Source organism: Anomaloglossus baeobatrachus, chromosome 11 (assembly GCF_048569485.1).
Source record: "Anomaloglossus baeobatrachus isolate aAnoBae1 chromosome 11, aAnoBae1.hap1, whole genome shotgun sequence".
NCBI lineage: Eukaryota > Metazoa > Chordata > Amphibia > Anura > Aromobatidae > Anomaloglossus > Anomaloglossus baeobatrachus.
The window spans coordinates 175240100-175311123 of NC_134363.1; positions in this window are offsets into that span (position 1 = coordinate 175240100).

A 71024-nucleotide genomic window follows, 5' to 3' on the forward strand; every position below is an offset into this window, starting at 1 on the left:
GTTCCTTTGGGGGGGTATTGCAACTTTTCGGCATTTTGAGGCGAAATTGTTCCTTTGGGGGGGTATTGCAATTTTTTGCCATTTTGAGGCGAAATTGTTCCTTTGGGGGGTATTGCAACTTTTGGCCATTTTGAAGCGAAATTGTTCCTTTGGGGGGGTATTGCAACTTTTGGCCATTTTATAGCGAAATTGTTCCTTTGGGGGGGTATTGCAACTTTTCGGCATTTTGAGGCGAAATTGTTCCTTTGGGGGGGTATTGCAACTTTTCGGCATTTTTAGGTGAAATTGTTCCTTTGGGGGGGTATTGCAATTTTTTGCCATTTTGAGGCGAAATTGTTCCTTTGGGGGGGTATTGCAACTTTTCGGCATTTTAAGGTGAAATTATTCCTTTGGGGGGGTATTGCAATTTTTTTTCCATTTTGAGGCGAAATTGTTCCTTTAAGGGGGTATTGCAACTTTTGGCCATTTTGAAGCGAAATTGTTCCTTTGGGGGGGTATTGCAACTTTTGGCCATTTTGAAGCGAAATTGTTCCTTTGGGGGGGTATTGCAATTTTTTTTCCATTTTGAGGCGAAATTGTTCCTTTGGGGGGGTATTGCAACTTTTCGGCATTTTGAAGCGAAATTGTTCCTTTGGAGGGTATTGCAATTTTTTTTTCATTTGGAGGCGAAATTGTTGCTTTGGGGGGGTTTTGCATCTTTTGGCCATTTTGAAGCGAAATTGTTCCTTTCGGGGGGTATTGCAACTTTTCGGCATTTTGAGGCGAAATTGTTCCTTTGGGGGGGTATTGCAACTTTTCGGCATTTTGAGGCGAAATTGTTCCTTTGGGGGTATTGCAATTTTTTTTTCATTTTGAGGCGAAATTGTTCCTTTGGGGGGGTATTGCAACTTTTGGCCATTTTGAGGCGAAATTGTTCCTTTGGGGGGGTATTGCAACTTTTGGCCATTTTGAAGCGAAATTGTTCCTTTCGGGGTGTATTGCAACTTTTCAGCATTTTGAGGCGAAATTGTTGCTTTGGGGGGTATTGCATCTTTTGGCCATTTTGAAGTGAAATTGTTCCTTTGGGGGGTATTGCAATTTTTTGCCATTTTGAGGCGAAATTGTTCCTTTGGGGGGGTATTGCAACTTTTGGCCATTTTGAAGCGAAATTGTTCCTTTGGGGGGGTATTGCAACTTTTGGCCATTTTGAAGCGAAATTGTTCCTTGGGGGGGTATTGCAACTTTTCGGCATTTTGAGGCGAAATTTTTCCTTTGGGGGGGTATTGCAACTTTTGGCCATTTTGAAGCGAAATTGTTCTTTTCGGGGGGTATTGCAACTTTTCGGCATTTTGAGGCGAAATTGTTCCTTTGGGGGGTATTGCAATTTTTTTTTCGTTTTGAGGCGAAATTGTTACTTTGGGGGGGTATTGAAACTTTTGGCCATTTTAAAGCGAAATTGTTCCTTTGGGGGGGTATTGCAACTTTTCGGCATTTTGAGGCGAAATTGTTCCTTTGGGGGGGTATTGCAATTTTTTGCCATTTTGAGGCGAAATTGTTCCTTTGGGGGGGTATTGCAACTTTTGGTCATTTTGAAGCGAAATTGTTCCTTTGGGGGGGTATTGCAACTTTTCGGCATTTTGAGGCGAAATTTTTCCTTTGGGAGGGTATTGGAATTTTTTGCCATTTTGAGGTGAAATTGTTCCTTTGGGGGGGTATTGCAACTTTTGGCCATTTTGAAGCGAAATTGTTCCTTTGGGGGGGTATTGCAATTTTTTGCCATTTTGAGGCGAAATTGTTCCTTTGGGGGGGTATTGCAATTTTTTTTCATTTTGAGGCGAAATTTTTCCTTTGGGGGGGTATTGCAACTTTTGGCCATTTTGAAGTGAAATTGTTCCTTTGGGGGGGTATTGCAACTTTTCGGCATTTTGAGGCGAAATTGTTCCTTTGGGGGGGTATTGCAATTTTTTGCCATTTTGAGGCGAAAGTGTTCCTTTGGGGGGTATTGCAATTTTTTGCCATTTTGAGGCGAAATTGTTCCTTTGGGGGGTTATTGCAACTCTTGGCCATTTTGAAGCGAAATTGTTCCTTTCGGGGGGTATTGCAACTTTTCTGCATTTTGATGCGAAATTGTTCCTTTGGTGGTATTGCAATTTTTTTTTCGTTTTGAAGCGAAATTGTTCCTTTCGGGGGGTTTTTAACTTTTCTGCATTTTGATGCGAAATTGTTCCTTTGGGGGTATTGCAATTTTTTTTGCCATTTTGAGGCGAAATTGTTCCTTTGGGGGGGTATTGCAACTTTTGGCCATTTTGAAGCGAAATTCTTCCTTTGGGGGGGTATTGCAACTTTTGGCCATTTTATAGCGAAATTGTTCCTTTGGGGGGGTATTGCAACTTTTCGGCATTTTGAGGCGAAATTGTTCCTTTTGGGGGGGTATTGCAATTTTTTTCATTTTGAGGCGAAATTTTTCCTTTGGGGGGGTATTGCAACCTTTGGCCATTTTGAAGCGAAATTGTTCCTTTGGGGGGGTATTGCAACTTTTCGGCATTTTGAGGCGAAATTGTTCCTTTGGTGGGGTATTGCAACTTTTCGGCATTTTGAGGCGAAATTGTTCCTTTGGGGGGGTATTGCAACTTTTCGGCATTTTGAAGCGAAATTGTTCCTTTCGGGGGGTATTGCAACTATCGGCATTTTGAGGCGAAATTGTTCCTTTGGGGGGGTATTGCAATTTTTTGCCATTTTGAGGCGAAATTGTTCCTTTGGGGGGGTATTGCAATTTTTTGCCATTTTGAGGCAAAATTGTTCCTTTGGGGGGTATTGCAATTTTTTTTTCATTTTGAGGCGAAATTGTTGCTTTGGGGGAGTTTTGCATCTTTTGGCCATTTTGAAGCGAAATTGTTCCTTTCGGGGGGTATTGCAACTTTTCGGCATTTTGAGGCGAAATTGTTCCTTTGGGGGGGTATTGCAACTTTTCGGCATTTTGAGGCGAAATTGTTCCTTTGGGAGGGTATTGCAATTTTTTTCCATTTTGAGGCGAAATTGTTCCTTTGGGGGGGTATTGCAACTTTTCGGCATTTTGAGGTGAAATTGTTCCTTTGGGGGGGTATTGCAACTTTTGGCCATTTTGAAGCGAAATTGTTCCTTTCGGGGGGTATTGCAACTTTTCGGCATTTTGAGGCGAAATTGTTCCTTTGGGGGGGTATTGCAACTTTTGGCCATTTTGAAGCGAAATTGTTTCTTTCGGGGGGTATTGCAACTTTTCGGCATTTTGAGGCAAAATTGTTCCTTTGGGGGGGTATTGCAATTTTTTTCCATTTTGAGGCGTAATTGTTGCTTTGGGGGCGTATTGCATCTTTTGGCCATTTTGAAGCGAAATTGTTCCTTTGGGGGGTATTGCAATTTTTTGCCATTTTGAGGCGAAATTGTTCCTTTGGGGGGGTATTGCAACTTTTGGCCATTTTGAAGCGAAATTGTTCCTTTGGGGGGGTATTGCAACTTTTGGCCATTTTGAAGCGAAATTGTTCCTTTGGGGGGGTATTGCAACTTTTCGGCATTTTGAGGCGAAATTTTTCCTTTGGGGGGGTATTGCAATTTTTTGCCATTTTGAGGTGAAATTGTTCCTTTGGGGGGGTATTGCAACTTTTGGCCATTTTGAAGCGAAATTGTTCCTTTCGGGGGGTATTGCAACTTTTGGCCATTTTGAAGCGAAATTGTTCCTTTGGGGGGTATTGCAATTTTTCGGCATTTTGAGGGGAAATTGTTCCTTTGGGGGGGGTATTGCAACTTTTGGCTATTTTGAAGCGAAATTGTTCCTTTCGGGGGGTATTGCAACTTTTCAGGATTTTGAGGTGAAATTGTTCCTTTGGGGGGGTATTGCAACTTTTGGCCATTTTGAAGCGAAATTGTTCCTTTCGGGGGGTATTGCAACTTTTCGGCATTTTGAGGCGAAATTGTTCCTTTGGGGGGTATTGCAACTTTTGGCCATTTTGAAGCGAAATTGTTCCTTTCGGGGGGTATTGCAATTTTTTGCCATTTTGAGGCGAAATTGTTGCTTTGAGGGGGTATTGCATCTTTTGGCCATTTTGAAGCGAAATTGTTCCTTTCGGGGGGTATTGCAACTTTTCGGCATTTTGAGGCGAAATTGTTCCTTTGGGGGGGTATTGCAACTTTACTTTTCGGCATTTTGAGGCGAAATTGTTCCTTTGGGAGGGTATTGCAATTTTTTGCCATTTTGAGGCGAAATTGTTCCTTTGGGGGGGTATTTTTGAAGCGAAATTGTTCCTTTGGGGGGGTATTGCAACTTTTCGGCATTTTAAGGTGAAATTGTTCCTTTGGGGGGGTATTGCAACTTTTCGGCATTTTGAGGCGAAATTTTTCCTTTGGGAGGGTATTGCAATTTTTTGCCATTTTGAGGTGAAATTGTTCCTTTGGGGGGTATTGCAACTTTTGGCCATTTTGAAGCGAAATTGTTCCTTTGAGGGGGTATTGCAACTTTTGGCCATTTTGAAGCGAAATTGTTCCTTTGGGGGGTATTGCAACTTTTCGGCATTTTGAGGTGAAATTGTTCCTTTGGGGGGGTATTGCAATTTTTTTTCCATTTTGAGGCGAAATTGTTCCTTTGGGGGAGTTTTGCATCTTTTGGCCATTTTGAAGCGAAATTGTTCCTTTCGGGGGGTATTGCAACTTTTCGGCATTTTGAGGCGAAATTGTTCCTTTGGGGGGGTATTGCAACTTTTCGGCATTTTGAGGCGAAATTGTTCCTTTGGGAGGGTATTGCAATTTTTTTCCATTTTGAGGCGAAATTGTTCCTTTGGGGGGGTATTGCAACTTTTCGGCATTTTGAGGTGAAATTGTTCCTTTCGGGGGGTATTGCAACTTTTCGGCATTTTGAGGCGAAATTGTTCCTTTGGGGGGGTATTGCAATTTTTTTCCATTTTGAGGCGTAATTGTTGCTTTGGGGGCGTATTGCATCTTTTGGCCATTTTGAAGCGAAATTGTTCCTTTGGGGGGTATTGCAATTTTTTGCCATTTTGAGGCGAAATTGTTCCTTTGCGGGGGTATTGCAACTTTTGGCCATTTTGAAGCGAAATTGTTTCTTTGGGGGGGTATTGCAACTTTTGGCCATTTTGAAGCGAAATTGTTCCTTTGGGGGGGTATTGCAACTTTTCGGCATTTTGAGGCGAAATTTTTCCTTTGGGGGGGTATTGCAATTTTTTGCCATTTTGAGGTGAAATTGTTCCTTTGGGGGGGTATTGCAACTTTTGGCCATTTTGAAGCGAAATTGTTCCTTTCGGGGGGTATTGCAACTTTTGGCCATTTTGAAGCGAAATTGTTCCTTTGGGGGGTATTGCAATTTTTCGGCATTTTGAGGGGAAATTGTTCCTTTGGGGGGGGGTATTGCAACTTTTGGCTATTTTGAAGCGAAATTGTTCCTTTCGGGGGGTATTGCAACTTTTCAGGATTTTGAGGTGAAATTGGTCCTTTGGGGGGGTATTGCAACTTTTGGCCATTTTGAAGCGAAATTGTTCCTTTCGGGGGTATTGCAACTTTTCGGCATTTTGAGGCGAAATTGTTCCTTTGGGGGGTATTGCAACTTTTGGCCATTTTGAAGCGAAATTGTTCCTTTCGGGGGGTATTGCAATTTTTTGCCATTTTGAGGCGAAATTGTTGCTTTGAGGGGGTATTGCATCTTTTGGCCATTTTGAAGCGAAATTGTTCCTTTCGGGGGGTATTGCAACTTTTCGGCATTTTGAGGCGAAATTGTTCCTTTGGGGGGGTATTGCAACTTTACTTTTCGGCATTTTGAGGCGAAATTGTTCCTTTGGGAGGGTATTGCAATTTTTTGCCATTTTGAGGCGAAATTGTTCCTTTGGGGGGGTATTGCAACTTTTGGCCATTTTGAAGCGAAATTGTTCCTTTGGGGGGGTATTGCAACTTTTCGGCATTTTAAGGTGAAATTGTTCCTTTGGGGGGGTATTGCAATTTTTTTTTTTTATTTTGAGGTGAAATTGTTCCTTTGGGGGGGTATTGCAACTTTTGGCCATTTTGAAGCGAAATTGTTCCTTTCGGGGGGTATTGCAACTTTTGGCCATTTTGAGGCGAAATTGTTCCTTTGGGGGGGTATTGCAACTTTTGGCCATTTTGAAGCGAAATTGTTCCTTTCGGGGGGTATTGCAACTTTTCGGCATTTTGAGGCGAAATTGTTCCTTTGGGGGGGTATTGCAACTTTTGGCCATTTTGAGGCGAAATTGTTCCTTTGGGGGGGTATTGCAACTTTTGGCCATTTTGAAGCGAAATTGTTCCTTTTGGGGGGTATTGCAACTTTTCGGCATTTTGAGGCGAAATTGTTCCTTTGGGGGGTATTGCAACTTTTGGCCATTTTGAAGCGAAATTGTTCCTTTCGGGGGGTATTGCAACTTTTCGGCATTTTGAGGAGAAATTGTTCCTTTGGGGGGGTATTGCAATTTTTTTCCATTTTGAGGCGAAATTGTTGCTTTGGGGGGGTATTGCATCTTTTGGCCATTTTGAAGCGAAATTGTTCCTTTGGGGGGTATTGCAATTTTTTGCCATTTTGAGGCGAAATTGTTCCTTTGGGGGGGTATTGCAACTTTTGGCCATTTTGAAGCGAAATTGTTCCTTTGGGGGGGTATTGCAACTTTTGGCCATTTTGAAGCGAAATTGTTCCTTTGGGGGGGTATTGCAACTTTTCGGCATTTTGAGGCGAAATTTTTCCTTTGGGAGGGTATTGCAATTTTTTGCCATTTTGAGGTGAAATTGTTCCTTTGGGGGGGTATTGCAACTTTTTGCCATTTTGAGGCGAAATTGTTCCTTTGGGGGGGTATTGCAACTTTTGGCCATTTTGAAGCGAAATTGTTCCTTTCGGGGGGTATTGCAACTTTTCGGCATTTTGAGGCGAAATTGTTCCTTTGGGGGGTATTGCAATTTTTTTTTCGTTTTGAGGCGAAATTGTTCCTTTGGGGGGGTATTGCAACTTTTGGCCATTTTGAAGCGAAATTGTTCCTTTGGGGGGTATTGCAACTTTTGGCCATTTTGAAGCGAAATTGTTCCTTTCAGGGGGTATTGCAACTTTTCGACATTTTGAGGCGAAATTTTTCCTTTGGGAGGGTATTGGAATTTTTTGCCATTTTGAGGTGAAATTGTTCCTTTGGGGGGGTATTGCAACTTTTCGGCATTTTGAGGCGAAATTGTTCCTTTGGGGGGGGTATTGCAACTTTTGGCCATTTTGAAGCGAAATTGTTCCTTTGAGGGGGTATTGCAACTTTTCGGCATTTTGAGGCGAAATTGTTCCTTTGGGGGGGTATTGCAATTTTTTTTCATTTTGAGGCGAAATTGTTCCTTTGGGGGGGTATTGCAACTTTTCGGCATTTTGAGGCGAAATTGTTCCTTTGGGGGGGTATTGCAATTTTTTGCCATTTTGAGGCGAAATTGTTCCTTTGGGGGGGTATTGCAATTTTTTGCCATTTTGAGGCGAAATTGTTCCTTTGGGGGGTTATTGCAACTTTTGGCCATTTTGAAGCGAAATTGTTCCTTTCGGGGGGTATTGCAACTTTTCTGCATTTTGATGCGAAATTGTTCCTATGGGGGGGTATTGCAATTTTTTTTCCATTTTGAGGCGAAATTGTTCCTTTAAGGGGGTATTGCAACTTTTCGGCATTTTGAAGCGAAATTGTTCCTTTGGGGGGGTATTGCAACTTTTGGCCATTTTGAAGCGAAATTGTTCCTTTCGGGGGGTATTGCAACTTTTCGGCATTTTGAGGCGAAATTGTTCCTTTGGGGGAGTTTTGCATCTTTTGGCCATTTTGAAGCGAAATTGTTCCTTTGGGGGGGTATTGCAACTTTTCGGCATTTTGAGGTGAAATTGTTCCTTTGGGGGGGTATTGCAACTTTTGGCCATTTTGAAGCGAAATTGTTCCTTTCGGGGGGTATTGCAACTTTTCGGCATTTTGAGGCGAAATTGTTCCTTTGGGGGGGTATTGCAATTTTTTGCCATTTTGAGGTGAAATTGTTCCTTTGGGGGGGTATTGCAACTTTTGGCCATTTTGAAGCGAAATTGTTCCTTTCGGGGGGTATTGCAACTTTTGGCCATTTTGAAGCGAAATTGTTCCTTTGGGGGGTATTGCAATTTTTCGGCATTTTGAGGGGAAATTGTTCCTTTGGGGGGGGGGTATTGCAACTTTTGGCTATTTTGAAGCGAAATTGTTCCTTTCGGGGGGTATTGCAACTTTTGGCCATTTTGAAGCGAAATTGTTCCTTTGGGGGGTATTGCAATTTTTCGGCATTTTGAGGGGAAATTGTTCCTTTGGGGGGGTATTGCATCTTTTGGCCATTTTGAAGCGAAATTGTTCCTTTCGGGGGGTATTGCAACTTTTCGGCATTTTGAGGCGAAATTGTTCCTTTGGGGGGGTATTGCAACTTTTGGCCATTTTGAAGCGAAATTCTTCCTTTGGGGGGGTATTGCAACTTTTGGCCATTTTATAGCGAAATTGTTCCTTTGGGGGGGTATTGCAACTTTTCGGCATTTTGAGGCGAAATTGTTCCTTTGGGGGGGTATTGCAATTTTTTTCATTTTGAGGCAAAATTTTTCCTTTGGGGGGGTATTGCAACTTTTGGCCATTTTGAAGCGAAATTGTTCCTTTGGGGGGGTATTGCAACTTTTGGCCATTTTGAAGCGAAATTGTTCCTTTCAGGGGGTATTGCAACTTTTCGGCATTTTGAGGCGAAATTGTTCCTTTCGGGGGGTATTGCAACTTTTCGGCATTTTGAGGCGAAATTGTTCCTTTGGGGGTATTGCAACTTTTGGCCATTTTGAAGCAAAATTGTTCCTTTCGGGGGGTATTGCAACTTTTGGCCATTTTGAGGCGAAATTGTTCCTTTGGGGGGGTATTGCAACTTTTGGCCATTTTGAAGCGAAATTGTTCCTTTCGGGGGGTATTGCAACTTTTCGGCATTTTGAGGCGAAATTGTTCCTTTGGGGGGGTATTGCAACTTTTGGCCATTTTGAGGCGAAATTGTTCCTTTGGGGGGGTATTGCAACTTTTGGCCATTTTGAAGCGAAATTGTTCCTTTCGGGGGGTATTGCAACTTTTCGGCATTTTGAGGCGAAATTGTTCCTTTGGGGGGGTATTGCAACTTTTGGCCATTTTGAGGCGAAATTGTTCCTTTGGGGGGGTATTGCAACTTTTGGCCATTTTGAAGCGAAATTGTTCCTTTCGGGGGGTATTGCAACTTTTCGGCATTTTGAGGCGAAATTGTTCCTTTGGGGGGGTATTGCAACTTTTGGCCATTTTGAGGCGAAATTGTTCCTTTGGGGGGGTATTGCAACTTTTGGCCATTTTGAAGCGAAATTGTTCCTTTCGGGGGGTATTGCAACTTTTCGGCATTTTGAGGCGAAATTGTTCCTTTGGGGGGGTATTGCAACTTTTGGCCATTTTGAGGCGAAATTGTTCCTTTGGGGGGGTATTGCAACTTTTGGCCATTTTGAAGCGAAATTGTTCCTTTCGGGGGGTATTGCAACTTTTCGGCATTTTGAGGCGAAATTGTTCCTTTGGGGGTATTGCAACTTTTGGCCATTTTGAAGCAAAATTGTTCCTTTCGGGGGGTATTGCAACTTTTGGCCATTTTGAGGCGAAATTGTTCCTTTGGGGGGGTATTGCAACTTTTGGCCATTTTGAAGCGAAATTGTTCCTTTCGGGGGGTATTGCAACTTTTCGGCATTTTGAGGCGAAATTGTTCCTTTGGGGGGGTATTGCAACTTTTGGCCATTTTGAGGCGAAATTGTTCCTTTGGGGGGGTATTGCAACTTTTGGCCATTTTGAAGCGAAATTGTTCCTTTCGGGGGGTATTGCAACTTTTCGGCATTTTGAGGCGAAATTGTTCCTTTGGGGGGTATTGCAACTTTTGGCCATTTTGAAGCGAAATTGTTCCTTTCGGGGGGTATTGCAACTTTTCGGCATTTTGAGGAGAAATTGTTCCTTTGGGGGGGTATTGCAATTTTTTTCCATTTTGAGGCGAAATTGTTGCTTTGGGGGGGTATTGCATCTTTTGGCCATTTTGAAGCGAAATTGTTCCTTTGGGGGGTATTGCAATTTTTTGCCATTTTGAGGTGAAATTGTTCCTTTGGGGGGGGTATTGCAACTTTTGGCCATTTTGAAGCGAAATTGTTCCTTTGGGGGGGTATTGCAACTTTTGGCCATTTTGAAGCGAAATTGTTCCTTTGGGGGGGTATTGCAACTTTTCGGCATTTTGAGGCGAAATTTTTCCTTTGGGAGGGTATTGCAATTTTTTGCCATTTTGAGGTGAAATTGTTCCTTTGGGGGGGTATTGCAACTTTTCGGCATTTTGAGGCGAAATTGTTCCTTTGGGGGGTATTGCAATTTTTTTTTCGTTTTGAGGCGAAATTGTTCCTTTGGGGGGGTATTGCAATTTTTTTCCATTTTGAGGCGAAATTGTTGCTTTGGGGGGTATTGCATCTTTTGGCCATTTTGAAGTGAAATTGTTCCTTTGGGGGGTATTGCAATTTTTTGCCATTTTAAAGCGAAATTGTTCCTTTGGGGGGGTATTGCAACTTTTGGCCATTTTGAGGCGAAATTGTTCCTTTGGGGGGGTATTGCAACTTTTGGCCATTTTGAAGCGAAATTGTTCCTTTCGGGGGGTATTGCAACTTTTCGGCATTTTGAGGCGAAATTGTTCCTTTGGGGGGGTATTGCAACTTTTGGCCATTTTGAGGCGAAATTGTTCCTTTGGGGGGGTATTGCAACTTTTGGCCATTTTGAAGCGAAATTGTTCCTTTCGGGGGGTATTGCAACTTTTCGGCATTTTGAGGCAAAATTGTTCCTTTGGGGGGGTATTGCAACTTTTGGCCATTTTGAGGCGAAATTGTTCCTTTGGGGGGGTATTGCAACTTTTGGCCATTTTGAAGCGAAATTGTTCCTTTCGGGGGGTATTGCAACTTTTCGGCATTTTGAGGCGAAATTGTTCCTTTGGGGGGGTATTGCAACTTTTGGCCATTTTGAGGCGAAATTGTTCCTTTGGGGGGGTATTGCAACTTTTGGCCATTTTGAAGCGAAATTGTTCCTTTCGGGGGGTATTGCAACTTTTCGGCATTTTGAGGCGAAATTGTTCCTTTGGGGGTATTGCAACTTTTGGCCATTTTGAAGCAAAATTGTTCCTTTCGGGGGGTATTGCAACTTTTGGCCATTTTGAGGCGAAATTGTTCCTTTGGGGGGGTATTGCAACTTTTGGCCATTTTGAAGCGAAATTGTTCCTTTCGGGGGGTATTGCAACTTTTCGGCATTTTGAGGCGAAATTGTTCCTTTGGGGGGGTATTGCAACTTTTGGCCATTTTGAGGCGAAATTGTTCCTTTGGGGGGGTATTGCAACTTTTGGCCATTTTGAAGCGAAATTGTTCCTTTCGGGGGGTATTGCAACTTTTCGGCATTTTGAGGCGAAATTGTTCCTTTGGGGGGTATTGCAACTTTTGGCCATTTTGAAGCGAAATTGTTCCTTTCGGGGGGTATTGCAACTTTTCGGCATTTTGAGGAGAAATTGTTCCTTTGGGGGGGTATTGCAATTTTTTTCCATTTTGAGGCGAAATTGTTGCTTTGGGGGGGTATTGCATCTTTTGGCCATTTTGAAGCGAAATTGTTCCTTTGGGGGGTATTGCAATTTTTTGCCATTTTGAGGTGAAATTGTTCCTTTGGGGGGGGTATTGCAACTTTTGGCCATTTTGAGGCGAAATTGTTCCTTTGGGGGGGTATTGCAACTTTTGGCCATTTTGAAGCGAAATTGTTCCTTTCGGGGGGTATTGCAACTTTTCGGCATTTTGAGGCGAAATTGTTCCTTTGGGGGTATTGCAACTTTTGGCCATTTTGAAGCAAAATTGTTCCTTTCGGGGGGTATTGCAACTTTTGGCCATTTTGAGGCGAAATTGTTCCTTTGGGGGGGTATTGCAACTTTTGGCCATTTTGAAGCGAAATTGTTCCTTTCGGGGGGTATTGCAACTTTTCGGCATTTTGAGGCGAAATTGTTCCTTTGGGGGGGTATTGCAACTTTTGGCCATTTTGAGGCGAAATTGTTCCTTTGGGGGGGTATTGCAACTTTTGGCCATTTTGAAGCGAAATTGTTCCTTTCGGGGGGTATTGCAACTTTTCGGCATTTTGAGGCGAAATTGTTCCTTTGGGGGGTATTGCAACTTTTATCCATTTTGAAGCGAAATTGTTCCTTTCGGGGGGTATTGCAACTTTTCGGCATTTTGAGGCGAAATTGTTGCTTTGGGGGGGTATTGCATCTTTTGGCCATTTTGAAGCGAAATTGTTCCTTTGGGGGGTATTGCAATTTTTTGCCATTTTGAGGTGAAATTGTTCCTTTGGGGGGGGTATTGCAACTTTTGGCCATTTTGAAGCGAAATTGTTCCTTTGGGGGGGTATTGCAACTTTTGGCCATTTTGAAGCGAAATTGTTCCTTTGGGGGGGTATTGCAACTTTTCGGCATTTTGAGGCGAAATTTTTCCTTTGGGAGGGTATTGCAATTTTTTGCCATTTTGAGGTGAAATTGTTCCTTTGGGGGGGTATTGCAACTTTTCGGCATTTTGAGGCGAAATTGTTCCTTTGGGGGGTATTGCAATTTTTTTTTCGTTTTGAGGCGAAATTGTTCCTTTGGGGGGGTATTGCAATTTTTTTCCATTTTGAGGCGAAATTGTTGCTTTGGGGGGTATTGCATCTTTTGGCCATTTTGAAGTGAAATTGTTCCTTTGGGGGGTATTGCAATTTTTTGCCATTTTAAAGCGAAATTGTTCCTTTGGGGGGGTATTGCAACTTTTGGCCATTTTGAAGCGAAATTGTTCCTTTGGGGGGGTATTGCAACTTTTGGCCATTTTGAAGCGAAATTGTTCCTTTGGGGGGGTATTGCAACTTTTCGGCATTTTGAGGCGAAATTTTTCCTTTGGGAGGGTATTGCAACTTTTGGCCATTTTGAGGTGAAATTGTTCCTTTGGGGGGGTATTGCAACTTTTGGCTATTTTGAAGCGAAATTGTTCCTTTGGGGGGGTATTGCAATTTTTTGCCATTTTGAGGCAAAATTGTTCCTTTGGGGGGGTATTTCAATTGTTTGCCATTTTGAGGCGAAATTGTTCCTTTGGGGGGGTATTGCAACTTTTGGCCATTTTGAAGCGAAATTGTTCCTTTCGGGGGGTATTGCAACTTTTCGGCATTTTGAGGCGAAATTGTTCCTTTGGGGGGGTATTGCAACTTTTTGCCATTTTGAGGCGAAATTGTTCCTTTGGGGGGGGTATTGCAACTTTTCGGCATTTTGAGGCGAAATTGTTCCTTGGGGGGGTATTGCAATTTTTTTTCATTTTGAGGCGAAATTTTTCCTTTGGGGGGGTATTGCAACTTTTGGCCATTTTGAAGTGAAATTGTTCCTTTGGGGGGGTATTTCAACTTTTCGGCATTTTGAGGCGAAATTGTTCCTTTGGGGGGTATTGCAATTTTTTGCCAATTTGAGGCGAAATTGTTCCTTGGGGGGGTATTGCAATTTTTTGCCATTTTGAGGCGAAATTGTTCCTTTGGGGGGTTATTGCAACTTTTGGCCATTTTGAAGCGAAATTGTTTCTTTCGGGGGGTATTGCAACTTTTCTGCATTTTGATGCGAAATTGTTCCTTTGGGGGTATTGCAATTTTTTTTTCGTTCTGAAGCGAAATTGTTCCTTTCGGTGGGTTTTTAACTTTTCTGCATTTTGATGCGAAATTGTTCCTTTGGGGGTATTGCAATTTTTTTTGCCATTTTGAAGCGAAATTGTTCCTTTCGGGGGGTATTGCAACTTTTCGGCATTTTGAGGCGAAATTGTTCCTTTGGGGGGGTATTGCAATTTTTTGCCATTTTGAGGCGAAATTGTTCCTTTGGGGGGGTATTGCAACTTTTGGCCATTTTGAAGCGAAATTCTTCCTTTGGGGGGGTATTGCAACTTTTGGCCATTTTACAGCGAAATTGTTCCTTTGGGGGGGTATTGCAACTTTTCGGCATTTTGAGGCGAAATTGTTCCTTTGGGGGGGTATTGCAATTTTTTTCATTTTGAGGCGAAATTTTTCCTTTGGGGGGGTATTGCAACTTTTGGCCATTTTGAAGCGAAATTGTTCCTTTGGGGGGGTATTGCAACTTTTCGGCATTTTGAGGCGAAATTGTTCCTTTGGTGGGGTATTGCAACTTTTCGGCATTTTGAGGCGAAATTGTTCCTTCCGGGGGGTATTGCAACTTTTGGCCATTTTGAAGCGAAATTGTTCCTTTCGGGGGGTATTGCAACTATCGGCATTTTGAGGCGAAATTATTCCTTTGGGGGGGTATTGCAATTTTTTGCCATTTTGAGGCGAAATTGTTCCTTTGGGGGGGTATTGCAATTTTTTGCCATTTTGAGGTGAAATTGCTGCTTTGGGAGGGTATTGCATCTTTTGGCCATTTTGAAGCTGAATTGTTCCTTTCGGGGGGTATTGCAACTTTTCGGCATTTTTAGGTGAAATTGTTCCTTTGGGGGGGTATTGCAATTTTTTGCCATTTTGAGGCGAAATTGTTCCTTTGGGGGGGTATTGCAACTTTTGGCCATTTTGAAGCGAAATTGTTCCTTTGGGGGGGTATTGCAACTTTTGGCCATTTTGAAGCGAAATTGTTCCTTTCGGGGGGTATTGCAACTTTTCGGCATTTTGAGGTGAAATTGTTCCTTTGGGGGGTTATTGCAATTTTTTTTCCATTTTGAGGCGAAATTGTTCCTTTGGGGGTATTGCAATTTTTTTTGCCATTTTGAAGCGAAATTGTTCCTTTCGGGGGGTATTGCAACTTTTCGGCATTTTGAGGCGAAATTGTTCCTTTGGGGGGGTATTGCAATTTTTTGCCATTTTGAGGCGAAATTGTTCCTTTGGGGGGGTATTGCAACTTTTGGCCATTTTGAAGCGAAATTCTTCCTTTGGGGGGGTATTGCAACTTTTGGCCATTTTACAGCGAAATTGTTCCTTTGGGGGGGTATTGCAACTTTTCGGCATTTTGAGGCGAAATTGTTCCTTTGGGGGGGTATTGCAATTTTTTTCATTTTGAGGCGAAATTTTTCCTTTGGGGGGGTATTGCAACTTTTGGCCATTTTGAAGCGAAATTGTTCCTTTGGGGGGGTATTGCAACTTTTCGGCATTTTGAGGCGAAATTGTTCCTTTGGTGGGGTATTGCAACTTTTCGGCATTTTGAGGCGAAATTGTTCCTTCCGGGGGGTATTGCAACTTTTGGCCATTTTGAAGCGAAATTGTTCCTTTCGGGGGGTATTGCAACTATCGGCATTTTGAGGTGAAATTATTCCTTTGGGGGGGTATTGCAATTTTTTGCCATTTTGAGGCGAAATTGTTCCTTTGGGGGGGTATTGCAATTTTTTGCCATTTTGAGGTGAAATTGCTGCTTTGGGGGGGTATTGCATCTTTTGGCCATTTTGAAGCTGAATTGTTCCTTTCGGGGGGTATTGCAACTTTTCGGCATTGTTAGGTGAAATTGTTCCTTTGGGGGGGTATTGCAATTTTTTGCCATTTTGAGGCGAAATTGTTCCTTTGGGGGGGTATTGCAACTTTTGGCCATTTTGAAGCGAAATTGTTCCTTTGGGGGGGTATTGCAACTTTTGGCCATTTTGAAGCGAAATTGTTCCTTTCGGGGGGTATTGCAACTTTTCGGCATTTTGAGGTGAAATTGTTCCTTTGGGGGGTTATTGCAATTTTTTTTCCATTTTGAGGCGAAATTGTTCCTTTGGGGGGGTATTGCAACTTTTGGCCATTTTGAAGCGAAATTGTTCCTTTGAGGGGGTATTGCAACTTTTGGCCATTTTGAAGCGAAATTGTTCCTTTGGGGGGGTATTGCAACTTTTCGGCATTTTGAGGTGAAATTGTTCCTTTGGGGGGGTATTGCAATTTTTTTTCCATTTTGAGGCGAAATTGTTCCTTTGGGGGGGGGTATTGCAACTTTTGGCCATTTTGAAGCGAAATTGTTCCTTTCGGGGGGTATTGCAACTTTTCGGCATTTTGAGGCGAAATTGTTCCTTTGGGGGGGTATTGCAACTTTTCGGCATTTTGAGGCGAAATTGTTCCTTTGGGAGGGTATTGCAATTTTTTTCCATTTTGAGGCGAAATTGTTCCTTTGGGGGGGTATTGCAACTTTTCGGCATTTTGAGGTGAAATTGTTCCTTTGGGGGGGTATTGCAACTTTTGGCCATTTTGAAGCGAAATTGTTCCTTTCGGGGGGTATTGCAACTTTTCGGCATTTTGAGGCGAAATTGTTCCTTTGGGGGGGTATTGCAACTTTTGGCCATTTTGAAGCGAAATTGTTTCTTTCGGGGGGTATTGCAACTTTTTGGCATTTTGAGGCGAAATTGTTCCTTTGGGGGGTATTGCAATTTTTTTTTCATTTTGAGGCGAAATTGTTCCTTTGGGGGGGTATTGCAACTTTTGGCCATTTTGAGGCGAAATTGTTCCTTTGGGGGGGTATTGCAACTTTTGGCCATTTTGAAGCGAAATTGTTCCTTTCGGGGGGTATTGCAACTTTTCGGCATTTTGAGGCGAAATTGTTCCTTTGGGGGGTATTGCAACTTTTGGCCATTTTGAAGCGAAATTGTTCCTTTCGGGGGGTATTGCAACTTTTCGGCATTTTGAGGAGAAATTGTTCCTTTGGGGGGGTATTGCAATTTGTTTCCATTTTGAGGCGTAATTGTTGCTTTGGGGGCGTATTGCATCTTTTGGCCATTTTGAAGCGAAATTGTTCCTTTGGAGGGGTATTGCAATTTTTTTTTTCATTTTGAGGCGAAATTTTTCCTTTGGGGGGGTATTGCAACTTTTGGCCATTTTGAAGCGAAATTGTTCCTTTGAGGGGGTATTGCAACTTTTCGGCATTTTGAGGCGAAATTGTTCCTTTGGGGGGGTTTTGCAATTTTTTGCCATTTTGAGGCGAAATTGTTCCTTTGGGGGGGTATTGCAACTTTTGGCCATTTTGAAGCGAAATTGTTCCTTTCGGGGGGTATTGCAACTTTTCGGCATTTTGAGGCGAAATTGTTCCTTTGGGGGGGTATTGCAACTTTTTGCCATTTTGAGGCGAAATTTTTCCTTTGGGGGGGTATTGCAACTTTTGGCCATTTTGAAGCGAAATTGTTCCTTTGGGAGGGTATTGCAATTTTTTGCCATTTTGAGGTGAAATTGTTCCTTTGGGGGGTTATTGCAACTTTTGGCCATTTTAAGGCGAAATTGTTCCTTTGGGGGGGTATTGCAATTTTTTGCCATTTTGAGGCGAAATTGTTCCTTTGGGGGGGTATTGCAACTTTTGGCCATTTTGAAGCGAAATTGTTCCTTTCGGGGGGTATTGCAACTTTTCGGCATTTTGAGGCGAAATTGTTCCTTTGGGGGGTATTGCAAATTTTGGCCATTTTGAAGCGAAATTGTTCCTTTGGGGGGGTATTGCAATTTTTTGCAATTTTGAGGCGAAATTGTTGCTTTGGGGTGGTATTGCATCTTTTGGCCATTTTGAAGCGAAATTGTTCCTTTGGGGGGTATTGCAAAGTTTGGCCATTTTGAAGCGAAATTGTTCCTTTCGGGGGGTATTGCAACTTTTCGGCATTTTGTGGCGAAATTGTTCCTTTGGGGGGTATTGCAATTTTTTGCCATTTTGAGGCGAAATTGTTCCTTTGGGGGGGTATTGAAACTTTTGGCCATTTTGAAGCGAAATTGTTCCTTTGGGGGGGTATTGCAACTTTTGGCCATTTTGAAGCGAAATTGTTCCTTTGGGGGGGTATTGCAACTTTTCGGCATTTTGAGGCGAAATTGTTCCTTTGGGGGGGTATTGCAATTTTTTGCCATTTTGAGGTGAAATTGTTCCTTTGGGGGGGTATTGCAACTTTTGGCCATTTTGAAGCGAAATTGTTCCTTTCGGGGGGTATTGCAATTTTTTGCCATTTTGAGGCGAAATTGTTCCTTTGGGGGGGTATTGCAACTTTTGGCCATTTTGAAGCGAAATTGTTCCTTTGGGGGGGTATTGCAACTTTTGGCCATTTTGAAGCGAAATTGTGCCTTTGGCGGGGTATTGCAACTTTTCGGCATTTTGAGGCGAAATTGTTCCTTTGGGGGGGTATTGCAACTTTTGGCCATTTTGAAGCGAAATTGTTCCTTTCTGGGGGTATTGCAACTTTTCGGCATTTTGAGGCGAAATTGTTCCTTTGGGGGGGTATTGCAATTTTTTGCCATTTTGAGGCGAAATTGTTGCTTTGGGGGAGTATTGCATCTTTTGGCCATTTTGAAGCGAAATTGTTCCTTTGGGGGGGTATTGCAATTTTTTGCCATTTTGAGGCGAAATTGTTCCTTTTGGAAGGGTATTGCAACTTTTGGCCATTTTGAAGCGAAATTGTTCCTTTGTTGGGGTATTGCGATTTTTTGCCATTTTGAGGCGAAATTGTTGCTTTGGGGGGGTATTGCAACTTTTGGCCATTTTGAAGCGAAATTGTTCCTTTGGGGGGTATTACAATTTTTGGATATTTTGAGGCGAAATTGTTCCTTTGGGGGGGGTATTGCAATTTTTTGCCATTTTGAGGTGAAATTGTTGCTTTGGGGGGGTATTGCATCTTTTGGCCATTTTGAAGCGAAATTGTTCCTTTCGGGGGGTATTGCAACTTTTCGGCATTTTGAGGTGAAATTGTTCCTTTGGGGGGGTATTGCAATTTTTTGCCATTTTGAGGCGAAATTGTTCCTTTGGGGGGGTATTGCAACATTTGGCCATTTTGAAGCGAAATTGTTCCTTTGGGGGGTATTGCAACTTTTCGGCATTTTGAGGCGAAATTGTTCCTTTGGGGGGTATTGCAACTTTTCGGCATTTTGAGGCGAAATTTTTCCTTTGGGGGGGTATTACAACTTTTCGGCATTTTGAGGCGAAATTTTTCCTTTGGGAGGGTATTGCAATTTTTTGCCATTTTGAGGTGAAATTGTTCCTTTGGGGGGGTATTGCAACTTTTGGCCATTTTGAGGCAAAATTGTTCCTTTGGGGGGGTATTGCAACATTTGGCCATTTTGAAGCGAAATTGTTCCTTTCGGGGGGTATTGCAACTTTTCGGCATTTTGAGGCAAAATTGTTCCTTTGGGGGATATTGCAACTTTTTGCCATTTTGAGGCGAAATTGTTCCTTTGGGGGGGTATTGCAACTTTTGGCCATTTTGAAGCGAAATTGTTCCTTTGGGGGGGTATTGCAACTTTTGGCCATTTTGAAGCGAAATTGTTCCTTTGGGGGGGGTATTGCAACTTTTCAGCATTTTGAGGCGAAATTGTTTCTTTGGGGGGGTATTGCAATTTTTTGCCATTTTGAGGTGAAATTGTTCCTTTGGGGGGTATTGCAACTTTTGGCCATTTTGAAGCGAAATTGTTCCTTTGGGGGGGTATTGCAACTTTTCGGCATTTTGAGGCGAAATTGTTCCTTTGAGGGGGGTATTGCAATTTTTTGCCATTTTGAGGCGAAATTGTTCCTTTGGGGGAGTATTGCAACTTTTGGCCATTTTGAAGCAAAATTGTTCCTTTCGGGGGGTATTGCAACTTTTCGGCATTTTGAGGCGAAATTGTTCCTTTGGGGGGGTATTGCAACTTTTGGCCATTTTGAAGCGAAATTGTTCCTTTGGGGGGGTATTGCAACTTTTTGGCATTTTGAGGCGAAATTGTTTCTTTGGGGGGGTATTGCAATTTTTGGCCATTTTGAAGCGAAATTGTTCCTTTGGGGGGGTATTGCAACTTTTCGGCATTTTGAGGCGAAATTGTTTCTTTGGGGGGGTATTGCAATTTTTTGCCATTTTGAGGCGAAATTGTTCCTTTGGGGGGGTATTGCAACTTTTGGCCATTTTTAAGCGAAATTGTTCCTTTCGGGGGGTATTGCAACTTTTCGGCATTTTGAGGCGAAATTGTTCCTTTGGGGGGTATTGCAATTTTTTTTTCGTTTTGAGGCGAAATTGTTCCTTTGGGGGGGTATTGCAACTTTTGGCCATTTTGAAGCGAAATTGTTCCTTTGGGGGGGTATTGCAACTTTTCGGCATTTTGAGGCGAAATTGTTTCTTTGGGGGGGTATTGCAATTTTTTGCCATTTTGAGGCGAAATTGTTCCTTTGAGGGGGTATTGCAACTTTTGGCCATTTTTAAGCGAAATTGTTCCTTTCGGGGGGTATTGCAACTTTTCGGCATTTTGAGGCGAAATTGTTCCTTTGGGGGGGTATTGCAACTTTTGGCCATTTTGAAGTGAAATTGTTCCTTTGGGGGGGTATTGCAACTTTTCGGTTTTGAGGCGAAATTGTTCCATTGGGGGGGTATTGCAATTTTTTGCCATTTTGAGGCGAAATTGTTCCTTTGGGGGGGTATTGCAATTTTTTGCCATTTTGAGGCGAAATTGTTCCTTTGGGGGGGTATTCCAACTTTTGGCCATTTTGAAGCGAAATTGTTCCTTTGGGGGGGTATTGCAACTTTTGGCCATTTTGAAGCGAAATTGTTCCTATCGGGGGGTATTGCAACTTTTCGGCATTTTGAGGCGAAATTGTTCTTTTGGGGGGGTATTGCAATTTTTTGCCATTTTGAGGCGAAATTGTTCCTTTGGGGGGGTATTGCAACTTTTGGCCATTTTGAAGCGAAATTGTTCCTTTGGGGGGGTATTGCAACTTTTGGCCATATTGAAGCGAAATTGTTCCTTTGGGGGGGTATTGCAATTTTTGGCCATTTTGAGGCAAAATTGTTGCTTTGGGGGGGTATTGCATCTTTTGGCCATTTTGAAGCGAAATTGTTCCTTTCGGGGGGTATTGCAACTTTTCGGCATTTTGAGGCGAAATTGTTCCTTTTGGGGGGGGTATTGCAACTTTTGGCCATTTTGAAGCGAAATTGTTCCTTTGGGGGGGTATTGCAACTTTTCGGCATTTTGAGGCGAAATTGTTCCTTTGGGGGGGTATTGCAATTTTTTGCCATTTTGAGGTGAAATTGTTCCTTTGGGGGGGTATTGCAACTTTTGGTCTTTTTGAAGCGAAATTGTTCCTTTATGGGGGTATTGCAACTTTTCGGCATTTTGAGGCGAAAATGTTCCTTTGGGGGGTATTGCAAGTTTTGGCCATTTTGAAGCGAAATTGTTCCTTTGGGGGGGTATTGCAACTTTTCGGCATTTTGAGGCGAAATTGTTCCTTTGGGGGGGTATTGCAATTTTTTTTTCATTTTGAGGCGAAATTTTTCCTTTGGGGGGTATTGCAAGTTTTGGCCATTTTGAAGCGAAATTGTTCCTTTGGGGGGGTATTGCAACTTTTGGCCATATTGAAGCGAAATTGTTGCTTTGGGGGGTTATTGCATCTTTTGGCCATTTTGAAGCGAAATTGTTCCTTTCAGGGGGTATTGACACTTTTCGGCATTTTGAGGTGAAATTGTTGCTTTGGGGGGGTATTGCAACTTTTCGGCATTTTGAGGCGAAATTGTTCCTTTGGGGGGGTATTGCAACTTTTCGGCATTTTGAGGCGAAATTGTTCCTTTGGGGGCGTATTGCAATTTTTTGCCATTTTGAGGTGAAATTGTTCCTTTGGGGGGGTATTGCAACTTTTGGCCATTTTAAAGCGAAATTGTTCCTTTGGGGTGGTATTGCAAATTTTTGCCATTTTGAGGCGAAATTGTTCCTTTGGGGGGGTATTGCAACTTTTGGCCATTTTGAAGCGAAATTGTTCCTTTGGGGGGGTATTGCAATTTTTTGCCATTTTGAGGCGAAATTGTTCCTTTTGGGGGGTATTGCAGCTTTTGGCCATATTGAAGCGAAATTGTTCCTTTGGGGGGTATTGCAATTTTTGGCCATTTTGAGGCGAAATTGTTCCTTTGGGGGGGTATTGCAATTTTTTGCCATTTTGAGGCGAAATTGTTGCTTTGGGGGGGTATTGCATCTTTTGGCCATTTTGAAGCGAAATTGTTCCTTTCGGGGGGTATTGCAACTTTTCGGCATTTTGAAGCGAAATTGTTCCTTTGGGGGGTATTGCAATTTTTTTTTCATTTTGAGGCGAATTTGTTGCTTTGGGGGGTATTGCATCTTTTGGCCATTTTGAGGCGAAATTTTTCCTTTGGGGGGGTGTTGCAACTTTTGGCCATTTTGAAGCGAAATTGTTCCTTTGGGGGGGTATTGCAACTTTTCGGCATTTTGAGGCGAAATTTTTCCTTTGGGGGGGTATTGCAACTTTTGGCCATTTTGAAGCGAAATTGTTCCTTTGGGGGGTATTGCAACTTTTCGGCATTTTGAAGCGAAATTGTTCCTTTCGGGGGGTATTATTGTTCCTTTCAGGGGGTATGCAATACCCTCCGTATTGCAACTTTTCGGCATTTTGAGGTAAAATTGTTCCTTTGGGGGGGTATTGCAATTTTTTGCCATTTTGAGGCAAAATTGTTCCTTTGGGGGGGTATTGCAACTTTTGGCCATTTTGAAGCGAAATTGTTCCTTTCGGGGGGTATTGCAACTTTTCGGCATTTTGAGGCGAAATTGTTTCTTTGGGGGGGTATTGCAATTTATTGCCATTTTGAGGCGAAATTGTTCCTTTGGGGGGGTATTGCAACTTTTGGCCATTTTGAAGCGAAATTGTTCCTTTCGGGGGGTATTGCAACTTTTCGGCATTTTGAGGCGAAATTGCTCCTTTGGGGGGGTATTGCAATTTTTTTTTCATTTTGAGGCGAAATTTTTCCTTTGGGGGGGTATTGCAAGTTTTGGCCATTTTGAAGCGAAATTGTTCCTTTGGGGGGGGGTATTGCAACTTTTGGCCATTTTGAGGCGAAATTGTTCCTTTGGGGGGGTATTGCAACTTTTGGCCATTTTGAAGCGACATTGTTCCTTTCGGGGGTATTGCAACTTTTCAGCATTTTGAGGCGAAATTGTTCCTTTAGGGGGGTATTGCAATTTTTTGCCATTTTGAGGTGAAATTGTTCCTTTGGGGGGGGTATTGCAACTTTTCGGCATTTTGAGGCGAAATTGTTCCTTTTAGGGGGGTATTGCAATTTTTTGCCATTTTGAGGTGAAATTGTTCCTTTGGGGGGGTATTGCAACTTTTGGCCATTTTAAAGCGAAATTGTTCCTTTGGGGTGGTATTGCAATTTTTTGCCATTTTGAGGCGAAATTGTTCCTTTAGGGGGGTATTGCAACTTTTGGCCATTTTGAAGCGAAATTGTTCCTTTGGGGGGGTATTGCAATTTTTTGCCATTTTGAGGCGAAATTGTTGCTTTGGGGGGGTATTGCATCTTTTGGCCATTTTGAAGCGAAATTGTTCCTTTGGGGGGGTATTGCAATTTTTTACCATTTTGAGGCGAAGTTGTTCCTTTGGGGGGGTATTGCAACTATTGGCCATTTTGAGGCGAAATTGTTCCTTTGGGGGGGTATTGCAACTTTTGGCCATTTTGAAGCGAAATTGTTCCTTTGGGGGGGTATTGCAACTTTTGGCTATTTTGAAGCGAAATTGTTCCTTTGGGGGGGTATTGCAACTTTTCGGCATTTTGAGGCGAAATTGTTCCTTTGGGGGGGTATTGCAACTTTTGGCCATTTTGAAGTGAAATTGTTCCTTTCGGGGGGTATTGCAATTTTTTGCCATTTTGAGGTGAAATTGTTCCTTTGGGGGGGTATTGCAACTTTTCGGCATTTTGAGGCGAAATTGTTCCTTTTAGGGGGGTATTGCAATTTTTTGCCATTTTGAGGTGAAATTGTTCCTTTGGGGTGGTATTGCAATTTTTTGCCATTTTGAGGCGAAATTGTTCCTTTAGGGGGGTATTGCAACTTTTGGCCATTTTGAAGCGAAATTGTTCCTTTGGGGGGGTATTGCAATTTTTTGCCATTTTGAGGTAAAATTGTTCCTTTGGGGGGGTATTGCAACTTTTGGCCATTTTGAAGCGAAATTGTTCCTTTCGGGGGGTATTGCAACTTTTCGGCATTTTGAGGCGAAATTGTTCCTTTGGGGGGGTATTGCAATTTTTTTTTCATTTTGAGGCGAAATTGTTCCTTTGGGGGGGTATTGCAACTTTTGGCCATTTTGAAGCGACATTGTTCCTTTCGGGGGTATTGCAACTTTTCAGCATTTTGAGGCGAAATTGTTCCTTTGGGGGGGTATTGCAATTTTTTGCCATTTTGAGGCGAAATTGTTGCTTTGGGGGGGTATTGCAATTTTTTACCATTTTGAGGCGAAATTGTTCCTTTGGGGGGGTATTGCAACTATTGGCCATTTTGAGGCGAAATTGTTCCTTTGGGGGGGTATTGCAACTTTTGGCCATTTTGAAGCGAAATTGTTCCTTTGGGGGGTATTGCAACTTTTGGCCATATTGAAGCGAAATTGTTCTTTTGGGGGGTATTGCAATTTTTGGCCATTTTGAGGCGAAATTGTTCCTTTGGGGGAGTATTGCAATTTTTTGCCATTTTGAGGCGAAATTGTTGCTTTGGGGGGGTATTGCATCTTTTGGCCATTTTGAAGCGAAATTGTTCCTTTCGGGGGGTATTGCAACTTTTCGGCATTTTGAGGCGAAATTGTTCCTTTGGGGGGGTATTGCAACTTTTGGCCATTTTGAAGCGAAATTGTTCCTTTGGGGGGTATTGCAACTTTTCGGCATTTTGAGGCGAAATTTTTCCTTTGGGGGGGTATTGCAAGTTTTGGCCATTTTGAAGAGAAATTGTTCTTTTGGGGGGGTATTGCAATTTTTTGCCATTTTGAGGCGAAATTGTTCATTTGGGGGGGTATTGCAACTTTTGGCCATTTTGAAGCGAAATTGTTCCTTTGGGGGGGTATTGCAACTTTTCGGCATTTTGAGGCGAAATTGTTCCTTTGGGGGGTATTGCAACTTTTCGGCATTTTGAGGCGAAATTGTTCCTTTGGGGGGGTATTGCAACTTTTGGCCATTTTGAAGCGAAATTGTTCCTTTCGGGGGGTATTGCAACTTTTCGGCATTTTGAGGCGAAATTGTTCCTTTGGGGGGTATTGCAATTTTTTGCCATTTTGAGGCGAAATTGTTGCTTTGGGGGGGTATTCCATCTTTTGGCCATTTTGAAGCGAAATTGTTCCTTTGGGGGGTATTGCAACTTTTCGGCATTTTGATGCGAAATTGTTCCTTTGGGGGGGTATTGCAACTTTTGGCCATTTTGAAGCGAAATTGTTCCTTTGGGGGGGTATTGCATCTTTTCGGCATTTTGAGGTGAAATTGTTCCTTTGAGGGGGGTATTGCAATTTTTTGCCATTTTGAGGTGAAATTGTTCCTTTGGGGGGGTATTGTAACTTTTGGCCATTTTAAAGCGAAATTGTTCCTTTGGGGTGGCATTGCAATTTTTTGCCATTTTGAGGCGAAATTGTTCCTTTGGGGGGTATTGCAACTTTTGGCCATATTGAAGCGAAATTGTTCCTTTGGGGGGGTATTGCAATTTTTGGCCATTTTGAGGCGAAATTGTTCCTTTGGGGGGGTATTGCAACTTTTGGCCATTTTGAAGCGAAATTGTTCCTTTTGGGGGGGTATTGCAACTTTTCGGCATTTTGAGGCGAAATTGTTCCTTTGGGGGGGTATTGCAATTCTTTGCCATTTTGAGGCGAAATTGTTGCTTTGGGGGGTATTGCAACTTTTCGGCATTTTGAAGCGAAATTGTTCCTTTCGGGGGGTATTATTGTTCCTTTCGGGGGGTATGCAATACCCTCCGTATTGCAACTTTTCGGCATTTTGAGGTAAAATTGTTCCTTTGGGGGGGTATTGCAACTTTTGGCCATTTTGAAGCGAAATTGTTCCTTTCGGGGGGTATTGCAAATTTTCGGCATTTTGAGGCGAAATTGTTCCTTTGGGGGGGTATTGCAATTTTTTTTTCATTTTGAGGCGAAATTGTTCCTTTGGGGGGTATTGCAAGTTTTGGCCATTTTGAAGCGAAATTGTTCTTTTGGGGGGGTATTGCAATTTTTTGCCATTTTGAGGCGAAATTGTTCATTTGGGGGGGTATTGCAATTTTTTCCCATTTTGAAGCGAAATTGTTCCTTTCGGGGGGTATTGCAACTTTTGGCCATTTTGAGGCGAAATTGTTCCTTTGAGGGGGTATTGCAACTTTTGGCCATTTTGAAGCGAAATTGTTCCTTTGGGGGGGTATTGCAACTTTTCGGCATTTTGAGGCGAAATTGTTACTTTGGGGGGTATTGCAACTTTTCGGCATTTTAAAGCGAAATTGTTCCTTTGGGGGGGTATTGCAACTTTTGGCCATTTTGAGGCGAAATTGTTCCTTTGGGGGGTATTGCAATTTTTTGCCATTTTGAGGCGAAATTGTTGCTTTGGGGGGGTATTGCATCTTTTGGCCATTTTGAAGCGAAATTGTTCCTTTGGGGGGGTATTGCAACTTTTCGGCATTTTGAGGCAAAATTGTTCCTTTGGGGGGGTATTGCAACTTTTGGCCATTTTGAAGCGAAATTGTTCCTTTGGGGGGGTATTGCAACTTTTCGGCATTTTGAGGCGAAATTGTTCCTTTGAGGGGGGTATTGCAATTTTTTGCCATTTTGAGGTGAAATTGTTCCTTTGGGGGGGTATTGCAACTTTTGGCCATTTTGAAGCGACATTGTTCCTTTCGGGGGTATTGCAACTTTTCAGCATTTTGAGGCGAAATTGTTCCTTTGGGGGGGTATTGCAATTTTTTGCCATTTTGAGGCGAAATTGTTGCTTTGGGGGGGTATTGCATCTTTTGGCCATTTTGAAGCGAAATTGTTCCTTTGGGGGGGTATTGCAATTTTTTACCATTTTGAGGCGAAATTGTTCCTTTGGGGGGGTATTGCAACTATTGGCCATTTTGAGGCGAAATTGTTCCTTTGGGGGGGTATTGCAACTTTTGGCCATTTTGAAGCGAAAGTGTTCCTTTGGGGGGGTATTGCAACTTTTGGCTATTTTGAAGCGAAATTGTTCCTTTGGGGGGGTATTGCAACTTTTCGGCATTTTGAGGCGAAATTGTTCCTTTGGGGGGGTATTGCAACTTTTGGCCATTTTGAAGCGAAATTGTTCCTTTCGGGGGGTATTGCAATTTTTTGCCATTTTGAGGTGAAATTGTTCCTTTGGGGTGGTATTGCAATTTTTTGCCATTTTGAGGCGAAATTGTTCCTTTGGGGGGGTATTGCAACTTTTGGCCATTTTGAAGCGAAATTGTTCCTTTGGGGGGGTATTGCAATTTTTTGCCATTTTGAGGCGAAATTGTTCCTTTGGGGGGTATTGCAACTTTTGGCCATATTGAAGCGAAATTGTTCTTTTGGGGGGGTATTGCAATTTTTGGCCATTTTGAGGCGAAATTGTTCCTTTGGGGGGGTATTGCAATTTTTTGCCATTTTGAGGCGAAATTGTTGCTTTGGGGGGGTATTGCATCTTTTGGCCATTTTGAAGCGAAATTGTTCCTTTCGGGGGGTATTGCATCTTTTCGGCATTTTGAAGCGAAATTGTTCCTTTGGGGGGGTATTGCAATTTTTTTTTCATTTTGAGGCGAATTTGTTGCTTTGGGTGGTATTGCATCTTTTGGCCATTTTGAAGCGAAATTGTTCCTTTCGGGGGGTATTGCAACTTTTCGGCATTTTGAGGCGAAATTGTTCCTTTGGGGGGGGTATTGCAACTTTTGTCCATTTTGAAGCGAAATTGTTCCTTTGGGGGGTATTGCAACTTTTCGGCATTTTGAGGCGAAATTGTTCCTTTGGGGGGGGTATTGCAACTTTTGGCCATTTTGAAGCGAAATTGTTTCTTTGGGGGTATTGCAACTTTTCGGCATTTTGAGGCGAAATTGTTCCTTTGGGGGGGTATTGCAATTTTTTGCCATTTTGAGGTGAAATTGTTCCTTTGGGGGGGTATTGCAACCTTTGGCCATTTTGAAGCGAAATTGTTCCTTTCGGGGGGTATTGCAACTTTTCGGCATTTTGAGGCGAAATTTTTCCTTTGGGGGGGTATTGCAATTTTTTGCCATTTTAAGGCGAAATTGTTCCTTTGAGGGGGTATTGCAACTTTTGGCCATTTTGAAGCGAAATTGTTCCTTTGGGGGGGTATTGCAACTTTTCGGCATTTTGAGGCGAAATTGTTCCTTTGGGGGGTATTGCAACTTTTCGGCATTTTGAGGCGAAATTGTTCCTTTGGGGGGGTATTGCAACTATTGGCCATTTTGAAGCGAAATTGTTCCTTTCGGGGGGTATTGCAACTTTTCGGCATTTTGAGGCGAAATTGTTCCTTTGGGGGGTATTGCAATTTTTTGCCATTTTGAGGCGAAATTGTTGCTTTGGGGGGGTATTGCATCTTTTGGCCATTTTGAAGCGAAATTGTTCCTTTGGGGGGGTATTGCAACTTTTCGGCATTTTGAGGCGAAATTGTTCCTTTGGGGGGGTATTGCAACTTTTCGGCATTTTGAGGCGAAATTGTTCCTTTGAGGGGGGTATTGCAATTTTTTGCCATTTTGAGGTGAAATTGTTCCTTTGGGGGGGTATTGCAACTTTTGGCCATTTTAAAGCGAAATTGTTCCTTTGGGGTGGTATTGCAATTTTTTGCCATTTTGAGGCGAAATTGTTCCTTTGGGGGGTATTGCAACTTTTGGCCATATTGAAGCGAAATTGTTCCTTTGGGGGGGTATTGCAATTTTTGGCCATTTTGAGGCGAAATTGTTCCTTTGGGGGGGTATTGCAATTTTTTGCCATTTTGAGGCGAAATTGTTGCTTTGGGGGGGTATTGCAACTTTTGGCCATTTTGAAGCGAAATTGTTCCTTTCGGGGGGTATTGCAACTTTTCGGCATTTTGAGGCGAAATTGTTCCTTGGGGGGGAATTGCAATTTTTTTTTCATTTTGAGGCGAAATTTTTCCTTTGGGGGGGTATTGCAACTTTTGGCCATTTTGAAGCGAAATTGTTCCTTTTGGGAGGGTATTGCAACTTTTCGGCATTTTGAGGCGAAATTGTTCCTTTGGGGGGGTATTGCAATTCTTTGCCATTTTGAGGTGAAATTGTTCCTTTGGGGGGTTATTGCAACTTTTCGGCATTTTGAAGCGAAATCGTTCCTTTGGTGGGGTATTACAATTTTTTTTTCATTTTGAGGCGAAAGTGTTGCTTTGGGGGGTATTGCAACTTTTCGGCATTTTGAGGCGAAATTGTTCCTTTGGGGGGTATTGCAACTTTTGGCCATATTGAAGCGAAATTGTTCCTTTCGGGGGGTATTATTGTTCCTTTCGGGGGGTATGCAATATCCCCCGTATTGCAACTTTTTGGCATTTTGAGGTGAAATTGTTCCTTTGGGGGGGTATTGCAATTTTTGGCCATTTTAAAGCGAAATTGTTCCTTTCGGGGGGTATTGCAACTTTTCGCCATTTTGAAGCGAAATTGTTCCTTTGGGGGGGTATTGCAACCTTTGTCGATTTTGAGGCGAAATTGTTCCTTTGGGGGGGTATTGCAACTTTTGGCCATTTTGAGGTGAAATTGTTCCTTTGGGGGGGTTTTGCAACTTTTCGGCATTTTGAGGCGAAATTGTTCCTTTGGGGGGGTATTGCAACTTTTGGCCATTTTAAAGCAAAATTGTTCCTTTCGGGGGGTATTGCAATTTTTTGCCATTTTGAGGTGAAATTGTTCCTTTCGGGGGGTATTGCAGCTTTTGGCCATATTGAAGCGAAATTGTTCCTTTCGGGGGGTATTGCAACTTTTCGGCATTTTGAGGCGAAATTGTTCCTTTGGGGGGGTATTGCAACTTTTGGCCATTTTGAAGCGAAATTGTTCCTTTGGGGGGGTATTGCAACTTTTCGGCATTTTGAGGCGAAATTGTTCCTTTGGGGGGGTATTGCAATTTTTTGCCATTTTGAGGCGAAAATGTTCCTTTCGGGGGGTATTGCAACTTTTGGCCATATTGAAGCGAAATTGTTCCTTTCAGGGGGTATTGCAACTTTTCGGCATTTTGAGGCGAAATTGTTGCTTTGGGGGGTATTGCATCTTTTGGCCATTTTGAAGCGAAATTGTTCCTTTGGGGGGGGTATTGCAATTTTTTGCCATTTTGAGGCAAAATTGTTCCTTTGGGGGGGTATTGCAACTTTTGGCCATTTTGAGGTGAAATTGTTCCTTTTGGGGGGGTTTTGCAACTTTTCGGCATTTTAAAGCGAAATTGTTCCTTTGGGGGGGTATTGCAACTTTTGACCATTTTAAAGCGAAATTGTTCCTTTCGGGGGTATTGCAACTTTTCGGCATTTTGAGGCGAAATTGTTTCTTTGGGGGGGTATTGCATCTTTTGGCCATTTTGAAGCGAAATTGTTCCTTTGGGGGGGTATTGCAACCTTTGTCCATTTTGAGGCGAAATTGTTCCTTTGGGGGGGTATTGCAACTTTTGGCCATTTTGAAGCTAAATTGTTCCTTTGGGGGGTACTGCAACTTTTGGCTATTTTGAAGCGAAATTGTTCCTTTGGGGGGGTATTGCAACTTTTCGGCATTTTGAGGCGAAATTGTTCCTTTGGGCAACTTTTGGCCATTTTGAAGCAAAATTGTTCCTTTCGGGGGGGTATTGCAATTTTTTGCCATTTAGAGGTGAAATTGTTCCTTTGGGGGGGTATTGCAACTTTTGGCCATTTTGAAGCGAAATTGTTCCTTTCGGGGGGTATTGCAACTTTTCGGCATTTTGAGGCGAAATTGTTCCTTTGAGGGGGGCATTGCAATTTTTTGCCATTTTGAGGTGAAATTGTTCCTTTGGGGGGGTATTGCAACTTTTGGCCATTTTAAAGCGAAATTGTTCCTTTGGGGTGGTATTGCAATTTTTTGCCATTTTGAGGCGAAATTGTTCCTTTGGGGGGGTATTGCAACTTTTGGCCATTTTGAAGCGAAATTGTTCCTTTGGGGGGGTATTGCAATTTTTTGCCATTTTGAGGCGAAATTGTTCCTTTGGGGGGGTATTGCAACTTTTGGCCATATTAAAGCGAAATTGTTCCTTTGGGGGGGTATTGCAATTTTTGGCCATTTTGAGGCGAAATTGTTCCTTTGGGAGGGTATTGCAATTTTTTTGCCATTTTGAGGCGAAATTTTTGCTTTGGGGGGGTATTGCATCTTTTGGCCATTTTGAAGCGAAATTGTTCCTTTGGGGGGGTATTGCAACCTTTGTCCATTTTGAGGCGAAATTGTTCCTTTGGGGGGGTATTGCAACTTTTGGCCATTTTGAAGCGAAATTGTTCCTTTTGGGGGGTATTGCAACTTTTGGCCATTTTGAAGCGAAATTGTTCCTTTGGGGGGGTATTGCAACTTTTCGGCATTTTGAAGCGATATTGTTCCTTTGGGGGGGTATTGCAACTTTTGGCCATTTTGAAGCGAAATTGTTCCTTTCGGGGGGGTATTGCAATTTTTTGCCATTTTGAGGTGAAATTGTTCCTTTGGGGGGGTATTGCAACTTTTGGCCATTTTGAAGCGAAATTGTTCCTTTCGGGGGGTATTGCAACTTTTCGGCATTTTGAGGCGAAATTGTTCATTTGGGGGGGTATTGCAACTTTTCGGCATTTTGAGGCGAAATTGTTCCTTTGAGGGGGGTATTGCAATTTTTTGCCATTTTGAGGTGAAATTGTTCCTTTTGGGGGGTATTGCAACTTTTGGCCATTTTAAAGCGAAATTGTTCCTTTGGGGTGGTATTGCAATTTTTTGCCATTTTGAGGCGAAATTGTTCCTTTGGGGGGGTATTGCAACTTTTGGCCATTTTGAAGCGAAATTGTTCCTTTGAGGGGGTTTTCAATTTTTTGCCATTTTGAGGCGAAATTGTTCCTTTGGGGGGGTATTGCAACTTTTCGGCATTTTGAAGCGAAATTGTTCCTTTGGGGGGGTATTGCAATTTTTCGGCATTTTGAGGCGAAATTGTTCCTTTGGGGGGGTATTGCAACTTTTGGCCATTTTGAAGCGAAATTGTTCCTTTGGGGGGGTATTGCAACCTTTGGCCATTTTGAAGCGAAATTGTTCCTTTGGGGGGGTATTGCAACTTTTCGGCATTTTGAGGCGAAATTGTTCCTTTGGGGGGGTATTGCAATTTTTTTTTTCATTTTGAGGCGAAATTGTTGCTTTGGGGGGTATTGCAACTTTTCGGCATTTTGAGGCGAAATTGTTCCTTTGGGGGGTATTGCAACTTTTGGCCATTTTGAAGCGAAATTGTTCCTTTCGGGGGGTATGCAATACCCCCCGTATTGCAACTTTTCGGCATTTTGAGGCGAAATTTTTCCTTTGGGGGGGTATTGCAAGTTTTGGCCATTTTGAAGCGAAATTGTTCCTTTGGGGGGGTATTGCAATTTTTTGCCATTTTGAGGCGAAATTGTTCCTTTGGGGGGGTATTGCAACTTTTGGCCATTTTGAAGCGAAATTGTTCCTTTGGGGGGGTATTGCAACTTTTCGGCATTTTGAGGCGAAATTGTTCCTTTGGGGGGGTATTGCAATTTTTTGCCATTTTGAGGCGAAATTGTTCCTTTGGGGGGGTATTGCAACTTTTGGCCATATTGAAGCGAAATTGTTCTTTTGGGGGGGTATTGCAATTTTTTTTTCATTTTGAGGCGAAATTGTTGCTTTGGGGGGTATTGCATCTTTTGGCCATTTTGAAGCGAAATTGTTCCTTTCGGGGGGTTTTGCAATTTTTTGCCATTTTGAGGTGAAATTGTTCCTTTGGGGGGGTATTGCAACTTTTGGCCATTTTGAAGCGAAATTGTTCCTTTCGGGGGGTATTGCAACTTTTCGGCATTTTGAGGCGAAATTTTTCCTTTGAGAGGGGTATTGCAACTTTTGGCCATTTTGAAGCGAAATTGTTCCTTTGGGGGGGTATTGCAATTCTTTGCCATTTTGAGGTGAAATTGTTCCTTTGGGGGGGTATTGCAACTTTTCGGCATTTTGAAGCGAAATTGTTCCTTTGGGGGGTATTGCAATTTTTTTTTTCATTTTGAGGCGAAATTGTTGCTTTGGGGGGTATTGCAACTTTTTGGCATTTTGAGGCGAAATTGTTCCTTTGGGGGGGTATTGCAACTTTTGGCCATTTTGAAGCGAAATTGTTCCTTTGGGGGGGGGTATTGCAACTTTTGGCTATTTTGAAGCGAAATTGTTCCTTTGGGGGGGTATTGCAACTTTTCGGCATTTTGAGGCGAAATTGTTCCTTTGGGGGGGTATTGCAACTTTTGGACATTTTGAAGCGAAATTGTTCCTTTCGGGGGGTATTGCAACTTTTCGGCATTTTGAGGCAAAATTGTTCCTTTGGGGGGGTATTGCAACTTTTCGGCATTTTGAGGCGAAATTGTTCCTTTGAGGGGGGTATTGCAATTTTTTGCCATTTTGAGGTGAAACTGTTCCTTTGGGGGGGTATTGCAACTTTTGGCCATTTTGAAGCGAAATTGTTCCTTTGGGGGGGTATTGCAATTTTTTGCCATTTTGAGGCGAAATTGTTCCTTTGGGGGGTATTGCAATTTTTGGCCATTTTGAGGCGAAATTGTTCCTTTGGGGGGGTATTGCAACTTTTGGCCATTTTGAAGCGAAATTGTTCCTTTGGGGGGGTATTGCAATTTTTTGCCATTTTGAGGCGAAATTGTTCCTTTGGGGGGGTATTGCAATTTTTGGCCATTTTGAGGCGAAATTGTTCCTTTGGGGGGGTATTGCAATTTTTTGCCATTTTGAGGCGAAATTGTTGCTTTCGGGGGGGTATTGCATCTTTTGGCCATTTTGAAGCGAAATTGTTCCTTTCGGGGGGTATTGCAACTTTTCGGCATTTTGAGGCGAAATTGTTCCTTTGGGGAGGTATTGCAATTTTTTGCCATTTTGAGGTGAAATTGTTCCTTTGGGGGGGTATTGCAACTTTTGGCCATTTTGAAGCGAAATTTTTCCTTTGGGGGGGTATTGCAACTTTTCGGCATTTTGAGGCGAAATTGTTCCTTAGGGGGGGTATTGCAATTCTTTGCCATTTTGAGGTGAAATTGTTCCTTTGGGGGGGTATTGCAACTTTTCGGCATTTTGAGGTGAAATTGTTCCTTTGGGGGGGGTATTGCAATTTTTTACCATTTTGAGGCGAAATTGTTCCTTTAGGGGGGTATTGCAACTTTTCGGCATTTTGAGGCGAAATTGTTCCTTTGGGGGGTATTGCAATTTTTTTTTCATTTTGAGGCGAAATTTTTCCTTTGGGGGGGTATTGCAACTTTTGGCCATTTTGAAGCGAAATTGTTCCTTTGGGGGGTATTGCAGCTTTTGGCTATTTTGAAGCGAAATTGTTCCTTTCGGGGGGTATTGCAACTTTTCGGCATTTTGAGGCGAAATTGTTCCTTTGGGGGGGTATTGCAACTTTTAGGAATTTTGAGGTGAAATTGTTCCTTTGGGGGGGTATTGCAATTTTTTGCCATTTTGAGGTGAAATTGTTCCTTTGGGGGGAATTGCAATTTTTTTTTCATTTTGAGGCGAAATTTTTCCTTTGGGGGGGTATTGCAACTTTTGGCCATTTTGAAGCGAAATTGTTCCTTTGGGGGGGTATTGCAGCTTTTGGCTATTTTGAAGCGAAATTGTTCCTTTCGGGGGGTATTGCAACTTTTCGGCATTTTGAGGCGAAATTGTTCCTTTAAGGGGGTATTGCAACTTTTGGCCATTTTGAAGCGAAATTGTTCCTTTCGGGGGGTATTGCAACTTTTCGGCATTTTGAGGCGAAATTGTTCCTTTCGGGGGGTATTGCAACTTTTCGGCATTTTAAGGCGAAATTGTTCCTTTGAGGGGGTATTGCAACTTTTGGCCATATTGAAGCGAAATTGTTCCTTTGGGGGGGTATTGCAATTTTTGGCCATTTTGAGGCGAAATTGTTCCTTTGGGGGGGTATTGCAATTTTTTGCCATTTTAAGGCGAAATTGTTGCTTTGGGGAGGTATTGCATCTTTTGGCCATTTGAAGCGAAATTGTTCCTTTCGGGGGGTATTGCAACTTTTCGGCATTTTGAAGCGAAATTGTTCCTTTGGGGGGGTATTGCAATTTTTTTTCCATTTTGAGGCGAAATTGTTGCTTTGGGGGGGTATTGCATCTTTTGGCCATATTGAAGCGAAATTGTTCCTTTGGGGGGGTATTGCAATTTTTGGCCATTTTGAGGCGAAAATGTTCATTTGGGGGGGTATTGCAATTTTTTGCCATTTTGAGGCGAAATTGTTGCTTTGGGGGGGTATTGCATCTTTTGGTCATTTTGAAGCGAAATTGTTCCTTTCGGGGGGTATTGCAACTTTTGGCCATTTTGAAGCGAAATTGTTCCTTTGGGGGGTATTGCAACTTTTCGGCATTTTGAGGCGAAATTGTTCCTTTAGGGGGGTATTGCAACTTTTGGCCATTTTGAAGCGAAATTGTTCCTTTGGGGGGTATTGCAATTTTTTTTCATTTTGAGGCGAAATTGTTCCTTTGGGGGGGTATTGCAACTTTTGGCCATTTTGAAGCGAAATTGTTACTTTGGGGGGTATTGCAACTTTTGGCCATTTTGAAGTGAAATTGTTCCTTTGGGGGGGTATTGCAACTTTTCGGCATTTTGAGGCGAAATTGTTCCTTTGGGGGGGTATTGCAATTTTTTGCCATTTTGAGGCGAAATTGTTCCTTTTGGGGGTATTGCAACTTTTGGCCGTTTTGAATTGAAATTGTTCCTTTGGGGGGGTATTGCAACTTTTCGGCATTTTGAGGCGAAATTGTTCCTTTGGGGGGGTATTGCAACTTTTAGGAATTTTGAGGTGAAATTGTTCCTTTGGGGGGGTATTGCAATTTTTTGCCATTTTGAGGTGAAATTGTTCCTTTGGGGGGAATTGCAATTTTTTTTTCATTTTGAGGCGAAATTTTTCCTTTGGGGGGGTATTGCAACTTTTGGCCATTTTGAAGCGAAATTGTTCCTTTGGGGAGGTATTGCAACTTTTCGGCATTTTGAGGCGAAATTGTTCCTTTAGGGGGGTATTGCAACTTTTGGCCATTTTGAAGCGAAATTGTTCCTTTGGGGGGTATTGCAATTTTTTTTCATTTTGAGGCGAAATTGTTCCTTTGGGGGGGTATTGCAACTTTTGGCCATTTTGAAGCGAAATTGTTCCTTTGGGGGGTATTGCAACTTTTGGCCATTTTGAAGTGAAATTGTTCCTTTGGGGGGGTATTGCAACTTTTCGGCATTTTGAGGCGAAATTGTTGCTTTGAGGGGGTATTGCATCTTTTGGCCATTTTGAAGCGAAATTGTTCCTTTCGGGGGGTATTGCAACTTTTCGGCATTTTGAGGCGAAATTGTTCCTTTGGGGGGGTATTGCAACTTTTCGGCATTTTGAGGCGAAATTGTTCCTTTGGGGGGGTATTGCAATTTTTTGCCATTTTGAGGCGAAATTGTTCCTTTGGGGGGGTATTGCAACTTTTCGGCATTTTGAGGCGAAATTGTTCCTTTGGGGGGGTATTGCAACTTTTCGGCATATTGAGGCGAAATTGTTCCTTTCGGGGGGTATTGCAACTTTTCGGCATTTTGAAGCGAAATTGTTCCTTTGGGGGGGTATTGCAATTTTTTTTCCATTTTGAGGCGAAATTGTTGCTTTGGGGGGGTATTGCATCTTTTGGCCATATTGAAGCGAAATTGTTCCTTTGGGGGGGTATTGCAATTTTTGGCCATTTTGAGGCGAAAATGTTCATTTGGGGGGGTATTGCAATTTTTTGCCATTTTGAGGCGAAATTGTTGCTTTGGGGGGGTATTGCATCTTTTGGTCATTTTGAAGCGAAATTGTTCCTTTCGGGGGGTATTGCAACTTTTGGCCATTTTGAAGCGAAATTGTTCCTTTGGGGAGGTATTGCAACTTTTCGGCATTTTGAGGCGAAATTGTTCCTTTAGGGGGGTATTGCAACTTTTGGCCATTTTGAAGCGAAATTGTTCCTTTGGGGGGTATTGCAATTTTTTTTCATTTTGAGGCGAAATTGTTCCTTTGGGGGGGTATTGCAACTTTTGGCCATTTTGAAGCGAAATTGTTCCTTTGGGGGGTATTGCAACTTTTGGCCATTTTGAAGTGAAATTGTTCCTTTGGGGGGGTATTGCAACTTTTCGGCATTTTGAGGCGAAATTGTTGCTTTGAGGGGGTATTGCATCTTTTGGCCATTTTGAAGCGAAATTGTTCCTTTCGGGGGGTATTGCAACTTTTCGGCATTTTGAGGCGAAATTGTTCCTTTGGGGGGGTATTGCAATTTTTTGCCATTTTGAGGCGAAATTGTTCCTTTGGGGGGGTATTGCAACTTTTCGGCATTTTGAGGCGAAATTGTTCCTTTGGGGGGGTATTGCAACTTTTCGGCATATTGAGGCGAAATGGTTCCTTTGGGGGGGTATTGCAATTTTTTGCCATTTTGAGGCGAAATTGTTCCTTTGGGGGGGTATTGCAATTTTTTTTCATTTTGAGGCGAAATTGTTCCTTTGGGGGGGTATTGCAACTTTTGGCCATTTTGAAGCGAAATTGTTCCTTTGGGGGGGTATTGCAATTTTTTGCCATTTTGAGGCGAAATTGTTCCTTTGGGGGGGTATTGCAATTTTTTTTTATTTTGAGGCGAAATTGTTCCTTTGGGGGAGTATTGCAACTTTTGGCCATTTTGAAGCGAAATTGTACCTTTGGGGGGGTATTGCAACTTTTCGGCATTTTGAAGCGAAATTGTTCCTTTGGGGGGGTATTGCAATTTTTTGCCATTTTGAGGCGAAATTGTTCCTTTGGGGGGTATTGATATTTTTTCCCATTTTAATGCGAAATTGTTCCTTTGGGGGGGTATTACAACTTTTGGCCATATTGAAGCGAAATTGTTCCTTTGGGGGGTATTACAATTTTTGGCCATTTTGAGGCGAAATTGTTGCTTTGGGGGGGTATTGCATCTTTTGACCTTTTTGAAGCGAAATTGTTCCTTTCGGGGGGTATTGCAACTTTTCGGCATTTTGAGGTGAAATTGTTCCTTTGGGGGGTTTTGCAATTTTTTGCCATTTTGAGGCGAAATTGTTCCGTTGGGGGGGTATTGCAACTTTTGGCCATTTTGAAGCAAAATTGTTCCTTTCGGGGGGTATTGCAACTTTTCGGCATTTTGAGGCGAAATTGTTCCTTTGGGGGGGTATTGCAACTTTTGGCCATTTTGAAGCGAAATTGTTCCTTTGGGGGGTATTGCAACTTTTCGGCATTTTGAGGCGAAATTGTTCATTTGGGGGGTATTGCAACTTTTCGGCATTTTGAGGCGAAATTGTTCCTTTGGGGGGGTATTACAATTTTTTTTCCATTTTAAGGCGAAATTGTGCCTTTGGGGGGGTATTGCAACTTTTGGCCATTTTGAAGCGAAATTGTTCCTTTGGGGGGGTATTGCAACTTTTCGGCATTTTGAGGCGAAATTGTTCCTTTAGGGGGGTATTGCAACTTTTGGCCATTTTGAAGCGAAATTGTTCCTTTGGGGGGTATTGCAACTTTTGGCCATTTTGAAGTGAAATTGTTCCTTTGGGGGGGTATTGCAACTTTTCGGCATTTTGAGGCGAAATTGTTCCTTTGGGGGGGTATTGCAATTTTTTGCCATTTTGAGGCGAAATTGTTCCTTTTGGGGGTATTGCAACTTTTGGCCGTTTTGAATTGAAATTGTTCCTTTGGGGGGGTATTGCAACTTTTCGGCATTTTGAGGCGAAATTGTTCCTTTGGGGGGGTATTGCAATTTTTTGCCATTTTGAGGCGAAATTGTTCCTTTGGGGGGGTATTGCAACTTTTCGGCATTTTGAGGCGAAATTGTTCCTTTGGGGGGGTATTGCAACTTTTCGGCATATTGAGGCGAAATTGTTCCTTTGGGGGGGTATTGCAATTTTTTGCCATTTTGAGGCGAAATTGTTCCTTTGGGGGGGTATTGCAATTTTTTTTCATTTTGAGGCGAAATTGTTCCTTTGGGGGGGTATTGCAACTTTTGGCCATTTTGAAGCGAAATTGTTCCTTTGGGGGGGTATTGCAATTTTTTGCCATTTTGAGGCGAAATTGTTCCTTTGGGGGGGTATTGCAATTTTTTTTTATTTTGAGGCGAAATTGTTCCTTTGGGGGAGTATTGCAACTTTTGGCCATTTTGAAGCGAAATTGTACCTTTGGGGGGGTATTGCAACTTTTCGGCATTTTGAAGCGAAATTGTTCCTTTGGGGGGGTATTGCAATTTTTTGCCATTTTGAGGCGAAATTGTTCCTTTGGGGGGTATTGATATTTTTTCCCATTTTAATGCGAAATTGTTCCTTTGGGGGGGTATTACAACTTTTGGCCATATTGAAGCGAAATTGTTCCTTTGGGGGGTATTACAATTTTTGGCCATTTTGAGGCGAAATTGTTGCTTTGGGGGGGTATTGCATCTTTTGACCTTTTTGAAGCGAAATTGTTCCTTTCGGGGGGTATTGCAACTTTTCGGCATTTTGAGGTGAAATTGTTCCTTTGGGGGGTTTTGCAATTTTTTGCCATTTTGAGGCGAAATTGTTCCGTTGGGGGGGTATTGCAACTTTTGGCCATTTTGAAGCAAAATTGTTCCTTTCGGGGGGTATTGCAACTTTTCGGCATTTTGAGGCGAAATTGTTCCTTTGGGGGGGTATTGCAACTTTTGGCCATTTTGAAGCGAAATTGTTCCTTTGGGGGGTATTGCAACTTTTCGGCATTTTGAGGCGAAATTGTTCATTTGGGGGGTATTGCAACTTTTCGGCATTTTGAGGCGCAATTGTTCCTTTGGGGGGGTATTACAATTTTTTTTCCATTTTAAGGCGAAATTGTGCCTTTGGGGGGGTATTGCAACTTTTGGCCATTTTGAAGCGAAATAGTTCCTTTGGGGGGTATTGCAACTTTTCGGCATTTTGAGGCGAAATTGTTCCTTTGGGGGGGTATTGCAACTTTTGGCCATTTTGAAGCGAAATTGTTCCTTTCGGGGGGTATTGCAACTTTTCGGCATTTTGAGGCGAAATTGTTCCTTTGGGGGGGTATTGCAACTTTTGGCCATTTTGAAGCGAAATTGTTCCTTTGGGGGGGTATTGCAATTTTTTGCCATTTTAAAGCGAAATTGTTCCTTTCCTTTGGGGGGGTATTGCAATTTTTTGCCATTTTGAGGCGAAATTGTTCCTTTGGGGGGGTATTGCAACTTTTGGCCATATTGAAGCGAAATTGTTCCTTTGGGGGGGTATTGCAATTTTTGGCCATTTTGAGGCGAAATTGTTGCTTTGGGGGGGTATTGCATCTTTTGGCCATTTTGAAGCGAACTTGTTCCTTTCGGGGGGTATTGCAACTTTTCGGCATTTTGAGGCGAAATTGTTCCTTTGGGGGGTGTTGCAACTTTTGGCCATTTTGAAGCGAAATTGTTCCTTTGGGGGGGTATTGCAACTTTTCGGCATTTTGAGGCGAAATTGTTCCTTTGGGGGGTATTGCAATTTTTTGCCATTTTGAGGCGAAATTGTTCCTTTGGGGGGGTATTGCAACTTTTGGCCATTTTGAAGCGAAATTGTTCCTTTGGGGGGGTATTGCAACTTTTCGGCATTTTGAGGCGAAATTGTTCCTTTGGGGGGGTATTGCAATTTTTTGCCATTTTGAGGCGAAATTGTTCCTTTGGGGGGGTATTGCAACTTTTGGCCATTTTGAAGCGAAATTGTTCCTTTCTGTCAGGTTTCCAGGTTTTCCAGTTCTCTTTTGACTGCCCTTGCCCTCGGTTAACATGGAGGTTACCGTTCTGTTGCCCTACTTCCTGTCCAGCAGCTTAAAAGGCCGCCTCCCAGCCCAGTCCAGTGCCTGAGTATACTGCCTGCTGTGTGCTCCTGCTGTGTTTGCTGCTTATTCCGGATTGCCTCGGGATTCCCCTAAAGGACTACCTACCGATTGTCTCAGGACTGTACCCGGCTCTTAAGGCTGTGCCCGGATTCCGTTTACCATCTTCGGTCAGCACTCCGCCTGGTTCTCTTTTGGTTCGTAACCATCCTGGATAAACATTTCCGTACGGACACTCATTGACTTTACCGCTTGCTCCTTATCCCGGCCGCTGCGCATTTAGGCCTTCCGGGGTAGATTGCCGGACAGTCCCTGTATAGGGGTTCGCTCCGGTGGTCTCCCTGGGGGAGTCCGGTGCGTGGTCCCGGGAATCCCCTGCGCGTCTATTCCGGAAAGTATTGTATGTGTTATTGTATTGTTGTGTTTGTTCTGTTTCTACCGTGGTGACATACTATAAAACATCTTGTACCCGGAACTCGTCTCTGATTGTCATTGCCCTACGCTATCGAAATCCTCAGAATATAGAATAAGTATTACATTATACTCAGGCCATTAGAGGATTTCGCTGGGGCAATGACTGAGACACGAGTAGATCAGCTGTTCTCCATGATTAACTCCCTGCAGCAGGAGATGGAGGTGGTGCAGACTAAGCTTAGAGATGTGGAAACGCAGCTGGGCCATGATCACCAGGTACTGGGTCCGGCTATACAGGATTTGCAAGTCAGAGTGGAGGCTCAGGAAGCCGTCCCCACTACGTCCGTACCAGCTGCCGGTATGCCTAGGTTACCCCCATTCCGTTTTAATGGTGATCGTAGTCAGTTCCGTGGATTTATTAACCAATGTATACTGTTTTTCGATGTACATGCTGAATATTACCGTTCTGACCGGTCAAAGGTGTTATGTATCATCATGTTATTAACCTCACGAGCACTGCCTTGGGCTAATCCGATGATAGAAAACCGGGACATCCGTTTAAATCACCTAGATGACTTTCTGAACGCAATGGCGCAGATGTTTGATGATCCGAATCGCCGTGCTACCGCTGAATCTGCTCTCCTTTCCTTACGTCAGGGAAAGCGCTCTGTCATTGAATACGCCACTGAGTTCAGGAGGTTAGTGGTAGACACCGACTGGGGAAACAATGCATTATTGTCCGTTTTCAGAAAGGGTTTGTCCGGTACCATCAAGGACGAGTTAGCCCGTTCCGAATCCCCAGGGGATTTTGACCTGTTTCTCCAGCACTGTGTGCGCATAGATACCCGTTTAACGGAACGTAGACAGGAAAAATGGGCAGCTATAAACCGTATAAATAATAATACATTTCCTTCCAGAGAACCGGCTTTCAGGACGCCACGGGAGGCTGAGGACGTTCCTATGCAAGTGGACTCTCTACAAAAGCGAGAGACCAATGAACGTCGTGAACACCGGCTCCGTGAGCGTTTGTGTTTCTACTGCGGTCAATCGGACTATTTTTTAATCGACTGCCCGAAACGTCCGAATCGCCCAAATAAGGTATTGGCAGCCATGGCAGAGTGTGATAACACGGACGCAGAGTCTGATATCTCTGAGGCAAGTGGACACTTGGATGCGGTATTTCCCTTGACGGTAATGTCTACCTCACCGAAGGACTCAGAAGGGAAATATACCCATTGTTCACTCCCCATTCAGATCCGGTGGGAGGGACAGCTAATTCCTACCTCTGCAATGATAGACTCTGGGGCAGGGGGAAATTTCATGGACTTTTCTTTTGCTAGTAAACACGGTATCCGGACTCAGCAAAGATCCTTACCGGTTACCATGGAGACGGTAGACGGATCTCCGTTAACATCTGGACCAGTGGATCGGGAAACAGTACCGCTAGAATGCGTGATGAAACCAGGTCAGCAGGAGACTCTTGTTTTCATGATGATCTCTTCTCCACATTTTCCGATTATTCTAGGTATTCCGTGGCTACGGTCTACAAATCCGGTCATCAATTGGGAAACTAAGGAGATATCCTTCCCACCGCAGAGTGATCCGGCCATTTGTCCAACTGTTCCGGTTCCGGTAACACCACATGCAGAAGGCACGGGACAGGTACCCGTTTTACCCTCGGTTTATCGTGACTTCGCTGACATATGCGACAAAAGAAAGGCCGATCGGCTTCCTCCGCATAGACCGTATGATTGCCCCATAGACTTACTCCCAGGGGCAGAAATCCCGTTTGGTCATGTTTACCCGTTGGCGGCACCTGAGCTAGAAGCCCTAAAGGAGTATATTGATGAAAGCCTGGCCAAGGGATTTATTCGCCCGTCTACCTCGCCCGCAGGGGCACCCATCTTTTTTGTGAAAAAGAAGGAGGGGACTCTGAGACCCTGTATTGACTACCGGGAACTGAATAAAATAACCATCCGGAACCGGTATCCGTTACCGTTGATTCCGGAGCTATTGGAGAGAGTCCAACAGGCAAAGATATTCACCAAATTGGACCTCCGTGGGGCATATAATCTGCTTCGTATACGTCCCGGAGACGAGTGGAAGACCGCGTTCCGGTGTCGGTACGGACATTTTGAGTATTTAGTGATGCCTTTTGGACTTTGTAACGCTCCTGCGGCATTTCAACATCTAGTTAATGATATTTTCAGGGATATCATGGACCAATTCATGGTGATCTATCTGGATGATATTCTAATCTTTTCTGATTCTCTCCAGGAACACCAGGAGCACGTCAAGACCGTACTTACCCGGCTGAGGGACAACCACCTGTACATTAAACTGGAGAAATGTGAGTTCCACTGCTCACAAATACAATTCTTAGGTTATGTCATCTCTCCTCAGGGACTGAACATGGAATCTAGCAAAATACAAGCCATTCTCGACTGGCCGGAACCGGGAAACATCAAAGAGGTACAACGCTTTGTCGGTTTTGCCAACTTTTACCGACGCTTTATCCGTAACTTTTCAGAGATTGTTCGTCCCATCACCCTGTTGACTAAGAAAGGACAGAAGTTTGTATGGTCCGCCCAGGCTCAGGAAGCGTTCCATCGTCTCAAGGGATGTTTTACCTCAGCACCCATACTAGTGCATCCGAATCCCGCACTTCCCTTCATCGTGGAGGTCGACGCTTCCGACTACGCATTAGGGGCCATTCTTTCTCAAAGGACCGGGGACAAGAGTCTCCTGCATCCGTGTGCCTTCTTCTCCCGCAGATTGTCCCCTGCGGAAAGGAACTACGACATTGCGGATAAGGAATTATTGGCGATTATTGCCGCCTTCAAGGAATGGAGACACCACTTACAGGGAGCCGCGCAGCAAGTGATAGTACTCACAGATCACCGTAATCTGGAATTTCTCAAGTCTGCCAGGTGCCTGTCTCCACGACAAGCCCGTTGGAGCCTATTTCTTAACCAATTCAATTTTGTTGTTACATACCATCCAGGTTCACGTAATGGGAAAGCCGATGCCTTGTCCCGAATCCCTGCCGTGGACTCCGTGCCTGGAACCCCGTCGCAGACCGTGTTAACAGATGCCAATTTCGTTGGAGTAATCCAGGACCAGGACTTGTGGAAGGACATCAAGCTGGCCTATGATGGTGATGTATTTCTTGCTGCCCCCCCGAATGATGTAACTCTTGTTCTTCGGAATGGTGTGTGGTTAAGAGAACGACGCATTTATGTCCCGGAGGCCGTAAGACTTCGGGTTCTCAAGTTGGTTCATGACTCCGTGTTGGCCGGTCATAGGGGGGTACAGAAGACGCAGGAATTTCTGAGCCGGTTTTTCTGGTGGCCTACCTGTTTAAAGGACGTGAAGGACTATGTCCACTCATGTGTGGTTTGTGCCCGGTGCAAGGTCCCTCGTGTGGCTCCTACGGGACTCCTCCAACCGTTACCCGTGCCATCTCGCCCTTGGGGGTCTATCTCCATGGATTTTATTGTGGAGTTGCCGGTCTCAGGCGGGCATAATACCATTTTAGTGGTGGTGGATCGATTGACTAAAGCTGCTCACTTCATTCCGTGTACCGGTCTTCCCTCAGCCGCAGAGACAGTGGATTTGGTTGTCCAGAACGTATTCCGATTGCATGGGGTACCGGATGAGATCATCTCCGATCGGGGCGTGCAGTTCACGTCAAGATTCTGGAAGGGGTTTTGTACGGCACTCCAGATTGATGTCTGTTTGTCTTCTGCATACCATCCTCAGACAAATGGACAAACCGAACGGACGAATCAAACCCTGGAACAATATCTTCGCTGTTATGTCAGCCATCTCCAAGACGATTGGTTGAAGATGCTTCCGTTGGCGGAGTTCTCCTACAACAACACTCAGAGCAGCTCCACTAAGGTAACGCCCTTTTTCGCTAACCTGGGTTACCATCCGACTATTTTGCCTAGGTCACCGGTTGCGGTTTCGGTACCAGCGGTGGAGGACAGAGTGACAGAACTACGACAAAATCTGGAGGTTCTAAGGAACACCGTAGCTACGGCCCAGGAGCGTTACAAGAGGTCGGCGGACACTCACCGGAAACCGGCACCCATGTACAAGGTAGGGGACTCTGTATGGTTATCCACCAAAAACCTGAGATTGGGTGTTCCTTCGCAGAAACTGGGACAAAAATTCATCGGTCCGTTCAAAATCACCGGGATCGTGAGCCCTGTGGCCTGTCGGCTACGGTTACCGCACCATCTAAAGGTACACCCGGTCTTTCATGTGTCTCTCCTCAAACCCGTTTCCCCTAATACTTTTCATGGTCGTATTGTGCCTCCTCCTCCGCCTGTGATGGTCGACGGCGAGGAGCAGTTCGTGGTTGAGGACATTATTGACTCCCGGCTCCATCGTCGTCGGCTTCAGTATCTGGTACGTTGGCAGGGGTACGCCCCCGAGGACGATTCCTGGGAACCGGTGGGTAACATTCGGGCACCCCGGAAGATTGCTCAGTTTCATCGCCGGTACCCGGACAAACCTGGCCCTGATCCGTCCTGAGGCCGTCTCTGGGGGGGGGAGTAATGTCAGGTTTCCAGGTTTTCCAGTTCTCTTTTGACTGCCCTTGCCCTCGGTTAACATGGAGGTTACCGTTCTGTTGCCCTACTTCCTGTCCAGCAGCTTAAAAGGCCGCCTCCCAGCCCAGTCCAGTGCCTGAGTATACTGCCTGCTGTGTGCTCCTGCTGTGTTTGCTGCTTATTCCGGATTGCCTCGGGATTCCCCTAAAGGACTACCTACCGATTGTCTCAGGACTGTACCCGGCTCTTAAGGCTGTGCCCGGATTCCGTTTACCATCTTCGGTCAGCACTCCGCCTGGTTCTCTTTTGGTTCGTAACCATCCTGGATAAACATTTCCGTACGGACACTCATTGACTTTACCGCTTGCTCCTTATCCCGGCCGCTGCGCATTTAGGCCTTCCGGGGTAGATTGCCGGACAGTCCCTGTATAGGGGTTCGCTCCGGTGGTCTCCCTGGGGGAGTCCGGTGCGTGGTCCCGGGAATCCCCTGCGCGTCTATTCCGGAAAGTATTGTATGTGTTATTGTATTGTTGTGTTTGTTCTGTTTCTACCGTGGTGACATACTATAAAACATCTTGTACCCGGAACTCGTCTCTGATTGTCATTGCCCTACGCTATCGAAATCCTCAGAATATAGAATAAGTATTACACTTTCGGGGGGTATTGCAACTTCTCGGCATTTTGATGCGAAATTGTTCCTTTGGGGGGGTATTGCAACTTTTGGCCATTTTGAAGGGAAATTGTACCTTTGGAGGGGTATTGCAACTTTTCGGCATTTTGAGGCGAAATTGTTCCTTTTGGGGGGGTATTGCAACTTTTCGGCATTTTGAAGCGAAATTGTTCCTTTGGGGGGTATTGATATTTTTTCCCATTTTGAGGCGAAATTGTTCCTTTGGGGGGGTATTGCAACTTTTGGCCATTTTGAAGCGAAATTGTTCCTTTCGGGGTGTATTGCAACTTTTCAGCATTTTGAGGCGAAATTGTTCCTTTGGGGGGGTATTGAAACTTTTTGCCATTTTGAAGCGACATTGTTCCTTTGGGGGGGTATTGCAACTTTTCGGCATTTTGAGGCGAAATTGTTCATTTGGGGGGTATTGCAACTTTTCGGCATTTTGAGGCGAAATTGTGCCTTTGGGGGGGTATTGCAACTTTTGGCCATTTTGAAGCGAAATTGTTCCTTTCGGGGGGTATTGCAACTTTTCGGCATTTTGAAGCGAAATTGTTCCTTTGGGGGGGGGGTATTGCAACTTTTGGCCATTTTGAAGCGAAATTAATCCTTTGGGGGGGTATTGCAACTTTTCGACATTTTGAAGCGAAATTGTACCTTTGGGGGGGTATTGCAACTTTTCGGCATTTTGAGGCGAAATTGTTCCTTTGGGAACTGCAACTTTTGGCCATTTTGAAGCGAAATTGTTCCTTTGGGGGGGTATTGCAGCTTTTCGGCATTTTGAGGCGAAATTGTTCCTTTATGGGGTATTGAAATTTTTTTTTTCATTATGAGGCGAAATTTTTCCTTTGGGGGGTATTACAACTTTTGGCCATTTTAAAGCGAAATTGTTCCTTTCGGGGGGTATTGCAACTTTTCAGGATTTTGTGGTGAAATTGTTCCTTTGGGTGGTGTCATGATGTATTTTACCTTCTCACTGTATTTGCTGTAATACTATGTCAGGATGTGATGTCACTTTCCTTTGGTTGTACTTACTGAACACTTTGAAATGTCTTGGGATGTAAGTAACCATACCTTCCCCCCATCTCCTGTGTCTCTGGGCCCATAATGCAATTATCTCTTGTCCACACAGCCAGGGGAACTTCTCATTGTTTCGTAAGCAGTGGATAACGCCAACTACACAAACCTGTAGACATCTCGGAGCCAACCTTCTAGAATCTTCTAGTGGGCCCAACCATTGCATAGACCCCTACCCTTGAGGGGCGGGCCCACGAGCTCAAACAATTCACTCCTGTTTCTAAATGCAGTTGGGAGTTGAGTTTTTGAAGAGGAAGGGAGCGAGATCTGAATCTGCGGACAGACCTCGCCGTCCAGTGGATTGTGTGGGATTTCTGGGACTCTGAAAAGGACTATTACGTTGTGATCTGGCACTTTGGATTATCGGGAGGTGCCCCCGAATCTGTTTTATTTGGACTTGTCGTGTGCTGTTCCTGTATTCCTGTTAGTAAACCTGTTGGATCATCCTCGGCCTGTTGTCTCTCTTTGCTCTGATGTACACCCCGTCACAAACTGGTGGCAGCAGCGGGATCAGAGCAGAAGAAATGGAGGACAACAGCCAATCGACGTCTGAAACCAGAACCTCAGGATACAGGAACTGGACTGTGGCGAGTCTACAAACAAAGGCCCGTGAATTAGGTGTCGGCTACAAAGGACTCTCTAAGGAGCAACTAATTGAGGCATTGGAACACGCTTGCCTGCAAGATGGCACCGAGGAACAATTTCCACAGCAAGGGGAGCAAAGACGGGAGCCGGAGGTGAATACCCAAAAAAGTCAATGGGTTGTGTGGTACAAGGAAATGATGGCACTGCTTGTAGATGAGGCCACCATAGAAGATAAGAGGGAGGCCATGCGTGGAGCTGAAGAGAAGGAGCGCAGGATGGAGGAGATGGCATTGCTGGATAAGCAGCTCGCTGTGGAAGCCGCGAGAGGTTCCAGACAGACTGTAACCCCAGCACCCATCATGAGGGAACTTCCCAGAGTGTCCCGCAAAGACTTCAAGCAGTTTAATGAGGCTGCTGGTGACATTGAGGGCTTCTTCCAGGACTTTGAGCATCAGTGTCGATTAATGGAAGTCCCAGAAAGGGAGCGCGTCCGGCATCTGGTTGGGCTCTTAGAGGGTGGAGCTGCTGCAGCCTATAGAGCTATGGACCCTCGGTGGAACTGTGAGTATGCGGATATTAAACAGACTATTCTAGAACATTATGCTGTAACGCCAGACACTTACAGGACTCAGTTCCGTACTCTAGCATGTGATGAGGAAGTGTCCTTCAAGATGTATGCCCACAAACTCAAACATCTGTGGCATCGTTGGTTGGAGGCAGAGAAGGCCTTAACCTTGGAGACCGTCCTCCAGGTCCTCCTAAAAGAGCAGTTTTACTTCAAGTGCCCCGCTGAGATCTGGGAATGGGTGCGTGAAAGGAGACCAGCCACTGTGGAGGAAGCTGCAGCTCTAGCTGATGAGGCTCTCACCATCAAGCCTCAGTGGAAAAAACTACTACCCAGTGAGAAAAAAAACACCAACCCCCCAACGCTGGTGGCCCCTGGTCCTTCTGGCCCCAATGTTCACCATCACCCTAGACCGTCAACTCATGGGGACCTTCGTGTGACTGTGCCTCGCATTACTCATGCTCCACCTTTGGGAATACGACGCGGAGGAAGAATCCCAGAGCGCAGATGTTATGGATGTGGGCAGCCTGGGCACATGCAATTCCAATGTCCAGGTGTTCGTAGACAGAACAGCTACAGACCGCCTTTGCCTGTTCATTACCTACAGACACCTTCACCAGGAGAAGAGCTGGATTCTGTGCCTGATGACTTGCCAAGTGACTCAGATATCCTGGCTCCCCTACCCGGAGTCTATGGGGTGCGAGCTCCAGCCACCTGTTCTTCTGATCTTCAGGACAAACATCTACAGGAGGTCGTGCTGGATGGCCAAAAAGTTGTTGGCTTCCGTGACACTGGGGCTTTCCTCACCATAGCCGATCCCCGAGTAATTCAACCACAAGCAATTCAAAAGGGACCAGGAATTGCCATTGAACTGGCAGGAGGTACCCAGAGATATATTCCAAGAGCGAGTGTGACCCTGGATTATGGCTTTGGGGCAAAACAATGTGTGGTCGGTGTGATGAGCGGCCTCCCTGCAGACGTTCTTCTAGGAAATGATGTGGGGAATCTTCATTGCCACTTTGTCGGTGCGGTAACCAGAAGTCAAGCCAAGAGAGCAGCCCATGTGGACATGTACAACCCATCCATGGAACTGAGGCCACCAGAACTGCCATTACAGCCGGTGAGTGATTCTTCTTGTGGGGATAATATGAATGTTACTTAGGATAAAGTTCAGTTTAGACAAGAAGTAGAGACTGACCCCACCCTTGCTAGTTTTAGAACTCGGGCTGAAATAGGGCAGCTAGGGGAAAACGGAGAAAGAATTATCAGAGAAAATGGACTTCTGTATCGGGTTGCCAATGCCGACTCCCTAGATAAGCCCTGGACTTATAGCAAACAGCTGATTGTTCCTCAGAAGTACAGAATTCCCCTATTACACCTGGCTCATGACATTCCTACGGCTGGCCATCAAGGCAAAACCCGCACCGAGAGACGATTGACTCAAACTTTTTATTGGCCGGGGATTTCCCAAGCAGTGGCGCATTTCTGCCGAACTTGTGACATATGTCAGCGTAGAGGGCGACCCGGAGATCACCCAAAGGCACCCCTGCAACCGCTCCCTATAATAGAAGAACCCTTTCAAAGAGTAGCTGTTGATATCATTGGACCTCTGGCTAAACCAAGTAAATCTGGAAAGCAGTACATTCTCACTGTTGTGGACTACGCCACCCGATATCCAGAAGCCGTGGCCTTGTCAAGTATCTCTGCAGCCAAGGTGGCCGAGGCCTTGGTTATTATTTTTACCAGAGTAGGATTCCCCAGTGAGATCTTGTCGGACCAAGGCTCCCAGTTTATGTCAGAGTTGGTCCAGTGTCTGTGGCGCACCTGTGGAGTACGAGCGATCCGAACGACCCCGTATCATCCCCAAACAAATGGACTTTGTGAACGATTCAACGGCACTCTGAAGAATATGCTGAGGGCCTTCACGGACCGAGATTCAGACTGGGAGAAGTACCTACCCCATCTCTTGTTTGCCTATCGGGAAGTTCCCCAGGAGTCCACTGGGTTCTCCCCCTTTGAACTACTCTATGGAAGAAAGGTCCGAGGACCCTTAACCCTGCTCAAGGAATACTGGGAGGGGCAAGTTGAAGATACAGGAACCCCTGTTGTCCCTTATGTCCTAAAGCTGCGAGAAACCTTGGCCCAACTTGCTAGTTTTGCACAGAGTCATTTGCGTATGGCTCAAACCAGACAGAAGACATGGTATGACCGTAACGCACGCTATCGGGAGTTTGTAGAAGGACAACAAGTCTTAATGATTGTTCCCCATCGGCAGAATAAACTGCAGACCACATGGGAGGGTCCCTTCCGGGTTCTCAGAAAACTGAATGATACCAATTACCTTCTTGCTTTAGATGATCAGGGGCTAAGGCAAAAGACTGTCCATGTGAATATGATTAAGGAGTACCATGACCGGAACATTCCAATGATAGCAAGCTGTCGGTTGGCTTCAGAAGATGGTCAAGAGGATGAGGACTCTCTACCTGATCTCGTGGAAGCAGCGAGAGCCCCATCCACTGTGGAACAGGTTCCCCTGGGAGATTACCTGGACTCCTTACAGAAAATCCAGATGCTGGAAGTGCTTCAACAGAGACGGGCTGCTTTCTCATCCCAACCAGGTCGAACCACCGTCACCCAACATCATGTGGACACTCAGGGCATCCGTCCCATACAACTGGCTCCTTACCGGGTACCTGAATCAGTTCGAAACACCATGCAGCACGAACTGGAGGAGATGTTACAGCTTGGGGTAATCCAGGCCTCCCATAGCCCTTGGGCCTCCCCTGTGGTGTTAGTACCCAAGAAGGATGGAAGTACTCGATTTTGTGTGGACTATCGGCGACTAAACGACCATACCGTCAGCGATCCTTACCCAATGCCTCGTATTGACGAACTTCTAGACCGACTGGCTGGGTCCCGATATGTCACTACCTTGGATCTCAGTAAGGGATACTGGCAGATCCCTCTAACGGATGAAGGGAGAGAACGGTCCGCTTTTATAACCCCCTTTGGTCTGTATGAATTTCTAAGCATGCCTTTTGGAATGAAAAATGCCCCGGCCACCTTCCAGAGAATGGTGGATCAGATCCTCCGGGGATGTGATGACTTTGCTTGTGTCTACTTGGATGATATCGCCGTCTTCAGCCACACATGGGAGGAACATCTGAATCAAGTAGCCATTATTTTGGACCTGATTCTTGCAGCCGGCCTAACTATTCGACCCGATAAATGCCAATTGGGGATGGGGGAAGTCCAGTACCTAGGACATAGAGTGGGAGGAGGGAAGCTCCGACCTGAGCCTGCCAAAATCCAGGCTATTAGAGACTGGCCTGTACCCCAAACTAAGAAACAAGTTATGGCTTTTCTGGGCACTGCCAGTTATTACCGAAAATTTGTTTCTCATTTCAGTACTGTGGCCAAGCCTCTTACCGACCTGACCAAGAAAACAATGCCCCGGCTGGTGATCTGGACTCCAGCCTGTGATGAGGCTTTTAACCGGCTGAAGGATGCTTTGATCTGCGATCCTGTCCTGGCTGCTCCAGACTACAAGAGGAGATTCATTGTGCAAACGGATGCCTCTGCTTATGGACTGGGAGCTGTCCTCAGCCAGGTGAATGCAGCTGGGGACGAGCACCCCATCGCCTATCTCAGCCGGAAACTGCTGGACCGAGAAGTGGCCTATGCAACTGTTGAGAAGGAATGTCTGGCTGTAGTGTGGGCCCTTAAGAAACTACGGCCGTATCTGTATGGACGGGAATTCACTGTGGTTACTGATCACAATCCCCTCACCTGGCTGAACAGAGTCTCTGGGGACAATGGACGCTTACTGCGATGGAGCCTGGCTCTGCAGCCCTATAACTTTACCATACAATATAGAAGGGGCAGCCAACACCAAAATGCAGATGGACTGTCCAGGCAAGAGGAGCCTTGAGTCCTGTCAGCCATGCCTGCGTGTACTTAACCAGCGACCTGTAGAGGTCCCTAGTACGTACACAAGTTGGGAGGGGAAGGAATTGTCATGATGTATTTTACCTTCTCACTGTATTTGCTGTAATACTATGTCAGGATGTGATGTCACTTTCCTTTGGTTGTACTTACTGAACACTTTGAAATGTCTTGGGATGTAAGTAACCATACCTTCCCCCCATCTCCTGTGTCTCTGGGCCCATAATGCAATTATCTCTTGTCCACACAGCCAGGGGAACTTCTCATTGTTTCGTAAGCAGTGGATAACGCCAACTACACAAACCTGTAGACATCTCGGAGCCAACCTTCTAGAATCTTCTAGTGGGCCCAACCATTGCATAGACCCCTACCCTTGAGGGGCGGGCCCACGAGCTCAAACAATTCACTCCTGTTTCTAAATGCAGTTGGGAGTTGAGTTTTTGAAGAGGAAGGGAGCGAGATCTGAATCTGCGGACAGACCTCGCCGTCCAGTGGATTGTGTGGGATTTCTGGGACTCTGAAAAGGACTATTACGTTGTGATCTGGCACTTTGGATTATCGGGAGGTGCCCCCGAATCTGTTTTATTTGGACTTGTCGTGTGCTGTTCCTGTATTCCTGTTAGTAAACCTGTTGGATCATCCTCGGCCTGTTGTCTCTCTTTGCTCTGATGTACACCCCGTCATAGGTGGGTATTGCAACTTTTGGCCATTTTGAAGCGAAATTGTTCTTTTCGGGGGGTATTGCAACTTTTCGGCATTTTGAGGCGAAATTGTTCCTTTGGGGGGTATTGCAACTTTTGGCCATTTTGAAGCGAAATTGTTCCTTTCGGGGGGTATTGCAATTTTTTGCCATTTTGAGGCGAAATTGTTGCTTTGGGGGGGTATTGCATCTTTTGGCCATTTTGAAGCAAAATTGTTCCTTCCGGGGGGTATTGCAACTTTTCGGCATTTTGAGGCGAAATTGTTCCTTTGGGGGGGGTATTGCAACTTTTGGCCATTTTGAAGCGAAATTGTTCCTTTGGGGGGTATTGCAACTTTTGGCCATTTTGAAGCGAAATTGTTCCTTTCGGGGGGTATTGCAACTTTTCGGCATTTTGAGGCGAAATTGTTCCTTTGGGGGGGTATTGCAATTTTTTGCCATTTTGAGGCGAAATTGTTCCTTTGGGGGGGTATTGCAACTTTTGGCCATATTGAAGCGAAATTGTTCCTTTGGGGGGGTATTGCAATTTTTGGCCATTTTGAGGCGAAATTGTTCCTTTCCTTTGGGGGGGTATTGCAATTTTTTGCCATTTTGAGGCGAAATTGTTCCTTTGGGGGGGTATTGCAATTTTTTTTTCATTTTGAGGCGAAATTTTTCCTTTGGGGGGGTATTGCAACTTTTGGCCATTTTGAAGCGAAATTGTTCCTTTGGGGGGGTATTGCAACTTTTGGCCATTTTGAAGCGAAATTGTTCCTTTCGGGGGGTATTGCAACTTTTCGGCATTTTGAGGCGAAATTGTTCCTTTGGGGGGTATTGCAATTTTTTTTTCATTTTGAGGCGAAATTTTTCCTTTGGGGGGGTATTGCAACTTTTGGCCATTTTGAAGCGAAATTGTTCCTTTGGGGGGGTATTGCAACTTTTGGCCATTTTGAAGCGAAATTGTTCCTTTGGGGGGGTATTGCAACTTTTGGCCATTTTGAAGCGAAATTGTTCCTTTCGTGGGGTATTGCAACTTTTCGGCATTTTGAGGCGAAATTGTTCCTTTCGGGGGGTATTGCAACTTTTCGGAATTTTGAGGGGAAATTGTTCCTTTGGGGGGGTATTGCAACTTTTGGCTATTTTGAAGCGAAATTGTTCCTTTCGGGGGGTATTGCAACTTTTCAGGATTTTGAGGTGAAATTGTTCCTTTGGGGGGGTATTGCAACTTTTGGCCATTTTGAAGCGAAATTGTTCCTTTCGGGGGGTATTGCAACTTTTCGTCATTTTGAGGCGAAATTGTTCCTTTGGGGGGTATTACAACTTTTGGCCATTTTGAAGCGAAATTGTTCATTTCGGGGGGTATTGCAATTTTTTGCCATTTTGAGGCGAAATTGTTGCTTTGGGGGGTATTGCATCTTTTGGCCATTTTGAAGCGAAATTGTTCCTTTCGGGGGGTATTGCATCTTTTCGGCATTTTGAGGCGAAATTGTTCCTTTGGGGGGGTATTGCAACTTTTGGCCATTTTGAAGCGAAATTGTTCCTTTGGGGGGTATTGCAATTTTTTGCCATTTTGAGGCGAAATTGTTCCTTTGGGGGGGTATTGCAACTTTTGGCCATTTTAAAGCGAAATTGTTCCTTTCGGGGGTATTGCAACTTTTCGGCATTTTGAGGCGAAATTGTTCCTTTGGGAGGGTATTGAAATTTTTTGCCATTTTGAGGCGAAATTGTTCCTTTGGGGGGGTATTGCAACTTTTGGCCATTTTGAAGCGAAATTGTTCCTTTGGGGGGGTATTGCAAGTTTTTGCCATTTTGAGGCGAAATTGTTCCTTTGAGGGGGTATTGCAACTTTTGGCCATTTTGAAGCGAAATTGTTCCCTTCGGGGGGTATTGCAACTTTTCGGCATTTTGAGGCGAAATTGTTCCTTTGGGGGGGTATTGCAATTTTTTGCCATTTTGAGGCGAAATTGTTGCTCTGGGGGGGTATTGCAACTTTTGGCCATTTTGAAGCGAAATTGTTCCTTTCGGGGGGTATTGCAACTTTTCGGCATTTTGAGGCGAAATTGTTCCTTTGGGGAGGTATTGCAACTTTTGGCCATTTTGAAACGAAATTGTTCCTTTCAGGGGGGTATTGCAACTTTTCGGCATTTTGAGGCGAAATTGTTCCTTTGGGGGGGAATTGCAATTTTTTGCCATTTTGAGGCAAAATTGTCGCTTTGGGGGGGTATTGCATCTTTTGGCCATTTTGAAGCGAAATTGTTGCTTTGGGGGGGTATTGCAACTTTTGGCCATTTTGAAGCGAAATTGTTTCTTTCGGGGGGTATTGCAACTTTTCGGCATTTTGAGGTGAAATTGTTCCTTTGGGGGGGTATTGCAACTTTTGGCTATTTTGAAGCGAAATTGTTCCTTTCGGGGGGTATTGCAACTTTTCAGGATTTTGAGGTGAAATTGTTCCTTTGGGGGGGTATTGCAACTTTTAACCATTTTGAAGCGAAATTGTTCCTTTCGGGGGGTATTGCAATTTTTTGACATTTTGAGGCGAAATTGTTGCTTTGGGGGGTATTGCATCTTTTGGCCATTTTGAAGCGAAATTGTTCCTTTCGGGGGGTATTGCAACTTTTGGCTATTTTGAAGCGAAATTGTTCCTTTCGGGGGGTATTGCAACTTTTCAGGATTTTGAGGTGAAATTGTTCCTTTGGGGGGGTATTGCAACTTTTGGCCATTTTGAAGCGAAATTGTTCTTTTCGGGGGGGTATTGCAACTTTTCGGCATTTTGAGGCGAAATTGTTCCTTTGGGGGGGTATTGCAACGTTTGGCCATTTTGAAGCGAAATTGTTCCTTTGGGGGGGGTATTGCAACTTTTCGGCATTTTGAGGCGAAATTGTTCCTTTGGGAGGGTATTGCAATTTTTTACCATTTTGAGGCGAAATTATTCCTTTGGGGGGTATTGCAACTTTTGGCCATTTTGAAGCGAAATTGTTCCTTTGGGGGGGTATTGCAAGTTTTTGCCATTTTGAGGCGAAATTGTTCCTTTGAGGGGGTATTGCAATTTTTGGCCATTTTGAAGCGAAATTGTTCCTTTCGGGGGGTATTGCAACTTTTCGGCATTTTGAGGCGAAATTGTTCCTTTGGGGGGGTATTGCAATTTTTTGCCATTTTGAGGCGAAATTGTTGCTCTGGGGGGGTATTGCAACTTTTGGCCATTTTGAAGCGAAATTGTTCCTTTCGGGGGGTATTGCAACTTTTCGGCATTTTGAGGCGAAATTGTTCCTTTGGGGGGGTATTGCAACTTTTGGCCATTTTGAAACGAAATTGTTCCTTTCGGGGGGTATTGCAACTTTTCGGCATTTTGAGGCGAAATTGTTCCTTTGGGGGGGAATTGCAATTTTTTGCCATTTTGAGGCAAAATTGTTGCTTTGGGGGGGTATTGCAACTTTTGGCTATTTTGCAGCGAAATTGTTCCTTTCGGGGGGTATTGCAACTTTTCAGGATTTTGAGGTGAAATTGTTCCTTTGGGGGGGTATTGCAACTTTTGGCCATTTTGAAGCGAAATTGTTCCTTTCGGGGGGTATTGCAACTTTTGACCATTTTGAAGCGAAATTGTTCCTTTGGGGGGTATTGCAACTTTTGGCCATTTTGAAGCGAAATTGTTCCTTTCGGGGGGTATTGCAATTTTTTGCCATTTTGAGGCGAAATTGTTGCTTTGGGGGGTATTGCATCTTTTGGCCATTTTGAAGCGAAATTGTTCCTTTCGGGGGGTATTGCAACTTTTCGGCATTTTGAGGCGAAATTGTTCCTTTGGGGGGGTATTGCAACTTTTGGCCATTTTGAAGCGAAATTGTTCCTTTGGGGGGTATTGCAACTTTTGGCCATTTTGAAGCGAAATTGTTTCTTTCGGGGGGTATTGCAGCTTTTCGGCATTTTGAGGTGAAATTGTTCCTTTTGGGGGGGTATTGCAACTTTTGGCTATTTTGAAGCGAAATTGTTCCTTTCGGGGGGTATTGCAATTTTTTGCCATTTTGAGGCGAAATTGTTGCTTTGGGGGGTATTGCATCTTTTGGCCATTTTGAAGCGAAATTGTTCCTTTCGGGGGGTATTGCAACTTTTGGCTATTTTGAAGCGAAATTGTTCCTTTCGGGGGGTATTGCAACTTTTCAGGATTTTGAGGTGAAATTGTTCCTTTGGGGGGGTATTGCAACTTTTGGCCATTTTGAAGCGAAATTGTTCTTTTCGGGGGGTATTGCAACTTTTCGGCATTTTGAGGCGAAATTGTTCCTTTGGGGGGTATTGCAACTTTTGGCCATTTTGAAGCGAAATTGTTCCTTTGGGGGGCTATTGCACTTTTTTGCCATTTTGAGGCGAAATTGTTGCTTTGGGGGGGTATTGCATCTTTTGGCCATTTTAAAGCGAAATTGTTCCTTTCGGGGGGTATTGCAACTTTTCGGCATTTTGAGGCGAAATTGTTCCTTTGGGGGGGTATTGCAATTTTTTTTTCATTTTGAGGCGAAATTGTTGCTTTGGGGGGGTATTGCATCTTTTGGCCATTTTGAAGCGAAATTGTTCCTTTCGGGGGGTATTGCAACTTTTCGGCATTTTGAGGTGAAATTGTTCCTTTGGGGGGGTATTACAACTTTTGGTTATTTTGAAGCGAAATTGTTCCTTTGGGGGGGTATTGCAATTTTTTTTTTCATTTTGAGGCGAAATTGTTGCTTTGGGGGGGTATTGCATCTTTTGGCCATTTTGAAGCGAAATTGTTCCTTTCAGGGGGTATTGCAACTTTTCGGCATTTTGAGGCGAAATTGTTCCTTTGGGGGGGTATTGCAATTTTTTGCCATTTTGAGGCGAAATTGTTCCTTTCGGGGGGTATTGCAACTTTTCGAAATTTTGAGGCGAAATTGTTCCTTTGGGGGGGTATTGCATCTTTTGGCCATTTTGAAGCAAAATTGTTCCTTTCGAGGGGTATTGCAACTTTTCGGCATTTTGAGGCGGAATTGTTCCTTTGGGGGGGTATTGCAATTTTTTTTTTCATTTTGAGGCGAAATTGTTCCTTTGGGGGGGTATTACAGCTTTTGGCCATTTTGAAGCGTAATTATTCCTTTGGGGGGGTATTGCAACTTTTCGGCATTTTGAGGTGAAATTGTTACTTTGGGGGGGTATTGCAACTTTTCGGCATTTTGAGGCGAAATTGTTCCTTTGGACGGGTATTGCAATTTTTTGCCATTTTGAGGCGAAATTGTTCCTTTGGGGGGGTATTGCAACTTTTGGCCATTTTGAAGCGAAATTGTTCCTTTCGGGGGGTATTGCAACTTTTCGGCATTTTGAGGCGAAATTGTTCCTTTGGGGGGGTATTGCAATTTTTTGCCATTTTGAGGCGAAATTGTTGCTTTGGGGGGATATTGCAACTTTTGGCCATTTTGAAGCGAAATTGTTCCTTTCGGGGGGTATTGCAACTTTTCGGCATTTTGAGGCGAAATTGTTCCTTTGGGGGGGTATTGCAACTTTTGGCCATTTTAAAGCGAAATTGTTCCTTTCGGGGGGTATTGCAACTTTTCGGCATTTTGAGGCGAAATTGTTCCTTTGGGGGGTATTGCAATTTTTTGCCATTTTGAGGCAAAATTGTTGCTTTGGGGAAGTATTGCATCTTTTGGCCATTTTGAAGCAAAATTGTTCCTTTTGGGGGGGTATTGCAACTTTTCGGCATTTTGAGGCGAAATTGTTCCTTTGGGGGGGTATTGCAACTTTTGGCCATTTTGAAGCGAAATTGTTCCTTTGGGGGGGTATTGCAATTTTTTGCCATTTTGAGAGGAAATTGTTCCTTTGGGGGGGTATTGCAACTTTTAGCCATTTTGAAGCGAAATTTTTACTTTCGGGGGTATTGCAACTTTTCAGCATTTTGAGGCGAAATTGTTCCTTTGGTGGGGTATTGCAATTTTTTGCCATTTTGAGGCGAAATTGTTCCTTTGGGGGGTATTGATATTTTTTCCCATTTTGAGGCGAAATTGTTCCTTTGGGGGGGTATTGCAACTTTTGGCCATATTGAAGAGAAATTGTTCCTTTGGGGGGGTATTGCAACTTTTGGCCATTTTGAAGCGAAATTGTTCCTTTCGGGGGGTATTGCAACTTTTCGGCATTTTGAGGCGAAATTGTTCCTTTGGGGGGGTATTGCAATTTTTTGCCATTTTGAGGCAAAATTGTTGCTTTGGGGGGTATTGCATCTTTTGGCCATTTTGAAGCGAAATTGTTCCTTTGGGGGGGTATTGCAACTTTTCGGCATTTTGAGGCGAAATTGTTCCTTTGGGGGGGTATTGCAATTTTTTGCCATTTTGAGGTGAAATTGTTGCTTTGGGGGGGTATTGCATCTTTTGGCCCTTTTGAAGCGAAATTGTTCTTTTCGGGGGGTATTGCAACTTTTCGGCAATTTGAAGCGAAATTGTTCCTTTGGGGGGGTATTGCAACTTTTGGCCATTTTGAAGCGAAATTGTTCCTTTCGGGGGGTATTGCAACTTTTCGGCATTTTGAGGCGAAATTGTTCCTTTGGGGGGGGGTATTGCAACTTTTGGCTATTTTGAAGCGAAATTGTTCCTTTCGGGGGGTATTGCAACTTTTCAGGATTTTGAGGTGAAATTGTTCCTTTGGGGGGTATTGCAACTTTTGGCCATTTTGAAGCGAAATTGTTCCTTTCGGGGGGTATTGCAACTTTTGGCCATTTTGAAGCGAAATTGTTCCTTTGGGGGGGTATTGCAATTTTTTGCCATTTTGGGGCGAAATTGTTCCTTTGGGGGGTATTGCAACTTTTGGCCATTTTGAAGCGAAATTGTTCCTTTCGGGGGGTATTGCAACTTTTCGGCATTTTAAGGTGAAATTGTTCCTTTGGGGGGGTATTGCAACTTTTCGGCATTTTGAGGCGAAATTGTTCTTTTGGGGGGGTATTGCAACTTTTGGCCATTTTGAAGCGAAATTGTTCCTTTGGGGGGGGTATTGCAACTTTTCGGCATTTTGAGGCGAAATTGTTCCTTTGGGGGGGTATTGCAACTTTTGGCCATTTTATAGCGAAATTGTTCCTTTGGGGGGGTATTGCAATTTTTTGCCATTTTGAGGCGAAATTGTTCCTTTGGGGGGGTATTGCAACTTTTCGGCATTTTGAGGCGAAATTGTTCCTTTGGGGGGGTATTGCAACTTTTGGCCATTTTGAAGCGAAATTGTTCCTTTCGGGGGGTATTGCAACTTTTCGGCATTTTGAGGTGAAATTGTTCCTTTGGGGGGGTATTGCAACTTTTCGGCATTTTGAGGCGAAATTGTTCCTTTGGGGGGGTATTGCAACTTTTGGCCATTTTGAAGCGAAATTGTTCCTTTGGGGGGTATTGCAACTTTTCGGCATTTTGAGGCGAAATTGTTCCTTTGGGAGGGTATTGCAATTTTTTGCCATTTTGAGGCGAAATTGTTGCTTTGGGGGGGTATTGCAACTTTTGGCCATTTTGAAGCGAAATTGTTCCTTTCGGGGGGTATTGCAACTTTTCGGCTTTTTGAGGCGAAATTGTTCCTTTGGGGGGGTATTGCAACTTTTGGCCATTTTGAAGCGAAATTGTTCCTTTCGGGGGGTATTGCAACTTTTCGGCATTTTGAGGCGAAATTGTTCCTTTGGGGGGGTATTGCAACTTTTCGGCATTTTGAGGCGAAATTGTTCCTTTGGGGGGGTATTGCAACTTTTGGCCATTTTGAAGCGAAATTGTTCCTTTGGGGGGGTATTGCAATTTTTTGCCATTTTGAGGCGAAATTGTTCCTTTGGGGGGGTATTGCAACTTTTGGCCATTTTGAAGCGAAATTGTTCCTTTCGGGGGGTATTGCAACTTTTCGGCATTTTGAGGCGAAATTGTTCCTTTGGGGGGGTATTGCAACTTTTGGCCATTTTGAAGCGAAATTGTTCCTTTCGGGGGGTATTGCAACTTTTCGGCATTTTGAAGCGAAATTGTTCCTTTGGGGGGGTATTGCAATTTTTTTTTCATTTTGAGGCGAAATTGTTGCTTTGGGGGGGTATTGCAACTTTTCGGCATTTTGAGGCGAAATTGTTCCTTTGGGGGGGTATTGCAACTTTTCGGCATTTTGAGGCGAAATTGTTCCTTTGGGGTATTGCATTTTTTTGCCATTTTGAGGCGAAATTGTTGCTTTGGGGGGGTATTGCAACTTTTGGCCATTTTGAAGCGAAATTGTTCCTTTCGGGGGGTATTGCAACTTTTCGGCATTTTGAGGCGAAATTGTTCCTTTGGGGGGGTATTGCAACTTTTGGCCATTTTGAAGCGAAATTGTTCCTTTCGGGGGGTATTGCAACTTTTCGGCATTTTGAAGCGAAATTGTTCCTTTGGGGGGGTATTGCAATTTTTTTTCATTTTGAGGCGAAATTGTTGCTTGGGGGGGTATTGCAACTTTTCGGCATTTTGAGGTGAAATTGTTCTTTTGGGGGTGTATTGCAACTTTTGGCCATTTTGAAGCGAAATTGTTCCTTTGGGGGTGTATTGCAACTTTTGGCCATTTTGAAGCGAAATTGTTCCTTTCGGGGGGTATTGCAACTTTTCGGCATTTTGAGGCGAAATTGTTCCTTTGGGGGGGTATTGCAACTTTTGGATATTTTGAAGCGAAATTGTTCCTTTGGGGGGGGGATTGCAATTTTTTTTTCATTTTGAGGCGAAATTGTTCCTTTAACCCCTTCAGCCCCCAGCCTGTTTTCACCTTAAAGACCTGGCCATTTTTTGCAATTCTGACCAGTGTCACTTTGACAGGTTATAACTCTGGAACGCTTCAACGGATCCTGGCGATTCTGAGACTGTTTTTTCGTGACATATTGTACTTCATGTCAATGGTAAATTTAGGCCGATATTTTTTGCGTTTATGTGTGAAAAGTTTGGAAATTTGGCGAACATTTTGAAAATTTCGCAATTTTCAAAATTTGAAATTTTATGCCCATAAATCTGTGAGATATGTCACAGTTATGTAACATTTCCCACTTGTCTACTTTACACCAGCGCAATTTTCGAAACAAAATTTTTTTCCGTTAGGAAGTTAGAAGGGGTCAAAGTTCATCAGCAATTTTTCATTTTTCCAACAAAATTTACAAAAAAAATATTTTAGGTACCACATCACATTTGGAGTGACTTTGAGAGGCCGAGGTGACAGAAAATACCCAAAAGTGACCCCATTCTAAAATCTGCACTCCTCACACTGCTCAAAACCACATCTAAGAAGTTTATTAACCCTTTAGGAGCTTTATAGCAACCAAAGCAATGTGGAAGGAAAAAATGAAAATTTTACTTTTTTACACAAAAATGTTACTTTAGCCATAAAATTTAGCATTTTCACAAGGGTATCAGGAAAAATGCACCATAAAATTAATTGTGCAATTTCTCCTGAGTACACCGATATCTCATATGTGGGGGAAATCAATTGTTTTGGCGCACGGCAAGGCTCGGAAGAGAAGGAGCATCATTTGAATTTTTGAAAGCAAAATTGTCTGGAATAATTAGCAGATGTGATGTTGCGTTTGGAGACCCCCTGAGGTGCCTAAACAATGGAGCTCCCCCACAAGTGACCCCATTTTGGAAACTAGACCCCTCATGGAATTTATCTAGATGTTTATTGAGCACTTTGAACCTCTGGGGGCTTTACAAAAGTTAATAACTTTGAGCAATGAAAATAAAAAAAAAAAAAATTACCACGAAATTGTTACTTCAACCAGGTAGCTTTTTTTTTCACAAGGGTATCAGGAAAAATTGCAACATAAAATGTATTGTGCATTTTCTCCTGAGTACACAGATACCTCATATGTGGTGGAAATCAAATGTTTGGGCGCACAGCAGGGCTCGGAAGGCAAGGTGCGACAATTGACTTTTCAAACGCAAAATTGTCTGGAATCGTTAGTGGATGCCATGTTGTGTTTGGAGACCCCCTGAGGTGCCTAAACAATGGAGCTCCCCCACAAGTGACCCCATTTTGGAAACTAGACCCCTCATTGAATTTATCTAGATGTTTACTGAACACTTTGAACCCCTGGAGGCTTCACAAAAGTTTAGAACGTTCAGCCGTGAAAATATATATATTTTTTTTTTACCATGAAATTGTTATTTCAACCAGGTAGCTTTTTTTTCCACAAGGGTATCAGGAAAAAATGCACCATACAATGTATTGTGCAATTTCTCCTGAGTACACAGGTACCTCATATGTGGTGGAAAGTAATTGTCTGGGCACACAGCGGGGCTCAGAAGAGAAGGAGCGCCATTTCACAGCAAAATTGGTTGGAATTATTAGCGTACGCCATGTTGCGTTTGGAGACCCCCTGAGGTGCCTAAACAATGGAGCTCCCCCACAAGTGACCTCATTTTGGAAACTAAACCCCCATGGCATAAATCTACATGGGTAATGAGCACTTTGAACCCTCACGTGCTTCATACATTGAGGCATAAAAACAAAAAAGTACTTTTTTTTTTCCACAAAATGTTATTTTAGGCTCCATTTTTTAATTTGTACAGGGGTAACAGGATAAAGTGGACCGCAAAATTTGTTGGGCAATTTGTTCTGAGTACGCTGATACCTCATATGTGGCAGAAAAACACTGTTTGGGCGCACGGCAGAGCTCCAGAGGGAAGGAGCGTCATTTGACTTTTTAAATGGAAAATTAGCTGGAATCGTTAGCCGCACCATGTCGCGTTTGGAGATCCCCCTGATATGCCCAAACAGTGGAGCGGCAGATGGGGAGAGAGCAGTGACTGATGGGGAGAGGGGAGCGGCAGATGCTGGGCGGTGGAGCAGCAGATGGGGCGAGAGCAGTGACTGATGGGGAGAGGGGAGCGGCAGATGCTGGGCGGTGGAGCAGCAGATGGGGCGAGAGCAGTGACTGATGGGGAGAGGGGAGCGGCAGATGCTGGGGCGGTGGAGCAGCAGATGGGGCGAGAGCAGTGACTGATGGGGAGAGGGGAGCGGCAGATGCTGGGCGGTGAGCAGCAGATGGGGCGACAGCAGTGACTGATGGGGAGAGGGGACGGCAGATGCTGGGGCGGTGGAGCAGCAGATGGGGCGACAGCAGTGACTGATGGGGAGAGGGGACGGCAGATGTTGGGCGGTGAGCAGCAGATGGGGCGACAGCAGTGACTGATGGGGAGAGGGGACGGCAGATGCTGGGCGGTGGAGCAGCAGATGGGGTGACAGCAGTGACTGATGGGGAGAGGGGACGGCAGATGCTGGGGCGGTGGAGCAGCAGATGGGGCGACAGCAGTGACTGATGGGGAGAGGGGACGGCAGATGCTGGGCGGTGAGCAGCAGATGGGGCGACAGCAGTGACTGATGGGGAGAGGGGACGGCAGATGCTGGGCGGTGGAGCAGCAGATGGGGCGACAGCAGTGACTGATGGGGAGAGGGGACGGCAGATGCTGGGCGGTGGAGCAGCAGATGGGGCGACAGCAGTGACTGATGGGGAGAGGGGACGGCAGATGCTGGGGCGGTGGAGCAGCAGATGGGGCGACAGCAGTGACTGATGGGGAGAGGGGACGGCAGATGCTGGGCGGTGGAGCAGCAGATGGGGCGACAGCAGTGACTGATGGGGAGAGGGGACGGCAGATGCTGGGGCGGTGGAGCAGCAGATGGGGCGACAGCAGTGACTGATGGGGAGAGGGGACGGCAGATGCTGGGCGGTGGAGCAGCAGATGGGGCGACAGCAGTGACTGATGGGGAGAGGGGACGGCAGATGCTGGGGCGGTGGAGCAGCAAATGGGGCGACAGCAGTGACTGATAGGGAGAGGGGACGGCAGATGCTGGGCGGTGAGCAGCAGATGGGGCGACAGCAGTGACTGATGGGGAGAGGGGACGGCAGATGCTGGGCGGTGGAGCAGCAGATGGGGCGACAGCAGTGACTGATGGGGAGAGGGGACGGCAGATGCTGGGCGGTGGAGCAGCAGATGGGGCGACAGCAGTGACTGATGGGGAGAGGGGACGGCAGATGCTGGGGCGGTGGAGCAGCAGATGGGGCGACAGCAGTGACTGATGGGGAGAGGGGACGGCAGATGCTGGGCGGTGGAGCAGCAGATGGGGCGACAGCAGTGACTGATGGGGAGAGGGGACGGCAGATGCTGGGGCGGTGGAGCAGCAGATGGGGCGACAGCAGTGACTGATGGGGAGAGGGGATGGCAGATGCTAGGCGGTGGAGCAGCAGATGGGGCGACAACAGTGACTGATGGGGAGAGGGGACGGCAGATGCTGGGGCGGTGGAGCAGCAGATGGGGCGACAGCAGTGACTGATGGGGAGAGGGGACGGCAGATGCTGGGCGGTGGAGCAGCAGATGGGGCGACAGCAGTGACTGATGGGGAGAGGGGACGGCAGATGCTGGGCGGTGAGCAGCAGATGGGGCGACAGCAGTGACTGATGGGGAGAGGGGAGCGGCAGATTCTGGGCGGTGGAGCAGCAGATGGGGCGACAGCAGTGACTGATGGGGAGAGGGGACGGCAGATGCTGGGCGGTGAGCAGCAGATGGGGCGACAGCAGTGACTGATGGGGAGAGGGGACGGCAGATGCTGGGCGGTGGAGCAGCAGATGGGGCGACAGCAGTGACTGATGGGGAGAGGGGACGGCAGATGCTGGGCGGTGAGCAGCAGATGGGGCGACAGCAGTGACTGATGGGGAGAGGGGACGGCAGATGCTGGGCGGTGAGCAGCAAATGGGGCGACAGCAGTGACTGATGGGGAGAGGGGACGGCAGATGCTGGGGCGGTGGAGCGGCTGATGGGGAGAGTGCAGCGGCCGCCGTGACGCTCTCCTCCCGCTGCGCCACCCCCTGCATCTGACGCCGCTTGCTCTTACTGCTGAGTAGCGGCGTCACATGCAGGGGCGCAGTGGGAGAGAAGGGGCGAAGCACATGGAGCAGGGCAGCGGTGGATCGGGGGCTGTGACTCACAGATGGGCGCCTGCAGGGATCGCTCTCCTCAGATTCCACGGAGGGAGAAGCTAAGGAGAGCGATCTCCTACAGCGAGCTCACCCGGTTCCAGAGGCACGGTGCTGCATGGAGAAATCGGTCACAAGGCCGATCTCTCCAATCAGAGCTGGGGGCGGGGTGCAGTAAAGCTCACTGAGCTCCAGCCAATGGCCAGTGCTGCAGCTGCACTGACATAGCTGGATTTCAATGCTTCAGCCATTTTCAATGGCTGAAACATAACACTGGCTGTGATTGGCTGACGAACGCCGTTCAGCCAATCACAGCCTCCGTAGGTCCGGGAAGGAGACACCACCCCTCCTGAGGTCAGGTACAAGTCCTCTCCTTCCCGAATCTACAGTTTTTTAAAACCGATCGCGGTGCCCGGTGCTCTGGTGCCGCGATTCCGCCATGACGGATCTAGCCGTCATGGGTCTTTAAGTACCAGGGCACCATGACGGCTAGATCCGTCAAAGGTCGTGAAGGGGTTAAGGGGTATTGCAACTTTTGGCCATTTTGAAGCGAAATTGTTCCTTTGGGGGGGTATTGCAACTTTTCGGCATTTTGAGGCGAAATTGTTCCTTTGGGGGGGTATTGCAATTTTTTGCCATTTTGAGGCGAAATTGTTCCTTTGGGGGGGTATTGCAACTTTTCGGCATTTTGAGGCGAAATTGTTCCTTTGGGGGGGTATTGCAACTTTTGGCCATTTTGAAGCGAAATTGTTCCTTTGGGGGGGTATTGCAACTTTTCGGCATTTTGAGGCGAAATTGTTCCTTTGGGAGGGTATTGCAATTTTTTGCCATTTTGAGGCGAAATTGTTGCTTTGGGGGGGTATTGCAACTTTTCGGCATTTTGAGACGAAATTGTTCCTTTGGGGGGGTATTGCAACTTTTCGGCATTTTGAGGCGAAATTGTTCCTTTGGGGGGGTATTGCAACTTTTGGCCATTTTGAAGCGAAATTGTTCCTTTCGGGGGGTATTGCAACGTTTCGGCATTTTGAGGTGAAATTGTTCCTTTGGGGGGGTATTGCAACTTTTCGGCATTTTGAGGCGAAATTGTTCCTTTGGGGGGGTATTGCAACTTTTGGCCATTTTGAAGCGAAATTGTTCCTTTGGGGGGGTATTGCAACTTTTCGGCATTTTGAGGCGAAATTGTTCCATTGGGAGGGTATTGCAATTTTTTGCCATTTTGAGGCGAAATTGTTGCTTTGGGGGGGTATTGCAACTTTTGGCCATTTTGAAGCGAAATTGTTCCTTTCGGGGGGTATTGCAACTTTTCGGCATTTTGAAGCGAAATTGTTGCTTTGGGGGGGTATTGCAACTTTTCGGCATTTTGAGGCGAAATTGTTCCTTTGGGGGGGTATTGCAACTTTTCGGCATTTTGAGGCGAAATTGTTCCTTTATGGGGGTATTGCAACTTTTGGCCATTTTGAAGCGAAATTGTTCCTTTGGGGGGGTATTGCAACTTTTCGGCATTTTGAGGCGAAATTGTTCCTTTGGGAGGGTATTGCAATTTTTTGCCATTTTGAGGCGAAATTGTTCCTTTGGGGAGGTATTGCAATTTTTTGCCATTTTGAGGCGAAATTGTTCCTTTGGGGGGGTATTGCAACTTTTGGCCATTTTGAAGCGAAATTGTTCCTTTCGGGGGGTATTGCAACTTTTCGGCATTTTGAGGCGAAATTCTTCCTTTGGGGTATTGCAATTTTTTTCCATTTTGAGGCGAAATTGTTGCTTTGGGGGGGTATTGCAACTTTTGGCCATTTTGAAGCGAAATTGTTCCTTTCGGGGGGTATTGCAACTTTTCGGCATTTTGAGGCGAAATTGTTCCTTTGGGGGGGTATTGCAACTTTTGGCCATTTTGAAGCGAAATTGTTCCTTTCGGGGGGGTATTGCAACTTTTCGGCATTTTGAAGCGAAATTGTTCCTTTGGGGGGGTATTGCAATTTTTTTTTCATTTTGAGGCGAAATTGTTGCTTGGGGGGGGTATTGCAACTTTTCGGCATTTTGAGGTGAAATTGTTCCTTTGGGGGTGTATTGCAACTTTTGGCCATTTTGAAGCGAAATTGTTCCTTTGGGGGGGTATTGCAACTTTTCGGCATTTTAAAGCGAAATTGTTCCTTTGGGGGATATTGCAATTTTTTGCCATTTTGAGGTGAAATTGTTGCTTTGGGGGGGTATTGCATCTTTTGGCCATTTTGAAGCGAAATTGTTCCTTTCGGGGGGTATTGCAACTTTTCGGCATTTTTAGGTGAAATTGTTCCTTTGGGGGTGTATTGCAACTTTTGGCCATTTTGAAGCGAAATTGTTCCTTTCGGGGGGTATTGCAACTTTTCGGCATTTTGAGGCGAAATTGTTCCTTTGGGGGGGTATTGCAACTTTTCGGCATTTTGAGGCGAAATTGTTCCTTTGGGGGGGTATTGCAACCTTTGGCCATTTTGAAGCGAAATTGTTCCTTTCGGGGGGTATTGCAACTTTTCGGCATTTTGAGGTGAAATTGTTCCTTTGGGGGGGTATTGCAACTTTTCGGCATTTTGAGGCGAAATTGTTCCTTTGGGAGGGTATTGCAATTTTTTGCCATTTTGAGGCGAAATTGTTGCTTTGGGGGGGTATTGCAACTTTTGGCCATTTTGAAGCGAAATTGTTCCTTTCGGGGGGTATTGCAACTTTTCGGCATTTTGAGGCGAAATTGTTCCTTTCGGGGGGTATTGCAACTTTTCGGCATTTTGAGGCGAAATTGTTCCTTTGGGGGGGTATTGCAACTTTTCGGCATTTTGAGGCGAAATTGTTCCTTTGGGGGGGTATTGCAACTTTTGGCCATTTTGAAGCGAAATTGTTCCTTTGGGGGGGTATTGCAACTTTTGGCCATTTTGAAGCGAAATTGTTCCTTTCGGGGGGTATTGCAACTTTTCGGCATTTTGAGGCGAAATTGTTCCTTTGGGGGGGTATTGCAACTTTTGGCCATTTTGAAGCGAAATTGTTCCTTTCGGGGGGTATTGCAACTTTTCGGCATTTTGAAGCGAAATTGTTCCTTTGGGGGGGTATTGCAATTTTTTTTTCATTTTGAGGCGAAATTGTTGCTTTGGGGGGGTATTGCAACTTTTCGGCATTTTGAGGCGAAATTGTTCCTTTGGGGGGGTATTGCAACTTTTCGGCATTTTGAGGCGAAATTGTTCCTTTGGGGGGGTATTGCAACTTTTGGCCATTTTGAAGCGAAATTGTTCCTTTGGGGGGGTATTGCAACTTTTCGGCATTTTGAGGCGAAATTGTTCCTTTGTGAGGGTATTGCAATTTTTTGCCATTTTGAGGCGAAATTGTTCCTTTGGGGAGGTATTGCAATTTTTTGCCATTTTGAGGCGAAATTGTTCCTTTGGGGGGGTATTGCAACTTTTGGCCATTTTGAAGCGAAATTGTTCCTTTCGGGGGGTATTGCAACTTTTCGGCATTTTGAGGCGAAATTGTTCCTTTGGGGTATTGCAATTTTTTGCCATTTTGAGGCGAAATTGTTGCTTTGGGGGGGTATTGCAACTTTTGGCCATTTTGAAGCGAAATTGTTCCTTTCGGGGGGTATTGCAACTTTTCGGCATTTTGAGGCGAAATTGTTCCTTTGGGGGGGTATTGCAACTTTTGGCCATTTTGAAGCGAAATTGTTCCTTTCGGGGGGTATTGCAACTTTTCGGCATTTTGAAGCGAAATTGTTCCTTTGGGGGGGTATTGCAACTTTTGGCCATTTTGAAGCGAAATTGTTCCTTTGGGGGGGTATTGCAACTTTTCGGCATTTTGAGGCGAAATTGTTCCATTGGGAGGGTATTGCAATTTTTTGCCATTTTGAGGCGAAATTGTTGCTTTGGGGGGGTATTGCAACTTTTGGCCATTTTGAAGCGAAATTGTTCCTTTCGGGGGGTATTGCAACTTTTCGGCATTTTGAAGCGAAATTGTTCCTTTGGGGGGGTATTGCAACTTTTGGCCATTTTGAAGCGAAATTGTTCCTTTGGGGGGGTATTGCAACTTTTCGGCATTTTTAGGCGAAATTGTTCCTTTGGGAGGGTATTGCAATTTTTTTTTCATTTTGAGGCGAAATTGTTGCTTTGGGGGGGTATTGCAACTTTTCGGCATTTTGAGGCGAAATTGTTCCTTTGGGGGGGTATTGCAACTTTTCGGCATTTTGAGGCGAAATTGTTCCTTTGGGGGGGTATTGCAACTTTTGGCCATTTTGAAGCGAAATTGTTCCTTTGGGGGGGTATTGCAACTTTTCGGCATTTTGAGGCGAAATTGTTCCTTTGGGAGGGTATTGCAATTTTTTGCCATTTTGAGGCGAAATTGTTCCTTTGGGGAGGTATTGCAATTTTTTGCCATTTTGAGGCGAAATTGTTCCTTTGGGGGGGTATTGCAACTTTTGGCCATTTTGAAGCGAAATTGTTCCTTTCGGGGGGTATTGCAACTTTTCGGCATTTTGAGGCGAAATTCTTCCTTTGGGGTATTGCAATTTTTTGCCATTTTGAGGCGAAATTGTTGCTTTGGGGGGGTATTGCAACTTTTGGCCATTTTGAAGCGAAATTGTTCCTTTCGGGGGGTATTGCAACTTTTCGGCATTTTGAGGCGAAATTGTTCCTTTGGGGGGGTATTGCAACTTTTGGCCATTTTGAAGCGAAATTGTTCCTTTCGGGGGGTATTGCAACTTTTCGGCATTTTGAAGCGAAATTGTTCCTTTGGGGGGGTATTGCAATTTTTTTTTCATTTTGAGGCGAAATTGTTGCTTGGGGGGGTATTGCAACTTTTCAGCATTTTGAGGTGAAATTGTTCCTTTGGGGGTGTATTGCAACTTTTGGCCATTTTGAAGCGAAATTGTTCCTTTGGGGGGGTATTGCAACTTTTCGGCATTTTAAAGCGAAATTGTTCCT